Source organism: Cibotium barometz, chromosome 14 (genome assembly GCF_041138505.1).
Source record: "Cibotium barometz isolate CiBa-2024 chromosome 14, ASM4113850v1, whole genome shotgun sequence".
NCBI classification, from domain to species: Eukaryota; Viridiplantae; Streptophyta; class Polypodiopsida; order Cyatheales; family Cibotiaceae; genus Cibotium; species Cibotium barometz.
This window is the reverse complement of record NC_141059.1, coordinates 54,839,527-54,911,615: the sequence shown is the minus strand read 5'-3', so window position 1 is coordinate 54,911,615 and position 72,089 is coordinate 54,839,527. Positions and strand designations below refer to the sequence as shown.

The 72,089-nt window shown below is 46.4% G+C and overlaps 2 protein-coding genes across 6 annotated transcripts; one reads left to right on the top strand and one right to left on the bottom strand.

Annotated features, from left to right (window-relative positions):
- The first annotated feature begins 13,546 nt into the window (after positions 1-13,546).
- Positions 13,547-16,091, top strand: LOC147632213 (F-box/WD-40 repeat-containing protein At5g21040-like). The gene is made up of 2 exons (XM_086808869.1): positions 13,547-13,692; positions 13,795-16,091. The coding sequence occupies exon 2, from the start codon at positions 14,128-14,130 to the stop codon at positions 15,814-15,816; it is 1,689 nt and encodes a 562-aa protein (XP_086664995.1). The 5' UTR covers positions 13,547-13,692; positions 13,795-14,127; the 3' UTR covers positions 15,817-16,091.
- Positions 16,092-20,092: 4,001 nt separating this feature from the next.
- LOC147632212 (uncharacterized) lies at positions 20,093-64,256 on the bottom strand. 5 transcript variants are annotated; one of them, XM_086808865.1, is made up of 4 exons: positions 63,676-64,250; positions 62,697-62,847; positions 20,907-21,464; positions 20,093-20,785 (listed from the first exon to the last, which is right to left on the bottom strand). In XM_086808865.1, exons 3-4 carry the CDS (start codon positions 21,354-21,356, stop codon positions 20,531-20,533), a joined length of 705 nt encoding a protein of 234 aa, XP_086664991.1. In that variant the 5' UTR covers positions 21,357-21,464; positions 62,697-62,847; positions 63,676-64,250; the 3' UTR covers positions 20,093-20,530. The 5 variants fall into 5 exon arrangements, with proteins under 5 accessions (XP_086664991.1, XP_086664992.1, XP_086664994.1 ...); XM_086808866.1 differs by having other exon boundaries at positions 20,907-21,453; XM_086808868.1 differs by lacking the exon at positions 62,697-62,847 and having other exon boundaries at positions 20,093-20,779; positions 63,676-64,256.
- Between the last annotated feature and the right edge of the window lie 7,833 nt (positions 64,257-72,089).

Sequence of the window (72,089 nt, the reverse complement as noted above, 5' to 3'; positions counted from 1 at the left end):
GGTCAAACTCTTGTAGAATCTCCGCCCACCGAGCTTTTCTACCCTTCAGTTCATTTTGACTTGAAAGCCATTTCAGACTTTCATGGTCCGTCCGGACCTCAAAAGTGGCACCATATAAATAGTGTCTCCACTTTTTCAGTGCATGAATTATCGCTAGTAACTCTCGCTCGTAAGCCGAGTAGTTACGTTGTGCACGATCTAACTTTTTACTTTCAAATGCAATTGGGCGTCCCCTTTGCATAAGTACGGCCCCAATGGCCTCATTACTAGCATCTGTTTCCAAAACAAACGGCTCATTCGGATCGACAATTGTCAAAACAGGTGCAGCTGCTACGGTCACCTTGAGCTTGTCAAAGCTCTTCTGTTGGGCGTCCCCCCAACTAATGTTCTTTGTTTTTGACCGTAACTGGTCAGTCAACGGGACTGCGATCTTCGCGTAGTCCTTCACATACTGTCGGTAGAACCCCGACATGCCAAGAAAAATCTGCAGTTCCTCGAGATTCTTCGGCGCTGGCCATTTAAGAATAGCCTCTACTTTTTCTGGCTCCATCCGCGTACCATCGGCGGATATAATATGGCCAAGGTAGTGAATTTCTGTTTCAAAAAATTCACATTTGCTTTTCTTTGCAAATAATTTGTGCTCTCGCAACAACTTGAACACTAGACGCAAATGCTCTATGTGTTCTTTCTGTGTCTTACTGTACACAAGAATATCATCTAGGAAAACTACTACGAATTTTCCCAGATATGGACGTAAAATACTGTCCATCAGCGTCATAAACGTCGCTGGAGCATTGGTTAGCCCAAATGGCATAACCAAAAACTCAAAATGCCCGAAACGGGTCCTAAATGCTGTCTTCGCAACATCTTCTGCTTTTATTCTAACCTGATGATACCCAGATCTCAGGTCTATTTTTGTGAAGTATCTCGATCCATAGAGTTGATCGAACAACTCATCCATGCGTGGCATCGGATACTTGTTCTTAATCGTTATCTGATTAAGAGCTCTATAGTCTATGCACATCCGCATAGATCCGTCTTTCTTCTTTACCAGAAGAATAGGCGATGCCCACGGACTTGAACTAGGCCGAATAAAGCCTTTGTTCAAATATTCCGTTAATTGTTTTTCCACCTCCTGTGCCTCGGAGTGGCTTAATCTATAAGCAGGTTTGCTTATAGGTTTTGATCCTGGCATAACTTCGATGCCATGGTCTACTTCCCTAGATGGTGGTAAACCATCTGGTAAAGCATCAGGAAAAACATCCTGAAATTCCTCTAATAAATTTGTTAAAGTATCTACGTACTTTTTCTTTAATGTCTCATTCACCTTGGATTTTTTCTTGTTTGAATCACATGCATGCCAAACAGGGTTTTCAAACAGTGGGTCTCGTCCAAGGTTATTTTGTTTTTCTTGTTTGTCTACGCAAACATCATTTATCGTTTCATCTACGGAAACAGAATTCAAAAGAGGGTAACAAGCATATACCTCTGCTATCTGGTCTCTGCGGACCGCTGTACACAACTCCATGGAGGAAATAAGTGGTGTGGCAGGGACAGTACGGTCGCCCTGCAGGGTGATGACTCTGCCTCCATGCTCAAAACATAGCGTGTTATGTAAGTAATTCCGAGCTAGACTAGGGCCCAAGCCATACAGCCACTCCCTGCCTAGATATACGTCTGCTCTGGCTAAGTGCATGACCTGAAAGTCAAGCGGAGCCTTGTAGTCCTGCATAGATAATGGGACCCCCAATACTACGGTATTCCATACCGTTTTGTCATATCCGTTGGCTAGGCCAACAGTATACTCATGATCACTCCGGGTTTCAGTCAATCCCAATTTCTTGACTAACGAGTAGTTCAAGAAGTTGTGACTAGCTCCATCATCAATAAAAACTGTGACTCTACGGCCACCTATGGTGCCATACATGCGCACCATGTCATGCGGACCTACAGTAGGCTGCCACATCGCTGGTGTCACTGAACAAGCGTGATGCTCATCACAATGACACACTGTCACCTCTCTGAACTCTGCGGAACTGAGAGGGAGTCTCTGCACTGTATGCAACTGCCTAGAAGATTTACCATCTTTTTTGGGCTCGTTGCCACTCGTGCTGGCTTTAGGCTTTGGACACTCAGCCTTCGTGTGTCCTACTTCATTGCAATTAAAGCAGCGATTTTCCTTTCGCGCTTTAATATATTGCTCTTTCTTTTGGTTTTCAGTGTCTCTTTTTTTTCTGGATGGTCGCGGTTTTTTAGACCAATGACCACCCTGTCCTTCCTGGTCCGTCCTATCCCCTTGTTTCTCACTGCGGAACCCTTTTCTTTTGAGGCCTGACCTCCTCTTTTCACTACCCTCGGCCCTGCTAGAACCACCACGCGCACTACGGCGCTTGATGTCATCGAATATCTGTGCATATTGAATTGCCTCTGCTAAGTCCTTAGGCTGTAGGGGTTCTACGTACTCAAGGTAATCATCTTTGAGGCCTCTCTTAAAGCCCCGCAATGTTTGGAATGCATCGATTCCTTTTAACTTGAGTACTATCTCCCTATAGTTTGAGATGTACTGAGTTAGGGATTTGTTTTCCATCGAGCACTTGTCCCATAACTCCCAGCTTCTCTCTGCCTCATTAACAGGCAAAAATTCTTTTCGAAACATTGTTTCAAATTCCGTCCAAGTGGCAGGGCGAGTTGTCAGACTCATCCACCACTTGTACGCTTTGCCGGTTAAAGAGAGGCTAGCCTCTACGGGCTGTATACGGCTAGGCTGCTGTCGTCGCAGCGCGTGCAAATCTGACCACTTCGCTAGAAACATATTGACTGAGTCCTTGTTTCTCTCCTTTTCCTCGCCACCAAAACTAGGCGGCTTTAAGTCTTTTAACAACGACGAAGCTATCGCTACGGACGGCCCCGCAGGCGCATCGGCCTGTACTCCTGCAACCACTGGCGAGGCTACGCTCACCCGTGCTGTAGGAGCTCGGCTACCACGAGGAGTCGGAGTACTAGCCGAGGCGGCTGTCAGTGCATCTAACCGTGTCGAGATGCTCTGTAACATCGTGACTAAATCAGCCTGGACTTTACCCATAGTGTTCAATTTGGCATTAAGATATTTAAACAGTCCACTAGAGAGCTCCGTCTCTGTCAGGACATCAGCAGGGTCTAGTAGGTCATAGTCATCGTCGTCATAATCCAAGAGGTCCTCCTCGGTCCCCTCGGCGACGTCAGTGTTCATGTCCTCTGGCTCATCGGCCAGAAAGGGGTCATCAGCCAATGCGGCCGCTGCGGGCTCGCTGGGTCCTAAGACAGGGTCAATAGACGAGGAGGGCGCTGGCGGATCACGAGTGATCGATAAGCGCGCTCCGGACCGAACAACGGTCGGGCGTGTACGGCCTGACAATTCGACCGGGGTCAAACCCGCGACCGAGGACAAGAGACTGGAAAAACCTAGAGAAGTAGAAGGCGGTGGGGACACACTACGCCTAGCAGACATTTTTAATTCTTGCAAAAAATAATGCGAGAACTCGGAAATTACTAAAAAAAACGCTAATAAAAATGAGCAATGGTGGAGGGAGAATAATAGTCACCCCCCTTTACGGTCGCCTGTCAATTTGTTGCGTTGCGAGCCTCTACAAGGACGCTTCCGGGATGCTCCGATCCGCGAGAAAATGCCTGCAACTCATAACAAAATTAAGTGCGGAAACTATTATCCCTTGCCGGGATTATTTCTTGCGGGGATGGTTTTTTTTTTTCCCAGCCCCGAGAAAGAGGATTCTTTGAAGTTTTCATTTTTAATTTTTTTTTTCAAATTGGATAATGAAAAAAAAATATATATATTAAAAAAACCAATGGTTTTTTTTCTTTTTCTTTTTTTTTTTTTTTTTCTCGGTTCTGGCCGCTGGTGGGCGTCTGGCGTGTGCTGGGCGTTGTGGCTCTGGTCGCCGTCGCCGTCGGCTGGCCGGCGCCGCCGCCGCTGGCCGCCCATGGCTGGCCCGGCTGGCTGGCCGCCGCCGCTCAGGGCTGGCTGGCCGCCGCCGCCGCTGGCCGGCCTGGCTGGCTGGCCGCCGCAGCTGGCCGCCGCCGGCCTTAGTCGAAAACAAACAGTAGGCTGCAATTCCTTTGCTGTTTGTGGCCATGGCCGCCTAAGCCACTACGTGGAGCTGCAGCCAATCTTCAACGGGTCTCCTCTTCGCTTCACGGGGTTTCGCCGCCTCACACACGCACACAAGGCTGGTCGTGGGGGGTGGTCTGCACCCCCCCGCTTCAACAGGGACTGGCCGGGTTGGTTTCGCCACCGGTGGTTTACCCAAGCTTATCGTGGGGGGTTGGTCTGCGCCCCCCCGCTTCAACACAGGTGGTTTACTGACATAGTCTTGCTGGGGCTGGCTGGTTTTCGCCGCCCCACCCTGCGCCTTGATGACCGTCCCGCCGTTGCCTTGTTTGCTGGGGGCTGGCTAGTTTTCCCTACCCCCCACACACAGTGTGTGACTGGTTTTCGCCGCTTTTGCACACGGATTTGTAGGTTCGCCCCCACACACACACACTTGGTCGTGGGGGTGATCTGCGCCTCCCTTAATGCATACGGTCTTTTTTGTGGGGGTTGGTCTGCGCCCCCCCCTCCCCCCCACCTCCACACAGGCTTTTCTATTGAAAACGTTCAACGCAGAATATTGCGAAGCAATTCAACGCAGAAAAACACAAGAAAAATGAAAACAAAACATTTTGCTTACCTCGATGCTGTGTGACGGGGAGAGAGAATGAGAGAGAGAGAGAAAGAGTTCTTCCCTTCCCTTCAAAAGTCTTGGTCCTCCTTCCTCCACACATTCCCTTGTGGAGATAAGGGTGAGGAGATTGTGGATGAAAACCACCGAGTGGGCTCCGGTCCCCCGTTCGCGCGCGCGGACTCTCACGATCCCTTCGAACCATGCTCTGATACCAGTGTTAGATATCCGTAACGCCGCTACGGGCGTTACCACGAGAGGGGACGGCCTCTGGCTCACCACCCAGCCATAGAGGAAGAATGAGGATTGCCCCTCATCCCCCAGGCTATATAGTGTGTGGCCTGCCGTCCACACTAGCCTGGCCGCCCATGACTCCGCATGGGCGTCCTCTCCCACTGAACCCCGGATATGGCCATCCGGTCTGCCGTCGGTCACAGGCATTACAGCCTACGTGACATTACCAACTCATAACAAAATTAAGTGCGGAAACTATTACCCCTTGCCGGGATTATTTCTTGCGGGGATGGTTTTTTTTTTCCCAGCCCCGAGAAAGAGGATTCTTTGAAGTTTTCATTTTTAATTTTTTTTTTCAAATTGGATAATGAAAAAATATATATATATATATAAAAAACCAATGGTTTTTTTTCTTTTTCTTTTTCTTTTTTTTTTTTCTCGGTTCTGGCCGCTGGTGGGCGTCTGGCGTGTGCTGGGCGTTGTGGCTCTGGCCGCCGCCGCCGCCGCTGGCCGCCCATGGCTGGCCCGGCTGGCTGGCCGCCGCCGCTCAGGGCTGGCTGGCCGCCGCCGCCGCTGGCCGGCCTGGCTGGCTGGCCGCCGCCGGCCTTAGTCGAAAACAAACAGTAGGCTGCAATTCCTTTGCTGTTTGTGGCCGTGGCCGCCTAAGCCACTACGTGGAGCTGCAGCCAATCTTCAACGGGTCTCCTCTTCGCTTCACGGGGTTTCGCCGCCTCACACACGCACACAGGGCTGGTCGTGGGGGGTGGTCTGCGCCCCCCCGCTTCAACAGGGACTGGCCGGGTTGGTTTCGCCACCGGTGGTTTACCCAAGCTTATCGTGGGGGGTTGGTCTGCGCCCCCCCGCTTCAACACAGGTGGTTTACTGACATAGTCTTGCTGGGGCTGGCTGGTTTTCGCCGCCCCACCCTGCGCCTTGATGACCGTCCCGCCGTTGCCTTGTTTGCTGGGGGCTGGCTGGTTTTCCCTACCCCCCACACACAGTGTGTGACTGGTTTTCGCCGCTTCTGCACACGGATTTGCAGGTTCGCCCCCACACACACACACCTGGTCGTGGGGGTGATCTGCGCCTCCCTTAATGCATACGGTCTTTTTTGTGGGGGTTGGTCTGCGCCCCCCCCTCCCCCCCACCTCCACACAGGCTTTTCTATTGAAAACGTTCAACGCAGAATATTGCGAAGCAATTCAACGCAGAAAAACACAAGAAAAATGAAAACAAAACATTTTGCTTACCTCGATGCTGTGTGACGGGGAGAGAGAATGAGAGAGAGAGAGAAAGAGTTCTTCCCTTCCCTTCAAAAGTCTTGGTCCTCCTTCCTCCACACATTCCCTTGTGGAGATAAGGGTGAGGAGATTGTGGATGAAAACCACCGAGTGGGCTCCGGTCCCCCGTTCGCGCGCGCGGACTCTCACGATCCCTTCGAACCATGCTCTGATACCAGTGTTAGATATCCGTAACGCCGCTACGGGCGTTACCACGAGAGGGGACGGCCTCTGGCTCACCACCCAGCCATAGAGGAAGAATGAGGATTGCCCCTCATCCCCCAGGCTATATAGTGTGTGGCCTGCCGTCCACACTAGCCTGGCCGCCCATGACTCCGCATGGGCGTCCTCTCCCACTGAACCCCGGATATGGCCATCCGGTCTGCCGTCGGTCACAGGCATTACAGCCTACGTGACATTACCAACTCATAACAAAATTAAGTGCGGAAACTATTATCCCTTGCCGGGATTATTTCTTGCGGGGATGGTTTTTTTTTTTCCCAGCCCCGAGAAAGAGGATTCTTTGAAGTTTTCATTTTTAATTTTTTTTTTCAAATTGGATAATGAAAAAAAATATATATATATTAAAAAAACCAATGGTTTTTTTTTCTTTTTCTTTTTCTTTTTTTTTTTCTCGGTTCTGGCCGCTGGTGGGCGTCTGGCGTGTGTTGGGCGTTGTGGCTCTGGCCGCCGCCGCCGTTGGCTGGCTGGCGCCGCCGTCGCTGGCCGCCCATGGCTGGCCCGGCTGGCTGGCCGCCGCCGCTCAGGGCTGGCTGGCCGCCGCCGCTGGCCGGCCTGGCTGGCTGGCCGCCGCAGCTGGCCGCCGCCGGCCTTAGTCGAAAACAAACAGTAGGCTGCAATTCCTTTGCTGTTTGTGGCCGTGGCCGCCTAAGCCACTACGTGGAGCTGCAGCCAATCTTCAACGGGTCTCCTCTTCGCTTCACGGGGTTTCGCCGCCTCACACACGCACACAGGGCTGGTCGTGGGGGGTGGTCTGCGCCCCCCCGCTTCAACAGGGACTGGCCGGGTTGGTTTCGCCACCGGTGGTTTACCCAAGCTTATCGTGGGGGGTTGGTCTGCGCCCCCCCGCTTCAACACAGGTGGTTTACTGACATAGTCTTGCTGGGGCTGGCTGGTTTTCGCCGCCCCACCCTGCGCCTTGATGACCGTCCCGCCGTTGCCTTGTTTGCTGGGGGCTGGCTGGTTTTCCCTACCCCCCACACACAGTGTGTGACTGGTTTTCGCCGCTTCTGCACACGGATTTGCAGGTTCGCCCCCACACACACACACCTGGTCGTGGGGGTGATCTGCGCCTCCCTTAATGCATACGGTCTTTTTTGTGGGGGTTGGTCTGCGCCCCCCCTCCCCCCCACCTCCACACAGGCTTTTCTATTGAAAACGTTCAACGCAGAATATTGCGAAGCAATTCAACGCAGAAAAACACAAGAAAAATGAAAACAAAACATTTTGCTTACCTCGATGCTGTGTGACGGGGAGAGAGAATGAGAGAGAGAGAGAAAGAGTTCTTCCCTTCCCTTCAAAAGTCTTGGTCCTCCTTCCTCCACACATTCCCTTGTGGAGATAAGGGTGAGGAGATTGTGGATGAAAACCACCGAGTGGGCTCCGGTCCCCCGTTCGCGCGCGCGGACTCTCACGATCCCTTCGAACCATGCTCTGATACCAGTGTTAGATATCCGTAACGCCGCTACGGGCGTTACCACGAGAGGGGACGGCCTCTGGCTCACCACCCAGCCATAGAGGAAGAATGAGGATTGCCCCTCATCCCCCAGGCTATATAGTGTGTGGCCTGCCGTCCACACTAGCCTGGCCGCCCATGACTCCGCATGGGCGTCCTCTCCCACTGAACCCCGGATATGGCCATCCGGTCTGCCGTCGGTCTCACAGGCATTACAGCCTACGTGACATTACCAACTCATAACAAAATTAAGTGCGGAAACTATTATCCCTTGCCGGGATTATTTCTTGCGGGGATGGTTTTTTTTTTTCCCAGCCCCGAGAAAGAGGATTCTTTGAAGTTTTCATTTTTAATTTTTTTTTTCAAATTGGATAATGAAAAAAAATATATATATATTAAAAAAACCAATGGTTTTTTTTTCTTTTTCTTTTTCTTTTTTTTTTTCTCGGTTCTGGCCGCTGGTGGGCGTCTGGCGTGTGTTGGGCGTTGTGGCTCTGGCCGCCGCCGCCGTTGGCTGGCTGGCGCCGCCGTCGCTGGCCGCCCATGGCTGGCCCGGCTGGCTGGCCGCCGCCGCTCAGGGCTGGCTGGCCGCCGCCGCTGGCCGGCCTGGCTGGCTGGCCGCCGCAGCTGGCCGCCGCCGGCCTTAGTCGAAAACAAACAGTAGGCTGCAATTCCTTTGCTGTTTGTGGCCGTGGCCGCCTAAGCCACTACGTGGAGCTGCAGCCAATCTTCAACGGGTCTCCTCTTCGCTTCACGGGGTTTCGCCGCCTCACACACGCACACAGGGCTGGTCGTGGGGGGTGGTCTGCGCCCCCCCGCTTCAACAGGGACTGGCCGGGTTGGTTTCGCCACCGGTGGTTTACCCAAGCTTATCGTGGGGGGTTGGTCTGCGCCCCCCCGCTTCAACACAGGTGGTTTACTGACATAGTCTTGCTGGGGCTGGCTGGTTTTCGCCGCCCCACCCTGCGCCTTGATGACCGTCCCGCCGTTGCCTTGTTTGCTGGGGGCTGGCTGGTTTTCCCTACCCCCCACACACAGTGTGTGACTGGTTTTCGCCGCTTCTGCACACGGATTTGCAGGTTCGCCCCCACACACACACACCTGGTCGTGGGGGTGATCTGCGCCTCCCTTAATGCATACGGTCTTTTTTGTGGGGGTTGGTCTGCGCCCCCCCCTCCCCCCCACCTCCACACAGGCTTTTCTATTGAAAACGTTCAACGCAGAATATTGCGAAGCAATTCAACGCAGAAAAACACAAGAAAAATGAAAACAAAACATTTTGCTTACCTCGATGCTGTGTGACGGGGAGAGAGAATGAGAGAGAGAGAGAAAGAGTTCTTCCCTTCCCTTCAAAAGTCTTGGTCCTCCTTCCTCCACACATTCCCTTGTGGAGATAAGGGTGAGGAGATTGTGGATGAAAACCACCGAGTGGGCTCCGGTCCCCCGTTCGCGCGCGCGGACTCTCACGATCCCTTCGAACCATGCTCTGATACCAGTGTTAGATATCCGTAACGCCGCTACGGGCGTTACCACGAGAGGGGACGGCCTCTGGCTCACCACCCAGCCATAGAGGAAGAATGAGGATTGCCCCTCATCCCCCAGGCTATATAGTGTGTGGCCTGCCGTCCACACTAGCCTGGCCGCCCATGACTCCGCATGGGCGTCCTCTCCCACTGAACCCCGGATATGGCCATCCGGTCTGCCGTCGGTCACAGGCATTACAGCCTACGTGACATTACCAACTCATAACAAAATTAAGTGCGGAAACTATTATCCCTTGCCGGGATTATTTCTTGCGGGGATGGTTTTTTTTTTCCCAGCCCCGAGAAAGAGGATTCTTTGAAGTTTTCATTTTTAATTTTTTTTTTCAAATTGGATAATGAAAAAAAATATATATATATTAAAAAAACCAATGTTTTTTTTTTCTTTTTCTTTTTCTTTTTTTTTTCTCGGTTCTGGCCGCTGGTGGGCGTCTGGCGTGTGTTGGGCGTTGTGGCTCTGGCCGCCGCCGCCGTTGGCTGGCTGGCGCCGCCGTCGCTGGCCGCCCATGGCTGGCCCGGCTGGCTGGCCGCCGCCGCTCAGGGCTGGCTGGCCGCCGCCGCTGGCCGGCCTGGCTGGCTGGCCGCCGCCGGCCTTAGTCGAAAACAAACAGTAGGCTGCAATTCCTTTGCTGTTTGTGGCCGTGGCCGCCTAAGCCACTACGTGGAGCTGCAGCCAATCTTCAACGGGTCTCCTCTTCGCTTCACGGGGTTTCGCCGCCTCACACACGCACACAGGGCTGGTCGTGGGGGGTGGTCTGCGCCCCCCCGCTTCAACAGGGACTGGCCGGGTTGGTTTCGCCACCGGTGGTTTACCCAAGCTTATCGTGGGGGGTTGGTCTGCGCCCCCCCGCTTCAACACAGGTGGTTTACTGACATAGTCTTGCTGGGGCTGGCTGGTTTTCGCCGCCCCACCCTGCGCCTTGATGACCGTCCCGCCGTTGCCTTGTTTGCTGGGGGCTGGCTGGTTTTCCCTACCCCCCACACACAGTGTGTGACTGGTTTTCGCCGCTTCTGCACACGGATTTGCAGGTTCGCCCCCACACACACACACCTGGTCGTGGGGGTGATCTGCGCCTCCCTTAATGCATACGGTCTTTTTTGTGGGGGTTGGTCTGCGCCCCCCCCTCCCCCCCACCTCCACACAGGCTTTTCTATTGAAAACGTTCAACGCAGAATATTGCGAAGCAATTCAACGCAGAAAAACACAAGAAAAATGAAAACAAAACATTTTGCTTACCTCGATGCTGTGTGACGGGGAGAGAGAATGAGAGAGAGAGAGAAAGAGTTCTTCCCTTCCCTTCAAAAGTCTTGGTCCTCCTTCCTCCACACATTCCCTTGTGGAGATAAGGGTGAGGAGATTGTGGATGAAAACCACCGAGTGGGCTCCGGTCCCCCGTTCGCGCGCGCGGACTCTCACGATCCCTTCGAACCATGCTCTGATACCAGTGTTAGATATCCGTAACGCCGCTACGGGCGTTACCACGAGAGGGGACGGCCTCTGGCTCACCACCCAGCCATAGAGGAAGAATGAGGATTGCCCCTCATCCCCCAGGCTATATAGTGTGTGGCCTGCCGTCCACACTAGCCTGGCCGCCCATGACTCCGCATGGGCGTCCTCTCCCACTGAACCCCGGATATGGCCATCCGGTCTGCCGTCGGTCACAGGCATTACAGCCTACGTGACATTACCAACTCATAACAAAATTAAGTGCGGAAACTATTATCCCTTGCCGGGATTATTTCTTGCGGGGATGGTTTTTTTTTTTCCCAGCCCCGAGAAAGAGGATTCTTTGAAGTTTTCATTTTTAATTTTTTTTTTCAAATTGGATAATGAAAAAAAATATATATATATTAAAAAAACCAATGGTTTTTTTTTTCTTTTTCTTTTTTTTTTTCTCGGTTCTGGCCGCTGGTGGGCGTCTGGCGTGTGTTGGGCGTTGTGGCTCTGGCCGGCGCCGCCGTTGGCTGGCCGGCGCCGCCGTCGCTGGCCGCCCATGGCTGGCCCGGCTGGCTGGCTGCCGCCGCTCAGGGCTGGCTGGCCGCCGCCGCTGGCCGGCCTGGCTGGCTGGCCGCCGCAGCTGGCCGCCGCCGGCCTTAGGCGAAAACAAACAGTAGGCTGCAATTCCTTTGCTGTTTGTGGCCGTGGCCGCCTAAGCCACTACGTGGAGCTGCAGCCAATCTTCAACGGGTCTCCTCTTCGCTTCACGGGGTTTCGCCGCCTCACACACGCACACAGGGCTGGTCGTGGGGGGTGGTCTGCGCCCCCCCGCTTCAACAGGGACTGGCCGGGTTGGTTTCGCCACCGGTGGTTTACCCAAGCTTATCGTGGGGGGTTGGTCTGCGCCCCCCCGCTTCAACACAGGTGGTTTACTGACATAGTCTTGCTGGGGCTGGCTGGTTTTCGCCGCCCCACCCTGCGCCTTGATGACCGTCCCGCCGTTGCCTTGTTTGCTGGGGGCTGGCTGGTTTTCCCTACCCCCCACACACAGTGTGTGACTGGTTTTCGCCGCTTCTGCACACGGATTTGCAGGTTCGCCCCCACACACACACACCTGGTCGTGGGGGTGATCTGCGCCTCCCTTAATGCATACGGTCTTTTTTGTGGGGGTTGGTCTGCGCCCCCCCCTCCCCCCCACCTCCACACAGGCTTTTCTATTGAAAACGTTCAACGCAGAATATTGCGAAGCAATTCAACGCAGAAAAACACAAGAAAAATGAAAACAAAACATTTTGCTTACCTCGATGCTGTGTGACGGGGAGAGAGAATGAGAGAGAGAGAGAAAGAGTTCTTCCCTTCCCTTCAAAAGTCTTGGTCCTCCTTCCTCCACACATTCCCTTGTGGAGATAAGGGTGAGGAGATTGTGGATGAAAACCACCGAGTGGGCTCCGGTCCCCCGTTCGCGCGCGCGGACTCTCACGATCCCTTCGAACCATGCTCTGATACCAGTGTTAGATATCCGTAACGCCGCTACGGGCGTTACCACGAGAGGGGACGGCCTCTGGCTCACCACCCAGCCATAGAGGAAGAATGAGGATTGCCCCTCATCCCCCAGGCTATATAGTGTGTGGCCTGCCGTCCACACTAGCCTGGCCGCCCATGACTCCGCATGGGCGTCCTCTCCCACTGAACCCCGGATATGGCCATCCGGTCTGCCGTCGGTCACAGGCATTACAGCCTACGTGACATTACCTTTCTTGGTCAAGCCTCTCATATGATGTGCTCGTGGAGCAACCTCATATTCTCAGTTTTCTTAAGCTCTTGGAGCTCTTCTAATGTCTTTGTTTCATTTTGAAGCTCTTTGTGAGGCTTTGGTGTTTCTATAGGCGATTCATGCTTCTTACACTCCCCTCATTTGATTCCTCTATGACCAGCTCTAACGATGTTGTGATAGGGGTTCTCTATGGAAACATAGAAATTGGTCCCGCTAGCCCTTCTATTTCTAGCTACTAGGTCTGCTACACCAACTCCTGCATGCCATTTAACCTTGAGATTTCCTCTCTCGGGTGAGGGTAAGCTTGTAACTTCTTGGAAAGGGTTTATGCTAATCCTTTGAATTTGTATTTCCCTTCCATGGGTCTTACTGCCCCTCTATTTCTAGCTACGTCTCCTACACCAACTCTGTATGCCATTTAACCTCGAGATTTCTTCTCTCGGGTTAGGGTAAGCTTGTAACTTCTTGGGAAGGGGTTCTACTAATCCTCTAAATTTGTATTTCCCTTTCATGGCTTTCTTGGCCATTTCAAAAAGCTCGTCCTTTCGGTTCGTTATGATTGATCTGTCTTCACTTTGCTTGCCCTGTTTTGGAGGTTCTTGGATGTTTCTATTTCTACATAACTTAGATCATCAATTGGTTTTATTGGGTTTTCTGTTCTTCTCTATAGGCTTGCAAAGCTCTTTCATCTGTCTCTTAGAGCTATGGGGTTCTCTCTATCAACACAGGCCCCTTAGGAATGTTTAATTCATTATCTGTATCCAAAGTTATTTGACTTATTGAATCAAGAACATCTTTGATCAGAACAGGGCAAGTAAAGTGAAGACTTGCTTAATTTGGTTTTAATACTAAACGTCTAAAAGTACTCGATCCACATTTGCCGCAAAAGTGTGGCTGAAACAAACACTAAGGGCAGAGTACTTCTTGAATCGATCTATAGATCGCCCAGATTTCGTCGCCAATCGCCTTCTTCCAAAAGGGGATTTCTGACCATTTTCTACATTTTTTTCGCAGGTGACTTTTCTTTGTTTTCTGCACTTCCGTTTCTGAAAGGGTTGGCCTTTATCTCTGAGGAGGCTATTACTAATCCACTGAAATTATATCTGGTTAATGTAGATTTTCTACAAAAGAAAATTTGGGATTTTTTCTGCCCATATTCGGAGATTTTCTTTGCCGAAATATCAATTGAATCTCCATCGAGCAAGGGGTTTCTTTGCCCATCTGGAGGTCTTCTCTGTACAGTTTTTTTCTAAAAGGAAAGGGGATCGACGGTTTCAGGGGTCAGATCAAATTTCTCCAACAAGGAAGGTGTTTCGCAAGGGTTTGCAGATGAATCCTTTCTCATAAAGGAAGCACGGTCATATATCGTCAAGGAAAGGGTGTTCTGAGGTAATATATCCACGTCAATTTTTTCAACAAAAGGGTTTTGCCTAGCACATTTTAGGCTCCATGGCATTGCAACAGAGGTCTTTGGATAGATCTGCGGGTGTAGCTGATGATGCGTGGTATGAAAATGCACTTTCTCATGTAGGGACAGCAAAGCTTTTAAGTGTAGGTAGCTCTTCAAGCCCTGGGGCAGGTGATACCATGACTTCACATGATCCTGGAAATGGCTCCATGGCCGGGAGGGTGTCTTCTTCCCGGAGTGCTTTCTTGGACCTTCCACCTGCCCTAATCGCGGAAGTTTTCAAGCATCTGGATGCCCGAGAGCTCAGTGTGGTTTCTTGTGTTTGCTCCCTTTTCCGTGGGTTGTCATCTGACAGCCATGGGTGGAAGGATTTCTATTGTGAGAGATGGGGAAACCCAGCTTCTAGCACATCCAAAGATGCATCTCCTGTGCTTTCAGAAAAGACATGGAGGGATTTGTATGTTGCCAGAGAAACTAGAAGCAAAGCATTTTTGGGCAGATTTCGTACCGACATGATGAATGGCCATACCAAAGCGGTTCGGTGTGTCCGCCTGCTCTCACCAGCCAACCTCATATTTACAGCTGGGTATGATTCTACTCTCAGGATATGGGATCTGGAAGAATGTTTACCAGTTACTTGGTCACAACCACTTGGCTACACCTTGCGAGCAATAGCAGTAGACATGAAAATGCTGGTAGTGGGAGGAACGGATGCCAACGTTAGAGTTTGGAGAGCCGTGCCTGGTCTTTTTCACATATTTGATGTTGCAGGTGTGATTCCAGGTGCTTCGAATATAGTGGTCTCTGGACATGATGGGCCGATCACAAGTGTGTGTTTGGATGAGACTAGAATCTGCAGTGGCTCATGGGACATGACAGTTAAGGTTTGGGATCGTGGTACCTTGGCATGCATCAGAACATTGAATCATGGGGATTGGGTTTGGGCAGTTGCCCTTAAGAGCCAGAGGCTGGTCACTAGTGCAGGTAGTGATGTGTACAGCTGGGATGTTGAGACAGGCAATTGTCTGCGAGTCAGAACTGGCACACATAATGGTCAAGCTTATGCAGTGGAATGCAGCAGGTCAGGGCATTTCGTGTTTTCTGGTGGTGAGGACGGCATCATTCGTATGTACGAGGAAAAGGCTTTGCGTAGGAGATGCTCAGCAGGAACTGCAAACACACACGAGGGGTCGAGCAGTGATACAGTTGCCTATTGGCAACCTCATTCTGGACCTGTGTATGCCTTGGCTTTTGAAGACCCATGGCTTGTTTCTGCCTCAGGGGATGGATCACTTGCTATGATGGATGTCAGGAAGATAATGAAGAGAACGAGTGATCATGGAAGACTAGGAGGCGGGTGTTCAAGGGGCAAGGCAAAGCCCCGGTGGGCCCCATGGACGGTGGTGTCTACGGATGCCGAGCCACCACAACGTATGCTTTTTGGATTCAGTCAAAGCTTTTATTCTGTCGATGTTGGAGCGGATAGGATAGTGAGTGTAGGAGAGGAACAGACAGTGAGAGTGTGGGACTTCTCCCATGCCCTTGAGATCGAGCGACGGGTGCAGGCGTCCCGTCTTGTTCGGCTTGAGCACCGTCTGAAGCGAAAGCAAGTAACACATCAACACAAAGGTAAGCAGAGTAATGTGGTGTGTAACATAACTGCAACGAGGGATGCTAGCATTGAGGGAGCTCCTGTGTGGCTAAGGAGGGGTATTAAGCTGAAGGCCTAGTGGTTGGAAAGACAGATGCGGAAAGTCTGTTTAGTTTAATCGCAATTGATGTGGAGTGGATGGTCTGGTGCTTTGTGGATAGATTCTCGCAAAGCAAAGACGGACTTCTCTGTTTTTGTCTGTTTTTGTGACCAATGAATTTGGCCTTCTGTTTTGGCCAGTCCTTTTAATCCATCTCTGACCTACTCTTTCCTCCTCTTCACAGCATTTGAAGAACCCCATTTTATAATGTATTATTTTTCCAGAAATTAGGAGAAAAAATAGTTTTCTTGCAATGTGCACGCAAAGCTTTGCTCAAGGGAGTTTCAAGCTTTAATTCCTTATGTTCACAAAGAATATGTAGACTCTAACTTGTGCACAGATGTGTTGACAAAAGCTGTTATACCTACCATGCATACCTTGCTCTGCCGTACTAGTCTATTATGGCTGAGTCTGCCCTGCATCTCCGGAGGTTTGACAAAAACTCAGTATGAAGGGATTTGTGTGAATATATGCTCTTATGTGTGTGTGTGTGTGTGTGTGTGTGTGTGAGAGAGAGAGAGAGAGAGAGAGAGAGAGAGAGCATATCTTGATACAGAGTTCTACACCCACTATTGGGCATTGATGACAGTTAGTGGGGATGTGGTAGTATCTAGTCCATACTATGCATAATGGAGTTGATAGTTATTAGTCTTGTGGGTTGACTACCATGAATATATAACATGCATGTTCCTAAAAGGTGAATTTGGGCATGTTCTTGGACTCATCTAGGTATATAATTCAGCCGTATTAGCAGACATGCAGATTTCACATTGTGATGTTTTCGTCCGAGTTACGGCCAGTTGATATTATGCTAATTCTCTCTATCTTTAGTAGTGCATTTGCCCTATCAACTACTTATTTGCTGTACTAATTCTTTCTATTTGCTACTTCCCTTAGTGCTAGGCTTCATTATGGCGGAGTCTGCCCTGCATCTCCGGAGGTTTGACAGAAACTCAATATGAAGGGCTTTGTGTGAATATATGCTCTTGTGTGTGTGTGTGGAGTGCGTGTGTGAGAGCATATCTTGATACAGTGTTCTACACCCACTATTGGGCGCTGATGACGTTAGTGGTGGGGATGTGGTAGTATCTAGTCCATACTATGCATAATGGAGTTGATAGTTATAGTCTTGTGGGTTGACTACCATGAGCATATAACATGCACATTACTAAAAGGTGAATTTGGGCATGTTCTTGGATTCATCTAGGTATATATATATCACATGGGTTCCCTATTTTTGACTCTTTGGTTATGGCCTCTTGTCCTACTGTATTGCATAGCTCCTTCCCTTGCTCCATGAGCAAAAAGCTTTATATAGACCAATGAAATATACTTACACTATATTGTAAAGCTCAAATGTTTTTTGGGCTTCTAGCAGTATGTCAATGTTATTGACTAGAGTGAACTCCATGTTATTAGGGTACACTACCTGCTTGATCTGATATTTTTGACGTGTGAACAAAAGGTTGACCATGGTGGACAGGCTTTTCATGAAACACGTCTCAAAAACGCCTTGTATTTTGCGAAACAGTTCATGAAATGTGCTTCAAAAACATTCTTCATGCCTTCACAAAACGTTTTGTACCTTTGGTGGCTCGGGGCCTACCTTCACAAAACGTTTTGTACCTTTGGTGAATGCCTTGTAGTTTTTCGAACTTGCCTATCTTCGAACTTTTCCATCATGAAAATTGAAGATTTTTCACTCTTGATTTCTTTTGATTCCCATTGAAGATTTGATTTCAAAGTGTAGAACTACACAATTCCTCCTCCTTGGAGGTGGGTTTTCAGGTCAACACTTGTGGCCACTTGCAAAAGCACAGCATGATTACAAAATGAGAAGCAATATACTTTTTGTTGGTATATGGGGCAGATATCTATTTGATAGCATAAAACCAGTATGGCATGTACTAGTCTTTGGTACATTTCAAAGGTATGAAATGTGTTTCCTTGAAACTATGAGGCTGATTGTGGTGATAAATGTATTGTGGTGTTTTGATAGAGGATGCAAAGTTGGCTGCTGTCCCAATTAGCTTTTTATGCTGGCTGGACTTGGATTTATGTATTAATTGATTTTTTTGTGAACACATTGTAAGGACTTGGATTTATGTATTTAATTGATTTTTTTATGCTGGCTGGACTTGGATTTATGTATTTAATTGATTTTTTTGTGAACACATTGTTAGGTTGTGGGTCACTGAAATGTGTGAAAACATTATGACGTAGTGGTCAATGTATTAGATATCTTTAGTGCAGGTTTAGTAGCTTAAGATGGTTTGAATCTATCAAAGCCACTCATGCTTTTGGCTACTCGTCACTTGTTTATGACAATCGGAAACTTAATTTTAAGTTAAAGATGTCATACGTTCTTATAAAAAGACGAATGATGTTATCTCTCAATGTAAATGAACGTATAATATAGATTATAGGAAAGAAAACCCCTCAAAAGTATCATGAAGGGGCATGTAGCCTAGTGCTTGGGTGTATAATCATAAGATCATGTTTTCTAAATTTCATTCTGATGAGTTTACTTCGAAAGGTTGTCTTAAGGCCTACGGCGTCTTCCATCCTTTCTATATTTATGGAACATGTTTCATTGCAGTTATGATGCTGACTCTATTCATAAAAGTAAAGTGATAGCAGATGCATGGCTGGAAACTATCCTAGTTAGAGTTTATGCTAGCTGCATGTCTTTTCTGATTTTTGTGAATACACCTTCAGGTTGTGGCTTAAAACAATCATGTTGCGGGGTTCCAATGCTTAGTTTTGAATGCAATAAGTGTTGAACTTCATTTCAAATCAAACAGTGCTATGCATTACCTTTTATCGAGGTAAATGAATAATGAAGAGTACGGAACATGTTTCATTGCAGCTATGATGCGACTGTGTTAATAAAATTAATGTGATAGCAGATGCATGGCTGGAAACTATTAGAGTTTATGCTGGCTGGATGTCTTTTTTGATTTGTGTGAATACACCTTCAGGTTGTGGCTTAAAACAATCATGTTACTGGGTTCCAATGATTAGTTTTGAATGCAGTAAGTGTTAAACTTCATTTCAGATCAAACAGTGCTATGCATTACCTTTTATCAAAGTAAATGAATAATGGAGAGTATGGAACATGTTTCATTGCAGCTATGATGCTGACTGTGTTCATAAAATTAATGTGATAGCAGATGCATGGCTTGAAACTATCCTAGTTTATGCTGGCTGGATGTCTTTTTTGATTTGTGTGAATACGTACATCTTCAGGTTGTGGCTTGAAACAATCATGTTGCTGGGTTTCAATGATTGGTTTTGAATGCAATAAATGTTAAACTTCATTTCAAATCAAACAGTGCTATGCATTACCTTTTATCGAGGTAAATGAATAATGGAGCATTTATTCAGAAAACCTTTTATTTATCATGCAGCGTAGTGGTTGCATGTCTAATCCTATATGCACATAGACTCTGAGTTAAACTAGTTTTAGATTATCCTAGGTATAGGGGTCTTAAAGACTTTTATACATAAGGATGGAACCATCGGAGGTGGGACTTTCACCTAGTGTATGTGATGGCTTGTCTGAAGGCTACATAATATGCATGATATACACTGGAATGCCTTTGTAATGCCCAATTTCATGTAAGATGCATTCCTATGCTTTGGCAAACTCTCTTCATGGCACTCTTCCTATACTTTGGCAAAAAGAATTTGCTCTCTGAATTGATAGACTCTCATTGAAACGTTCCCCCCTTCTCAATCCACCTTCATTGGCATTATGAGCAAAACCCCCAAGCTTTTTATAAGTAATCTTTATAATCCAAGGAAACCTCACAATTGTGCCAGCTTGCATTTCTCCTCCAATAAACTGAAATCGATCAAAGCATCGCAAGTTTTTACATTTATGCTTCCAATCTTACACTACCTAGAATTTACCTATTGTGAAAGACATTTACCCATCTACATTTTCAACATGTGGCAGGTATACTCCCATGCATGTATCTTCAATGTGTGATAGGTGGATCCCATGTAACTTCAATGTCTTGAGTGTGTCATGAAACAAACAATTACCTACCTACTCCAACATGTACTGGACCCCAACTTGTCTACAAAGAGCTCCAGTGAAACTATTCGTTGATGTATACACCTCTCCAATGAGTGAAGAGAAATGCATTCAGTTCACAGAACCAAACAATCCTGTGCAGATATTATCAAATGATGCTACTTGCAGCCACCAATTACTCCTCACATTATTAGTTATTGAATGAAAACACACAATCACACAAAGACGCTCATATTCCATAGTTACTTGAACTGATGCTCTGTACAAAAAGATCCACATAATAGGAAGTCATCCCAACCAGGAAACTATCACTAATAGAAGTTTCTCATCACCACATCACATGGCCTGTCCATAGAGGAGGTTGCATGGGATGCTGCCACTCCCAAGCAAAGAACCTGTGCATGTGGAAACATTGGGATACCGGAAGCCATCTATGACACCTTTCTTTAATAGTGCAGCTGGCCGCCCATCTGCTACTTCAAAGTCCTTCTGTGTTGCTACCTTGCAGTTCATATCACCACCATCCATTGTGTCAGATCCAAGTTGTTTCAATGCTTGTGTGCTGCCCCTGCTGAACAGTACCTCGCTTGCACCACTTGAAGTCTCAGCTTGCATGAGACTTCTCCCCCCCCCCCCCCCCCCCCAAAATCCTCACCTGAGGGTGCTTGACCCAGCGTCGTACTTCACTTTGTGAAGTTTCATCTTGTTCGGCTTCTTATGTAGGTCATCGTGACTTGACTTTCCTTTATGCCCGCATTTTGAATCCTTCTTTGAGTGATTATTATTCAGAGTGTGAGAGACAGTGGAGCAAGGCGGCTCCCAAACACTAGGTGCCCACTTGACATGCAGCTTCGGTCGAGGTCCAAAACCGAGCTCTTCATAGCCGCCTCGGAGTGCAGACTTCAGCTTAATACAAGCAAGGTTTACACGTTGATTGTTAGAACATAGCCAACATTCTACAAACATATTTTGGACCAGTTTAGGAAACCATAAACATATCAAGATCAATGGGTAGCAAGAGCCTTACAGGAAGAGAAACACGATGTGTCAGCACGGAGGTTTTGTCATCCAAAGACGTGGACATCAAGTGCTCATTTGAATCCTCCGAATCCCCAGAACCTTCACCGTTTTCAACTACGGCATAGCTGACTTTAAGGGCAGCACTGGCAGGAAATGACACACATTTGGATAAGCTCTTGACGCCGCCTGCTGCACACTTTCTAATCTCCGCCTTATGTTCGTCTAGCTTTAGCAGCTCAGATGTGTTGAAGGCTAAGATCCGCTTTGGGCTTTGAGGCCCTCCTTTGTGCTTCTTTTTCTTCTTCTTGTTCTTCTCTTGCACTGTGGGATCGGTTTCTAGGAACACATCTCCTTCTGTGTGCTCCATCAATTCATCATCATGGACACAACATAACTCACTGATGGAAGTCAGACTTGACCTGCTTTTGGAAAATTGTGCAGTTTCCTCCATGTCCATCTCCAAAAACGAGCCCTTTAATAGGCAGAACCTCTATTGGAGACTCGTGACAGCAAGATAAGCAGCCTTGCGTGCTGGTTTCCCTGTTACAAGTTACCTGACAAGATTCTGATACCATGAGAAATGAGTAGGGCCAAATATGCACAAATGGATTAATGATTAGTTCATGTAGCAGTAAGGTCTTGAGGGAGGTAATACACTTTCCCCTCCCCTTTTCTTTCATGTTAAGGATCAACCCTTCTAAACATTGCCAACACGTGAAGCCTAATGGTGAGGGCTTGTGACCGGGGAGGAGAGGTCCCAAGTTCAAACCCCCATAGCCAGGTGGGTAGGCTATAGCCCAGCGGTGAGGGCTTGTAATTGGAGAGGGGACATCCCGAGTTCAAATCCCTATAGGCCCCCCATTGGACTTACGTCTTGAACATCAGAATCCCTGTAAGGTAAGTCTTGACCAACAGAATCCCTGTAAGGTAACTTGCTTAGCAATCCAATTCCCTCTTAACGACTATGGAAAAAACCCCTTTCTAAACATTTTGGTCTCAAAAGACCCTTTAGGACTTTCAAAGGCATTACAAAACTCTCTCTCTCTCTCTTTTTCACTTTGCAACAGCAAAATGATGCAATGGAACGAGTCACAGGGAAAAATGAAAGAAGCCACTGATAAAAGAATCTTACATTAGTATAGACAAGCTGGCCTCCAATGCTCGGGACGGATTTACAATCTTAGGGACATTTTGACACTCCAGGAAAAAAATTAGGAGGAGCTTGGAGGATCAAAGGAGCAATATGAGGAGTTTGAAGGGCTAAATACACTGAAATTACAGAAACAATTGCTTCTCTCAAGAACAAGAAGACTGAAAAGGATGAAGGTCTCCAAAAGCAGCCCTCCAACTGAAACTGCAACGACTTTGGGAAGAGAATGCGAAGCTCCATCAAGACATGCAGGTGACCAACTCAAAGATTCAGGTACAGAACGAAGTGGTACACAAGGACATTGAGGCCACTTCCAAATGGGTGGAAGTGGTGAAGAAGTAAAACCAGCCCGCCCCCAAAACAAAATCATGGTAGCTACTTTTGACGAGGACAAACATAGACAGACACGAGTTCTGCCGACAGACTAATAGCCAAGTAGTTGGTCTCACCTGGGAACGGGGGACTTTTGGGGGGGGGGGGGGGGGGGGGGGGGGGTTTGTTCCTGGGTTCGACCCTCCCCATGGCTATTACCCCAAGGCACCAAACCGTCTACAGACACGTTTCTAGACCGCCTATGAGCAGGGGCTCTCTACGCATCTGGGCGGGGAAAAAACTTCACTGATGCAGGATATCTCACCAGGAGAAAAAAAAAACAAAAAGACACACACGAGTTCTCCATGTGAGAGTGACGGGATTGCCTACAGGGAATTCACCAAGGGAAGATGGGGTGAAGTTATGCAAATAGATGGGTGGTGAAGTTATGCAAACAGATGGGAGTTGAGGATACACCCTTTATTGATGCATGAAGAGCCGGAAAAGATGTGGACAAAGAAAGGCCCCTCGTCCTTAAGTCACGGGATGCTTAGTCTCACGACATATCATGTGCAGTGGTTAGTTGTTTGCCATGTCTACCTGAAAAAGCAGCTAGACCCATTGCATATGGATGAGGGTGACTCTATGGATGAGTATCTCACGAAGGTGAAAGACCTTCGAGAACAGCCTGCATACATTTGTCATTGATGAGCTTATTCCGAACAATTCTCTTCCTCAATGCATTGCCGGACAACTATCAGTGCTTTGCTACTACACTTCAGTTGCTCATGAAAGGCAATGCAAATGTCTTTTCTTTTAATGAGCTAATGTCTTTGCTTCTACAAGAGGAGCAATCCCAGACGAACACGTCGAGAATGAGCAAGCTTTTGCCGCTTAAGGCAAAGGTAAAGGCAAGGCATCCAGTGCCACTGGCTACAAGGCCTAAGGTGGGACAACTACCTCTTCTAGCAAGGATGTAAGCAAGGGTGACAATGAGAAGCCCAAGAAGAAGGGCAAATGCAATTACTATCGGAAGCCAAGGCACTACATAAATGAATGCAAGAAGATGCTTGCAAAAGAGGAGGAGAAGAAAGACGCTCGCATGTCTATGGCCGATGCATCAGCACCAAGTGCTAACAAAAAGGATTCAGCTATTTGGTGACATCACATCACAACGTCATCTCTTTTCTTCCTTGTAGGATGTTCCCAAGGGATCAGACATTATATCAACAAGTTGTCGGTTGCTTGATTTATTTATGCAATACAATTGTCACGTTTATGAGCAGGTCAACACGTGTGCTAAGGTCCACAACTCTTTCTTGCTATCTTTTGAAATCTTGGGCACCCAAATCTCATATGTCCAGCCCCAAAGATGTGAAACCTATTACTCACGGCATGCCCATTTGATAAAATGTCCGTACTTATTTAAAATGAGTGCAAATGCTTTGAAACAACTTATCCACCTACACACCAAGTGAATGTGGACATCCATCAAGAGCATGTTTCCACACCAAATCCTTCCCCAAGACTTGGGGCTAGCCGGGCACGCTTACTACGTGCAAAACAAGCATATGGAGTCCAGCTCTTGTCCAATCTTTTATTCTGAGCACCACGATTTGGTTTCAGGGGCCTTGTTCTTGTATTGGATAAAATACCATTCCCAAAGCTTGTACACCCATTGATTTTTGGGCATCCTGGAATCCACTAGACCCCTTTCACATTGGGAAATGTCTAGGATAGTGACATCCCCTCCCACTTCTAACCAGTTGACCTCATTTGTCAACCTTAAGGCATATCTATAATAGATATGCACAATGACTAGGTTGATCGTGACCAATGCAGAATCAGTGAAAAGAATGACACAAGCATAAGAGCCAACTGCCTTCATTAATATGTCCAATAGTTCCTACCATAATTCTCATTGGTACCAATAAAGAATGTACTAGATACGGACAAAATAGCCAACCGTATCTCCATAGAGAATTCACCAAATTCAAGCAAAAGAGCCAACTGTACCTCTATCAATGAAACATATTTGATAAATCCAGAGATCAATATTTGGACTAACCTCTCAAGCCAAGCCATCCTTCATGCAATAAGAATCAGAAGAAATGGCTAATCTTTCAAGCCATGCTCTTTGGCCAATCCAAGCCTATCGATCGATCCAAAAAGATATAAAAACATTTCAAACAATGATGATTGTTGGTGAAGATCGTCACAAGAGTTGCCCTTTCGGGTAGACCAACTTTTGGTTCTCTCATCAAACTTTAAGGATTCTTGTCCTGGCAACCCTCCTCCCAATCCCAACGGTCCTCTTATTCTCCCACACATTCCCAACTCTAATCAACAAGCTTGGTGTGGGATCAATGACGCACCCACCCCACAATCCCAACACGACTCCTCGAAGTGTTCATTGAATTGCCCTCCCCATGATCCCAACACGACTCTTCGTGTATGGTGGGATTCACGATCCCAACACGATTCTGCAAGCCCGTGGCCTCCATAATGGAAGATAGTGATTCCAGCATCACAAGCATACCCTCGTTCTCCTAGTTTATAAGCATTTTGGCCATAGAGAAATAGAAGAATATGTCATAAATCCCATATGATGTTGTGAGCAAAGAATACTCCACAAACATTGTCCATAAACCTAGGACAATCTCAAATTTTCCCTGAAACAAAATCCAAGGAAAAACAATCCACTCTTCTCCATGTGTTTCTGTACAAGAGTTAGGCTTATCACCTACTTTACTCAAAACAATGATAAATACATCAAGCAAATATTATCTCGAGTATTCACTAAAAATACTTAGCTTTCTTTTGTCGAGTTTGTCCAAGGACTAGGGCCTTCGACATACTTTTCAATACCCTAAATGCACATTCAACATTTTAAACATTGACCACAAACACTTAACCATATCCACAAGTCCACAAAGCTGAAAATGAAAGAGGCACATTCCACATAACTTTGAAAAAATTTAGAGATATGCACGAGTGACGCCACACTTGGGCTGGAATGAGCCCCCCCTTGGAGTTCTTTACTACCAAGGAGTACTTTAAACAGGTACAAGCTTGGGGGGGCTCTTCGTCTTCCACACTTGGAGAAAGGCAAGATTATTCTGATACAATAATCATTGCTTCCAAATACAAAAGGGGTTTTTATAAATCCCCAAACACCTTGAAAATGTATATAGACCTCATCTGATTGTGGGTGCTGGTCTTCCCCATCTCACGAGTTTCAATCCCACATGAAAATACATACGAAATCCCAATAAAAACCGATGATAATTTCAACACGTAACATATACAAGAATACCCAAAAATATTCCATGTATCTGTATAAACCATCTTTTTTCCGTGTGAGTACTGATTTTCCCCAAAACCACAGGTCTTCATGATGCAATATGTAATAGAAAAACTTAGCGGAAGCGAATAATACTTCCACATATAAAATACCCATGGAACACAAGCCTCAGACAGCCATAACAGGTTCTGGGCAGCAGCGTGTTCAGGCCGTCCCCGGGCAGCACTACAAGCAGCCTTTTGCACGTACAGCAGGTACAATCCAAACAAGATGGTGGCGCAGCCCTTACAAAAGAGACGGTACAACTGGTACATGAACAGGAAGCAGTACAGCATATTCAAACTCGCCTCCATGTACGGAGCGAGGATCAAGGAACAAAATAAGGAGAAGGATGCACTTCTCCTCCGGCTAGCTGCTCTATGAGGAGAAGGCTATCTCATACAAGGGGAGGGGGAGGGAATAACCACACAAGTGGTCTGCAATGCCAGATCCACGGGAAGGCTTCCCAACACTTCCGTATACGGTCAGAACCACCCTAAAGCTCCCCCCATTGTCCGCAAAGGGTATGAATGATGTCAAGCCAAATGCTCCTGATAGACTCCGCAAGCAGAGTGTGGGTGCCTTCGATGGCTTTGCAGCATCGAGCTCCCCAGATGTGCTATGCGGCAATGCTGCTCTCTGGCTCGAACCAGGAGTCCAGCGACCACTAGATGTGTATGCAAAGAACGGGGTACCCGAAGTCTCCTCTCTGTCTACAAGATCGCGCCAAATCCACTCCTCTGGGTCCCATTGGAGGCACGTGATGGGCCGGCTCTCCCAAATCCATAAACACCAATCTCTCTCCCTGGCCACCTTGGCCAGAGGTGGGTCTATGTGCCACTCATGTGCATTGAAGCTGATCACCCTCACCCTATATAACGTGCACCCCCTGAGGTCCTCCAAGAGAGACTCCGATCTCACTAGTCTGCAGTGAGATCTGATCGAAAAAGTAAGCAGTGCGGAGCCCTCATCCGCGCCATGAACTGCCAGGAGAATATCTGTCACATGCACTCTGCACTCAGTGCATGGTGACAAGATGGCTCATCATCAGAAGTGCAGCAGTTGTACAGTTTTAGAACCCAATAGGATAATAATTGTCGTACGCCGTGACCCCATTGTACATCCTCAGTCCAGGATAAGTCAGGCACGAGCTACGTAGGTCATTCCTCAGCCTTAGCGGGTCAGTCAGTCAGTCAAGTCCCTTAACCCACTTGGAGAGAATCATTCATGCATGTAGAGTCAGTAGAAGCCTTAGGGTTTGCATCAGAAAGCACTCTGCATCCTGCATAATATGCATTCATATGCCTGTGCATCATTTAGAACATCCCCGAAGCCTTAGGGAATTTACTGGGATTTATCTGGTATTTTTTCCATATTTAATAGTATTTATTTAGCATTATTTGCATTATTGGGCATTTATAAATATGAAACTTTATTAAATGACCAACCTCCAGTTAGTATAAATAGGCTTGCATAGAGCCTATTTTCTCATTCAGTCTTCATTGTGCTAAGAGCTCTCCTCCTCAGCCCTAGGAGCACCCTTGCTTTCAGCCCTAGACTAATCCAGCCCTTGGAGCTCATAAGCTTGCTTCTCCAGCCCCTTGAGAAACCCTAGCTTCAGTCAGCTCTAGGCGCCTGCCTTCAGCATCCAATCAGCCTGTTTCAGCACCAAAGCAGCCCTGATTCAGTCCCTTACAGTCCCAGATTCAGCCTACAGCTCTACCTCAGATCCACGCCAGAAATCAGCCTGCAGTACCCTGCGTTTTTCTGTCCAGCAGCAGAAGACCTCTGCGTTTCTGTCCAGCAGCCTCAGTACCCTGCAGTTTCTGTCCAGCAGCCCCAAAACTGCTGCGTTTCAGTCCATCAGCACTCCTACATGCCTGCGTTTCTGTCCACGGCAGTATCCAGCCCTGAATCAACAGTCTACAGCAGTTTCCAGCCCTAAATCTGCAGTTTGCATCAGTATCCAGCCTTCTGTGCATCATCCATACATGTAGCAGTCATCTGGTGAAGGTAACACAGCATTCATAAGTGTTTTCAGCATTCTAACATAGTGTAGAACAGTCCACCTTCTTCTTCTCTCAGACTCAGGTGTGCAGCCCTTCCTCATGCCCTTGGGAAGAGTGCATAGGCTCGAGATCAAGTCATCGAGGTGTTTCTCCAGCAGTGTACAGATCAGCCACTCTCCGATCCTCCGAGATCTTGCATTTGGCTTATCTACAGTCCACAGTCATTCTCTCTAAAGAAATAAAGCAAACACTATCTCGTTATCGGGATAGGGGGCCCTTCAGTGGGTAATTCGGGACCCAATCTGGTGTGCAGTTCTCATCTATCTCTCTCTCATCTCTTTAAAGTTTGAAGTATTGAAATGGATTGCTAAACTCACGAAACTCAGGATACAGAAGACGGTGTGAGCATTTGTGTGACAGGATCTTCCAATACAAAGACTTCCGCTGCATATCACATTGGTATCAGATTCAGATTGTCCACACACACCGTATCCTAGCGTGGGGGCATCCTTGGATGGTTAGATTGCGTTCCGGCACGACCACCGACTTCAGCATCATATCTACAGGAGAGAGTACTCATCAACCGGAAGACGTCTCCCCCGAAGGAGACCTTGTTCTTCCGCCTACAGCAGACACCATAGCTCTTCTTAGAGCTCAGAACCAGCTACTCATGGAGCGTCTCCAACTCTTGGAGGCAGCAGCAGCACGTCCTTCTACACCTCCAGCAGCACCCGACTACATCTCCCTCTTCTTTCAGATGGAACAACAAATGGAGAGAGGACGAGGCCCGAAGGAGAAGAGAAAAAGAAGAAAGACGGGACTATGAGGAAGCCCAACGCAAGATCGACGAAGACGGGCGTCAGGCTGAACTCGCCACTCGGGAACACCAACGTGAGCTTGATCGAGAACGTATGTTACTCGAACACCAACGGGAAAAGGAGGCCATACACTTGAGGTATCAGCAGCTCTCCTCAGTCTCCCCAGTCATAGGTGTCACCAGCCAGCAGCCCGCAGCAGCAACCACCATCATTTGCAGTCAACCAAATTTCAGTAAGTATGATGGTAAGTGTGATCATTCATCTGTTAATCAATTTATTCATCAGTTTAATGCTCATTTTCCATTAGCTAGGATCACAGACCCACAAGACAAAGTCCACTTAGCGGCTCCCCATCTCACTGGTGAGGCAGTCACTTGGTGGCAACATCGGTCTAGTATTCATACAAACCAGGCCACAGGTGTCACAGCCTTTGACTGGGACATCTTCGTCCATGACCTGAAGACCAGATTTCTCCCGCCCCAGTACATGACCGGTCTGAAAGACGAGTTCTATGGACTCAGACAGAACGGATCCCCAGTGCTTCAGTTTTCCGGTAAGGTTATTACTTTAGCACAGCAGTTAGGGTTATCTGAGCAGGCCAAGATGAAGCAATTCATTCGTGGATTGGACTCCAACATTTGGTTCACAGTTCGTAACTTTAAACCAAGTACATAAGACCGGGCTCTGACTCTCGCTCAAAATGAAGAAATGAAGATGAACGGAGGCAAGCCCAAGCAGTCATCTCAGTCCAGTACCAAACCCCAACAGGGGAAGGGTAATTCGTCTTCTAAAGACACTAAGACAGCCAACAGTTCTAGCTCTAGTTCAGGGGGTAAGGAATCCAAGCCTAATAAGACCCCTGGGGAAAAGGCTCAAGCAGGCATCACTGGAGGCTATCTTCCTCCAGAGGAGCAAAGACAGTATCAGTCAAAAAACAGATGTTTTTTCTGTCATACCATTGGGCATGGTAAGAAGGATTGTCCAAAAAGACAAGCGGAGCAAGCCTCCAAAGAGCCTTCTGCCACAGTTGCCGCAGTATCCCCCGCTCCTCCAGACGTGCCTACTACCACCAATGCGGTTCAGATCTTACCTTCTATGCATTCCATGCCATCCGTGGTACTTGATGCTAAGCAGGAGGGTGAGGCAACAACCACACAGAAAAGCCTGATCCGAGCTTATGGCTCTGCCAAGGGCCGACAGTTCATAATCCTTTTTGACATGGGCAGTTCTGAGGATGCCATCTCTCCCCAGTTGACTACCAACATGAGATGTACCTTAGTGCCCTATCATTTGGAGGTAGACGGGTTTACACCTGGTCTCCGCACCCACATCTCTCAGAAGGCACAACAGTTTTCTTTTCAAGTTCAAAAGGCCTCATTCCAGCGAGATTTCTGTTAGAAGTCATCTCCTGTCTAGATTTATACACCAGGGCCTTTGTTGTGGGTGTGCCCGCCCTTATGAGGTGTTTTCTCATTTTTCCCCACTCTCCGTATTTTCCCCCTATTTTTTCCCATTTTTCTGAGGCTTGGGAGGGCTGCCAAGTGATGCCAAGAGCACCCTATTGCTGGCCGACTGGATCTACATCAGTCGTGGGCTTCAAGGCTCCTGGCCGACTGGATTTGATCAGTCGTGGGCACCTGTTTTGCTGGCCGACTGCATTTATGCAGTCGTGGGTCTTTTCATCAATCGTGGGCATTCCTTCTGCTAGCCGACTGCCCTCTATGGGAGGTATATATAGGACCCCAGCCCCCATACCTCATTTGTATCATTCCTCGGGATCTTCTTGTGTATATAGAGCAGAGTTACACGCCTACATCTGTCTCTCTCTTGTGCTGTTTTTCTGCCTGCGTTTTTTGCTCTCGTGTTCCCAAATTTGGTCATCATCTCCGCTGCGTATTCTGACAATTTCATTGTCTCTCCTCTTTTGGGATGTGACATGATCTTAGGAATCCAGTGGTTTCGTCAGTATGAACCTATTCCCAATTGGGGGCAGGATACCTTTATCTCTAAAGGTTTTCCTGAGCCTGTCATGATTCGGGGGGATAGGAGCATTCTTGGCGTTCCTATGATTTCTCATCTCCACGCCCGACGAGCTATGTGCAAGGGAGCAGAAGGAGCATTAATTTATGCTCAGACAGCTTCTATCTCATCAATAACCGATGTCTCATCATCTTCAGTCCCTCAGTTAGCAGATCTCCTTTCTCATTTAGACATTTTTAAGGATGATCTCCTACCCAGTATCCCACAATTAGCAGAACCTCCTAGCAAGTTTCCCTCTTGTCTTTCCAAGACTTTTAAGGGCAAGCTAGCACAGCAGTCAGTTCTCAAACATTTGAAACATGTTCCTTATGGACACATTTTCACAGTCACCACAGACCACCAAGCACTTAAGTGGCTCCCGACGATGCCAAGTGCCCAGTGGAGTGCTCAGCACACTAGACAGGGTCAGCTCTTCCAACAAGTTGGAGGAATGATTAAGTACATCCCTGGTCAGCATAACCCAGTATAGCAGATAAGACCAGCATCCCGACCAGTCATCAGGAGTCTACCATTCTCAACATTTTTGGAAAAGACTTAGAAGATCAGTATGTCGATTCCGCAGAGTTTGGTACTCAACCCAGGTTGGCCCTCAATTTTGAGCCTGGCCATCATTCAGTTCACAGACAAGCATGTAAGTTTAGACGAGATATCCACTTCAAGGAAGGGGATTGGGTCTCTCCGTGCATCGTGAAACAAAGATTGAAACAAGTGGACCAACATTGTCCCAAGCTTTCATTCCGTAGTTTTGGCCCTTGTCCAATAGTCAAAAAGTTAAGTGATGTCTCCATAAAGTTAAAGTTGCCTACCAGTTGGACAATGCATGATGTTTTCCATGTTTCTTGGCTAAAACCATATATTGGTCCAGAAGTGTTTGATGTTTCAGATGAACAGCAGCCAGACGTGGTAGACGAGGCAGAAGTGATTGAGCCTGAGCAGATCCTTCTTCATCGATGGAAGCATGGTTCCAGTCGACGGATTCGTCAGTTCTATACGAAATTCCGAGATCGAGGCACCCACGAAGCCGTATGGCTCGACGAGGAGTTCTTCCAGGAGTACCCCCAGTTATTGGCGGACTACTTGGAAGCCATGAACCTGCCGCCAAGCTAATCAGGAGGGAATGTCACATGCACTCTGCACTCAGTGCATGGTGACAAGATGGCTCATCATCAAAAGTGCAGCAGTTGTACAGTTTTAGAACCCAATAGGATGATCTGTCCTCATCTGCTCCACAGACCCCCACGAGGATATCGTGTTTGGTAAACACGCTTAGCCACACCGGGGGGGGGGGGGGGGGGGGATCGGGTCTGGAATAGGAGTCAACCACTCATGAGGAATAGCTAAGTCAATGTCGATGCTAAGCCTGTCTCTACCCTGGATCCCTGTCAGGCCTCTCTCCTGCTCCTCCTAAGGTAACTGCCTGTGTGCAATCCAATCTCCGAGAGACTTGGCTGGTCCCATGAACAGGGCACCCCAAGATACATGCGGTGGGGCCCCTAGCATGTGGCCACTGGGTAAACGGATCAAGGGATTCCAGACCAAAGGCTGCCGAAGCTGCTCCTCTAAGGCAACTGGAACAATCTGTCCGAGGGCTGGGCTGAGATGATTCCAAGCACGAAGTAAACTGGATGCGAATCTGTCCTCAAAGGCTGGGCTAAAACCACGGGCTCACATCTCTGTGAAGATCCATCTAGTACTCTGTGGCCACGGGCCCCCAAGGCTTTGAGTGCGGGCTGAAATCCGGGCCAAGAGGAAATCCTTCCAAGGCTCACCGCCAGGTAGGAGTCCTCTGACAATCACCTTGCCAAGCAAGGCACGGCTCTGGATAGCGGGATCGATGAGTCCAAGCCCCCCTCTGCTACATGGCTGAATGATCACTCTCAATGCCACCTTGGCCCTGGCGGGCCTCCCATCACTCCCGGCCCACAAAAAGTTTCGATCAAGTGATGTACCTGGCCAATACATGCCCGAGAAAAGGCCCAACACTAAGTGATGTGCCACATGGTGGCAAGCAGTACCTGGTACGCCGCCACCACTCTGCCTGCTAGGGATAGCCTCGTTAACCTCCAATATAAAAGCTTCTTCCAAATACTCAAAAGAAGCGGAGTGAGCTGCTGCTCAGGAGAGATCAATGCCAACCTAGCAACCAAGGTAGAGGACTGGAGTGCCCCTCGGGATCCACTAGAAAGCCTAATTCGTCGCCAAGTCAAGGCGGGTGCTGACCCTAACCAAAAACCACACGACTTGTGCCACTTGATCTGTACCCCTGATGCACAAGAGAAAATCTCAATCGCCTCCGCAAATCTTTGGAGATTCCCAACCTCTCCTGCAAGGTAAGCTGATGTGTCATGTCTCCAAACTCTGAGCCCAGCAGCTCCTCCTGCGTGCGAAGGGAAAGGCGCAATCCTTGAAGTCCGGTCTCTTGGGCGGAGAGAAAACTACTCATGGCCTAATAGGAAGAGGTATGGTGCCAAAGGACAGCCCGGTCGAGCCGAACGCGAAAGGAAGAATCTTTTTCCTCGGGCTCCCTGAATGAGAACCTGGATGTGTGATGCTAAGTAGAGTCCTGAGACTCCACGAATCCACTGCATGGGAAATCCCATCCGGCTCATTGTGCCCTCTAGAAAGCATAGACATAGGGAATGAGCATTTTTAGACTAGGGAATGTTGGGGATGGCAGCATCGTCCCATTCCCATTCCCGTCCCATGTCACTCTATAGTCACAGGGAATGGCCTTTCTCAATCTTTTCCGTCTCTGTTCCCCGTCCCCATTTCGCGTCCCATGTGACTATGCCAAAAAGCTCCAATCCACCCTATCATAAGCTTTCTCAAAGTCTACGAGTAGCACAACGAGGTCCTATCACCGCATCCTAGCCAAAGCTGTCGCCTACCAAAAGGTAAAGATGTTGCCCAGAATGCTCCAATCCTGAACAAAGCCAGTCTGAGTGTCGTGGATCAAGTCTGGGAGAGGACAAAAGTCACCTGCTAATGGCCTTAGCCAAGATCTTATAGGCTATCCCTAGGAGGGCGATGGGTCTCCACAACTAGATCTCCAATCTATCACCACCTCCTTGGGAATCAAATGTATCAAGCCCTTTGAGGGCCTCTCTGGCATGGCACCTGTGAGCATAATCTCATTGAAGGCAGCGCGAAGGCCACCTTCCATGAGGTCCCAATGGCGAAGAAAAAAAGAGATAGGAAGCCCACCCGCCCCCAAGCATTTGCCCTTGGGTAGTGCCGTCACCGCCTCCGCCAGCTCCTCTAAAGTGAAAGGGGTCAATAAGAAAGACCGAAGGGAGAGGGAAACCACCTCTCTCATGTGCCGCCAAACTCTCTCGCGCGCGTCCATCACCTAGGGAGATAATGGAGCACCAATGAGAAGAGATTGGAAGAAATCCGTGGCGATGGCTCTCACATGTGGGGGGTCAAAAACAATAGCTCCATCTTGGCCATGTGGCCCGTGAATACCGTCTTTCCTCCTGTGCGGGCTATAGCTATCTCAAAGAAATCTCCTATAACTCTGTCACCGACCTGAGTCCAAAATGAAGCCCTGGCATGGTATCTGTACTCCACCCTCCTCTCCTCAATGGACCGAATCCGTGCAGGTAGCAGCAAGCTGACTCTCAATCCATGGGCTGTCTGGGGAACTCTCCTAAAGATGCTGTAAAGAGGCTAGGCCCCTCCTCAGACTCCTCTCCTGCTCCCGAATCCCTACAATCTACTCTGGGCTGCATCCTATAAGAAGACACTGATCTCCCCAAGGCCACCATCTAAAGTGCACATTGCAAAGCCTGAGGAAAAGTCCAGTCCTGCCCATATCTACTTGATCCGGCCGCAAAGCTCGGGGTCCTAAATGAGGCTGTCTTGTATCCTAGAGCTCGCATGCCTATCATGCCTCCATGGGTCCTCTAGGGACAAAATAACTGGGGCATGATCTGAAAAAGTAGTGCCTGCCAAGATACCAACCATGCCCCCACGGCTGCAAGCCCACTCGTCGACGTAAAACCTGTCCAACAGAGAGAGGTTGGGGCCAGTGCTCCTCCTATCCGATCGAGAGAAGCTAAGACTCCCAGGGCTACGCCCAAACTCTGGGAGATGCCAAGGGTCCTGTCCCCTAAGACTCAGTATCATCTCCTCCCATGCAGAGTACTCCGCTCCTGAGACTATGGCCGTGCCACCTCCAAGTCTATCCTCTGCTGCCTCTATCATATTGAAGTCACCGCCCATGCACCTAAAATCAGGTTGGGACAGGGCCTGTCTAACAGTGCTCCAAAAAATAGCTCTACCTGCGGCAGCATTCAAGGCATACATGTTGAGGAAGCCAACGCTATCCTCACCAATCAAAATGGTAACCCGCTGTGCATGTCTTGGAACCATGACTCCTGATCCTGTCACCGATGGCAAAAGCTGCTCACTAACAGAGACACACTCCTCCCTGCGTCCCTGGAGGGCTGAAGGATGGAGACCAAAAAGAATGACTCCTGCTTGGTAAAATCTCTCCGCAGCAGCAGGTGCGCCCCTCAATAAGGTGATGCTCTTGGAGGAAAAGAATGTCGATAGGTCCCCCCACCATACCTCATTGAAGCTCTCCTCTAAGGACCGCTCGTCTCCGAAAGCATCGAGGCTCCCCTAAACCCTGAATGTTCCATGATACAATCCTCATATCAATCTCTGTGTGAGGCGGAACTATCGAAACTGCCCTCCACTTGAAGAGTCTTGGGCATGGGGAATAGTCACAATCCGTCCTAGTATGAAGTCGCGCCAAGTGGGCGTGGATCCTACCCTCCATGTACTGCCACTCTAAACGAGTGCGAGAGTATGCATACTCCATGCTCCATTGATCACAATGAAGATACCTCTAAGAAGGGGGGGAGGTACTGCGCGATAGAGGTATGCACGAACACAAAAAGCAACACCTCCAAGCTAGAGGTCACCATCTCCCCTTCCTGGTCTCTATGGACTGATCCACCAAGCTTCATCTTGGCCAAAGACTAGAGATGAGTAAGTACGTCAGTGATGTGGAGATCTTGAAGATGCTGCGATAGGTCAACTGCCTGACCCTGAATGGCAGCAACCACCGACTCTAGGTCCCACTGTGTCCCCGGGGCTACACTCGAGGGAAAAGAGAAGACCATCGCGCCATTCTCTGGCATAGAGGGTCTAGAGTGGTGGAAGACCACACAGATCCGAATAGAGGCTACAATCTCTTCAAATCTATCTATCCCTTCCGTCGGAAGACATCGGAAGAAACTATAATCCACAAGCTGCCCCAAGATCTTGGGGGGCCTGCCTAGAGACTCGGGTGGGAGAGCTCTCACAGGGGAGGCCACAATGGCCATCTCAACCGGCTCTAAGAACCAATGAATCAAGCGACGAACGGAACTCACCGACTGTCTCCTCTCCGGATCGGGGGCTGCTCACTCAATCTGTCCCTTCCTCTTCTTCCGGGCCCACCATCCCCCTCCCCCCTCCGCCTCTTGAGAGCACTCCCGTCGATAGAGTCGGTGGCGAGGGTGGGGGAGGGAGGAGGCAGGCGAGGGGGTGGAGAGGCCGGAGAGGGACACTGCTGAGAGGCATCCATCAGAGAGGAAGGCTGCTGGGGAAGGCTTGACGGAGAGAGGGTGGGTCAACTGGCCCCACCGGGCATTGAGGGCCAGAAGAGGAGTCGCAACTATGAATCAGTCGCCAAATCCGGGGGGGGGGGGGGCTCTCCATGACTGGAGAGGGCTCGCCGTCTGCGGGCAGGTGTTGGTATAAGTGCTCGTAATGGTTCTCTTACAGAACCGAATCCTCCTACATGCTGCCAACCTAGCGCGCACAATGGCGATGCTTAGTTTTGTCCACTGGCGACCCAAGCGGGGACCAACCGTCCACCACTCTCCAACTGGTAGATCATCTATGGTCGGTACTTGGTGCTCCGCTGCCTGGGAACATGCTCCTCCCTCAGCCCCCTGGTGCGGATCTGAGCAGGAAGTGGGGGCAGTCTCCTAGACTGACGCCGAGGACAAGTTCTTGCCAGATGACCCATCTGTTTGCAAATGAAGCATTGGACTGGAAGGCCAGAATACTCCACTTGCTGCATAATGCAGTCGCCCCGAAGGCTTGGAATAGATATCATGTGAGGCACAGAATCCGACGAGGCAACACAAATGCAGAGAGATGGAATGCCGGCTGCTCGTACGAGGGCCGAGGCAGCGGTGGGGGGAATTCATCTTTCTTTCGATGGCACCACCTGCCACCACCGGGAGAAGAGGAAGGTATTCCTTCATGAGGCCTAGAAAGCAGACTGTCACCGGAAAGCCTGAGACTCCAGCTAGAGGGTCGGATGCTGGGTCGAAGTCGTGCCGCCAGCGTGCAAAGAAGGCCTGGGCTGTACGCGATGCAACGGGGCTTAGCTGCATGACAAGTTCATACGCCGCTAGAGAATTGAACTCAACCTGGTAGTAGTCGCGTCCCAATGGATGAATATCTACAATCTTTGCAAACACACCTAGGAGCCTAGCCTGAAGAAGATCTCTCAGTTGGCCATGCGCGAGGCGGCTACCGACAATCTTGCATACCAAAGTAGGGGAGACAGACGGCTGCCATGGAGTCCTCCTGGGGGCGAAGACCAAAAGAGGCCCAAATTTGCCGGAAAATAAAGAACAGTACACAAGCTGAGGGCACTGCCGACGACGATGGAAGAGGGGGAGGCGACAAGACAAGAGGCACGAACCGGGGGGAAGGGGGAGGGGGGGGAGGGGGGGATGCGGACGGGAGCAAAGAAGAGGGAATGAACGGAAGAAAAGAGGGGTTGGGGGTGGGGGGGTGTCACAAGTAGGGAACGGGGACACCTGGAACAATAATATAGACCAACACTTCAATACCAGACAGAGCATGATAACACAGCGAAAGGACCATATAAAATACAAATACACCGCACTGAGCCGGAACGGCCAGCCCCCCGTAGGAACTTCTTTATTCACACAAAAGCTTTTACAAGATACCAAGGTGCGGGTGCATACAACACCGGATTTTCCACAAAGCATCGGCACAAATCTTGCCCAGATCTCAATCTAGAGCCAAGATACAAACATAGCTCCAAAAGCCATCCCATAAACTGTCTCAAAACAGTCCCATAGACTGTCCATAAAACAGCCCATAAACTGTCCATAAAACAACCCGGTTCAGAGCCCAAAACAGCCCTAAATTCCATGCCAAATCAGCCCCAAAACTGAGCCATAAATCAGCCCCAAAAACAGTCCATAAGTCAGCCCATAAACAAGTCGACCAACCCCATCAAGCTCTGGGAGAAGGCAGCCAGCCATGTGGCTGCTCTTGAAGAAGTTATATTTGCAGCACTTTTCCCTTTCTGCCCAAAGTAGCTGAGCTTGCCCAAAAATATCAACTTTATAGCTTTTCTTGGCTTGTACTCCAAGTTTTAGCCCAAAAATATCAACTTTATGCTTTTCTTCACTTGTACTCCAAGTTTTAGCCCAAAAATATCAACTTTTATGCTTTTTCCTGGCTTGATGCCCAAGTTTCATTTAGGCACCTCCTTTTGTCCACTTGTCCAAGCCCAAAAACAATAATATGTCCAACCCATCATTAATGATATGTGAACACACCGACTTATAAATATTATAAGTCGCTCTTATGAATAAAATCCCGTGCTACTTATGCTATATGGCCATCTTTCACAAACCATGGCAGTAAAATGCTGTAGCTTTCTTTTGTGGAAAATCCTCGTTTTTATGCTTTTTCCTGGCTTGATGCCCAAGTTTCATTTAGGCACCTCCTTTTTTCCACCTATCCAAGCCCAAAAACAATAATATGTCCAACCCATCATTAATGATATGTGAACACACCGACTTATAAATATTATAAGCCACTCTTATGAATAAAATCCCGTGCTACTTATGCTATATGGCCATCTTTCAAGCCAAACCATGCCAGTAAAATGCTGTAGCTTTCTTTTGTGGAAAATCCTCGTTCACACCTTGGTTCCGCCCAGTGTGTGAAACACTGGTCAAGATTGGTGAAGGGACCAAATGATGACATAGGGGAGGGAGGCGCAAGAGGCAGGAGTAGGCGCTGGCGGGAGCAGGGGGGAGAAAGGGGGAGAGGAGGGAGGGAGTAGACGACGCTGGAGGGCAGAAGCAGGGGGAGCACAGTCGAGAGGGGATGCAGGGGAGGCGAAGGCGGGGGCAGGGGGAAGGCAGTGAATAGGGGGGAGGGGCGAAGGCGAGCAGGGAAAGAGGCAAAGGCAATGGCATGAGCAAGGGGAAGGGGGCGACAACAGGCACAGGCTTGGGGGGGCAGTTCGCAGCTCACACCTCAACCAAGTTTTTCAGAAAACTATGCTTGGCCTTCCTTGTACCTTCTTGAAGACTTCCTTCGGATGGTCTAGATGAATCTAAACTTACGAATAATTTTAAAAGAAAGAAGAGAATCACTAAAAACAAACAAAATCAAAAATAGGAAAGCTTCGTATAGACACTCGAGAATAAAAAATAATAATAATAATAACTTGCAAAACTAGATAAATACATAACTAAATCACACAAGCCCACATACACACACACAAATTCTTTATTGAACCACAACAAAAGAATTTCTAACAAACAAGCTAAACAAATTTTGAATGACTAATTAGCAAAACAAACTTTAAATGACTAATTCACTAGAACAAAACAAGCAAAGACAAGAATACAAAAAGTGCGAACTTTATCTCAAAGATTGTCCAATCATGAAGTATAAGATCATCAACTCCATCATGCATAGCATAGACTAGGTGCTACGACATCCCTACTCATGGCATCAGCGCCCAAGAGTAGGTGCAAGTTTACATATATATATATAATTTCCAACCAAGAGGACACAATTTTTATACAGAGACCAACGAACTGAGTTTCTATCACTTCTCCGGAGGTGAAGGTCAGACTCAGCCATGATGAAGGCTAGCACTTACAATTAGACTAGCAAAACAATCACTTCCCTATTAAAGCAATGATCAAGCAAGACTAGAAGCAATGATAAATAAAAACTATGAGCTAAAATGATCTATACAAAAAATGGACTCCATTTTTGTGAAACTTACTACTTTTAATCTTAAACATTCCAAAAGCAAAAACTCAAAGATATATCTAATTCGATAAAAAAACAACACCAGCCTGGACATTTCCAAGTCTGGAAGGAGTCTGGTGGACTCCAGGATGTTTAAATATTTGGAAAGTACAAGCTTTGGGGATGGGGGATTATCCTAGAATACAAAGGACCACACTCCTAAAATTTAGGAGAGTTGCTATTTTTGGCCCGACTCCGATGGAAATTCTATTCGCGTCATTACATCTGGAATTGAGCAGATACCAAGAGTTGGCAAAGTGCCTATGACAGAATGTCTACTAGTTGGGATATTTTTAGAGGTAAAGATTATGAAAGGACCCATCTCTTAGATTGGGACATGTGGCAATAAAGTGGACCAAAGTGAGACAAGTGGCTTGACACTTGTTAGAAAAAAGATCAAAGTGAGACAAGTGGCCTCACACTTGTCACTTCAGCTATTGTGTGGCTCTCCACTTGTCATCGTAACCTTCTCTTGCCATTTTAGCTCATGGGAGGCCCAAATCTATAAATTGGAGCCCTCTCTCTTCATTAATGGAGGCTCTCTTGCTCCACACTAGCCTCTACCACCGTTACAGGTTGCCCTAATGATGGCTACTCTCTTTCTCTCTCACTTGAAGGCTGCCCATGAAGAATACCGGCTGTTGGGGACTGTTTTGGAGGCTTCCATCGCGAAGAAATACTGAAGGCAAGGGAATTTAATCATTTATTATGATTTCTAGCCATTGTACTTGTTGCACCAGCATTTGTACTTGCTGTACCTGCTATACCAACCATCGTACTGGTTGTACCAGCCTCTGTACTTGCTGTACCAGCCTCCGTACCTGTTGTGCTAGTCATTGTACTTGCTGTACCAGCATTTGTACTTGCTATACTTGCTGTACCAGCCACCATACCGACTGTACCAGCCACTGTACTTGCTGTACTAGCCATTGTACCTGCTGTACCGACTGAATGGAGAGTTATACTTGCTGTACCAGCTCTATTGCATGAAGACCCGTGGTTTTTGGGGAAGAATCAGTACCCACACGGAGGTATATGGATTATATTGTTGGCTCGGCATTTCTACAGCCTATGTTCTGGCTTGGTAGCCTTGTGTTGGGCTGTGTTATGGCATTTGTATAGGGATAATCCGGCATCTCCCGTGGGGAGAGTAAGGCCCTCAAAGCTTGTACATGATATTATTCTCCTTGGGTAATAAAATACTCCAAGGGGGGAGTCGGCCCATTCCGGCCTCTATGCGGTGTCACACGTGCAAGCTCCATTATCAGCATTTGTGGATGTTTTGTCCAGCTTTATGTTTTATGCAAAGTGATGATGGATATGTGTTAAGGCTGTGGCCATGTTTAAGTGTTTTAACATGCATTGATGGTATCAACAAGTGTGTCAAAGGCCCTAGTCCCCCGGGCACCCGCCGCGAGTTTCATTGGTATCAGAGCATAGGCTTTCTTGGAAGCGGAGGCTTCCTTCTATCAATAAGGAAGAGAAAAGATCTCAAGTGGGGACCACACTTACCATCATTGCTGTTAAGCATGGCTAGCCGCTTCATAGCTTATGAAGCAAGAGCATGAGCAGCAGTAGACAGCAAGTTGATCTAAGGATTTATGAATTCACAAAATTTATCTTGGAAGTATGGAGTTGGCTTTATGTGCACACGTTTAGCACTCTTTCCATATGGATATTGTGGATTATATTATCAAGCTTACAGGCAAGCTATATGGAGATATATCTCGGGATATCTTAAGGATATGGTGAGGAGATATTTCTTTTGGCTTCATGACCAACCTGGCAAAGAACAGCTAAGTATACTTTGAGTTTCCAAAGTTGGTGCTTTTGCTATTTACTATGAAGTGTTTTTGATGTTCACTAACCCTTGTATAGCTATGGAGAAAGGTGGTGTTGTTTGCCTTGAGATGGTTTCAGGGAAACATTGTTTATGGCTCCCTTTAATGGAATGAATTCTTTTCATGGCTCCCTTTATTGGAATGGATTATATCTATGGAGATTTCTTTCTTGGACGAGATTTATATAGATATTGGGCTTCACAAGCAATTTCTATGGACGAATCTATTCGAGTTTATAGAGAAGAAATCTTTGGATATCTCATGGATATGATGCTTTTATGGATAAAGTCCACCTCTACTCCAAGGTGTGTGGTTAGCACGGAGTATGTGGTAAGAGTTATGGTATACAAGGATTATGGTATACAGGTCTATGGATTCTTGGACTTCTTTGGATCTATCCTCAGGTTTATGGATTATTCTTTTTGGCTCCCTTTATTTGGGATGCCTTGGACTTATGGAACTCATGATTCACATACCCTCTGTAGTGTTCTCTTGTCCTACGTGCTCTCTTGAAGATTATTTCTACCATGTGAGGGTGGAACAATAGAGAGCAGATGGAAGGGAACATGGGCACTTCAAAGGGTAGTGACAAGCACAACATACCCTGTGTAGTGTTCTCTTGTCCTACGTGCTCTCTTGAAGATTGTTTCTACCATGTGTGGGTGGAACAATAGAGAGCAGATGGAAGGGAACATGGGCATTTGAGAGGGTAGTGTGAGGTGGTGGCCGAAACTGTTAAGATTTAGGGCATCTCATGGTTTTCTATTTGAGAGAGGGCTTATTTGTGGCTGTGCCCGGCCAGTGAGAGGTCCACAGTTGGTTCCATTCCTATGAGATTTAGGGCCATTCTGGAGGCTGTTTCCAGACGGGTTTTGGGCCAGGGCTAGGACCAGTCGGCCACCCTTCAGTAAGGGGCCGACCAGATCTGGTCGGCCATCTGCTCAGGGCCGACCTCCTTGACTGGGGCCTATTTATAGGCCACCCCCTCTTCAGTTGTTACCACCTTTGGGATTGATCCTGGACGCCCATCCTTGTAGCCTTCCCCTGTTGAGTACAGTTGTTGTTGCCTCACCCGTGTCTTATCTGTGTGCATCTCTCTCACTCTTGATTCTCGCAGCATTCACTTTCCTAACATGGTATCAGAGCCAAGTTGGCTCGGGATTCAGTGAGGGCACCTGAAAGAGGCGATTTACTGCAGGCACAGCGGAGGCTGATTTCGAGACCCTGGTGCTGCGTGGTGCTGACGTATCTTGTCGGCACCTGGATAGAGGGGTCTGTAGTCTGCTCGTGGCACTGTTGATTGCTTCTGGCAGCGTTGGTTGGCTGTTTTGTTGGGCAGATCCACATTTTCACCAGGTCAGGTTTCATGGCTCCACCGTGCTCCACCCAAGAGGATAGATTGAACGGGGCAAATTATGCTCACTGGAAGCTCCAACTCAAGATCTGGTTCATTCATAAAGGTCTTTGGGAACTTGTTGAGGGCTTCGAAAAGAAACCAGAGCGTCCCGAGAACCCGAAGAAATGGACCACGGCTCAGGAGGACGAGTTCCTAGAGCAGCTTCAGGATTGGGAGGCCAGAGATTCAAAGGCCCACTCGGTCTTGGTTCGGACTATCAGCCTAGAGGTATCCCCGGCCGTTCAGACCTTGACTAGTGCGGCCCTTGCTGGTCTGGAGAAAACGAAGAAGAGCAGAAGCAGGTGTTACAAGTGTGGGAAACGAGGACACTTGGCGAGAGATTGCAAAACCAAGAAGGATGCTGGCTCGTCATCTGATTCCGAGGCCGACCTTTCCGCAAAGGGTGACCGCTCCTTGAGGGCTGAATTGGCACCTGTTGCCCCATTCTAGGGCAGGTTCCCCCTTCCACGATGTCACAGCCAGAGAGGGCAAGTGGGAGGCAGGGTGATGGGTTGCTTCTGACCCTTATCAGTTGACATTCTGGCAGGCAGCAGCGACAGTTTTTTTTTGTTATGGACCAGTGGTGTTTGCGTTCATTGCTTGATTGTGCATCGACTATGGACCTAGTGAGTCTAGCGTTCGAAGTCAGAGGTTCTGCGATGGGATGAGTTCTCTGGGAGGATTTTGGCTTTGGTGTGTTCCAGCCAACATACTCCCGGCAGGGACCTATAGCATCAGCTTGGGAAAGAGTTGTATGTACCCTTCTTCTTTGGCGTTCATGGCGGCATCTTCATCGGATGTGTCTTCAGATGTGTTGCCCACCATGAGCTGCAGAGAGGGTGTTAAGATTTAGGGCATCTCATGGTTTTCTATTTGAGAGAGGGCTTATTTGTGGCTGTGCCCGGCCAGTGAGAGGTCCACAGTTGGTTCCATTTCTATGAGATTTAGGGCCATTCTGGAGGCTGTTTCCAGACGGGTTTTGGGCCAGGGCTAGGACCAGTCGGCCACCCTTCAGTAAGGGGCCGACCAGATCTGGTCGGCCATCTGCTCAGGGCCGACCTCCTTGACTGGGGCCTATTTATAGGCCACCCCCTCTTCAGTTGTTACCACCTTTGGGATTGATCCTGGACGCCCATCCTTGTAGCCTTCCCCTGTTGAGTACAGTTGTTGTTGCCTCACCCGTGTCTTATCTGTGTGCATCTCTCTCTCTCTTGATTCTCGCAGCATTCACTTTCCTAACAGAAACGCCTATAAACTATGTGTAGCAGAAATGCGTATGGAACACCAAGTTATCTATGCCTGCGAGTGATTGTTTTCAGGACTCCTTGTTTAGCCGCCCTGTGTAGTATTTCTCTTGTCCTAAGTGCTCTTCAAGATGTTGCTACCTTGCTTGGTAGAACATAGAGCCAATGGTAGAGAATATGGGCACTGAAGTCGGGCCGGGCGTCAAGGCAACTCCTTGGTGATCTACATCGACATACCATTGTTTTCTAAATGCTGAATTTCATATGAATTGGCATGGAGGATTTGGCAATGGATGCCCGTGAAGCTATGTATTGAATTTCTCCAATAGTAATACAATTTCCTCAAGGGAGGGGTCGGCCGTTCCGGCTCATTGTGTGTCTCTTGTAAGCCCACCTCTCATCCAAGGTGTGTGGTCAGAGTACCAACACGGAGTGCAAGTGGTAAAGTGGACATGACAGGACTTATGTCTATGCCAGGGGTCATGCGGACCGATGTCTTGTTGGCAGGAGACTTATTTTGTCTCGCCCATTTACTTGGGACATGGATTATGATATCTAGACTTATGGGACTATTTTGTCTCGCCCATTTACTTGGAACATGGATTATGATATCTGGACTTATGGGACTGTTTTGTCTCGCCCATTTACTTGGGACGTGGATTATGATATCTGGACTTATGGGACTGATTTGTCTCGCCCATTTATCTTGGGACATGATTATGATATCTGTTCTTATGAGACTGTTTTTGTCTCACCCGGACATGATTTTGATATTGGTATTATGGAGACTTATTTAGTCTCGCCCATTTCTTTGGGACATGGATTCTTCAGTTATATTGGATTTTTGAGACTATCTCGTCTCGCCTAATCGATGGGACATGATTATATCTTGAATATATGGCCTGAAGCTTAAAGTTGCGGACAACTTTTAAGAAGTTGGGGAGGATGTCACCAGCCTGGACATTTCCAAGTCTGGAAGGAGTCTGGTGGACTCCAGGATGTTTAAATATTTGGAAAGTACAAGCTTTGGGGATGGGGGATTATCCTAGAATACAAAGGACCACACTCCTAAAATTTAGGAGAGTTGCTATTTTTGGCCCGACTCCGATGGAAATTTTGTTCGCGTCATTACATTTGGAATTGAGCAAATACCAAGAGTTGGCAAAGTGCCTATGACAGAATGTCTACTAGTTGGGATATTTTTAGAGGTAAAGATTATGAAAGGACCCATCTCTTAGATTGGGACATGTGGCAATAAAGTGGACCAAAGTGAGACAAGTGGCTTGACACTTGTTAGAAAAAAGATCAAAGTGAGACAAGTGGCCTCACACTTGTCACTTCAGCTATTGTGTGGCTCTCCACTTGTCATCGTAACCTTCTCTTGCCATTTTAGCTCATGGGAGGCCCAAATCTATAAATTGGAGCCCTCTCTCTTCATTAATGGAGGCTCTCTTGCTCCACACTAGCCTCTACCACCGTTACAGGTTGCCCTAATGATGGCTACTCTCTTTCTCTCTCACTTGAAGGCTGCCCATGAAGAATACCGGCTGTTGGGGACTGTTTTGGAGGCTTCCATCGCGAAGAAATACTGAAGGCAAGGGAATTTAATCATTTATTATGATTTCTAGCCATTGTACTTGTTGCACCAGCATTTGTACTTGCTGTACCTGCTATACCAACCACCGTACCGGTTGTACCAGCCTCTATACTTGCTGTACCAACCACCGTACCGGCTGTACCAACCACCGTACCGGCTGTACCAGCCACCGTACCTGTTGTGCTAGTCATTGTACTTGCTGTACCAGCATTTGTACCTGCTGTACCGGCTATACCAACCACCATACCGGCTGTACCAGCCACTGTACTTGCTATACTAGCCATTGTACCTGCTATACCGGCTGAATGGAGAGTTGTACTTGCTGTACCAGCTCTATTGCATGAAGACCCGTGGTTTTTGGGGAAGAATCAGTACCCACACGGAGGTATATGGATTATATTGTTGGCTCGGCATTTCTACAGCCTATGTTCTGGCTTGGTAGCCTTGTGTTTGGGCTGTGTTATGGCATTTGTATAGGGATAATCCGGCATCTCCCGTGGGGAGAGTAAGGCCCTCAAAGCTTGTACATGATATTATTCTCCTTGGGTAATAAAATACTCCAAGGGGGGGGTCGGCCCATTCCGGCCTCTATGCGGTGTCACACGTGCAAGCTCCATTATCAGCATTTGTGGATGTTTTGTCCAGCTTTATGTTTTATGCAAAGTGATGATGGATATGTGTTAAGGCTGTGGCCATGTTTAAGTGTTTTAACATGCATTGATGGTATCAACAAGTGTGTCAAAGACCCTAGTCCCCCGGGCACCCGCTGCAAGTTTCAGGTTCAGCAAGGGCCTTCTTGGCCCTCATTGGAGTGGTTTCACACCATCTCCATGCCCACACTAAGACTTGGGGTAGCCCTATGGACTGGCCCCTTTTCCTAAAAGCAAACCCTAACTACCTACTCAATGATATGGCATCCGGTACCATACCAAATACACAGAATCACTGACATCATTCCAGAGGGAGACTCACAGCACGGACTAGCACTGTTTCATGTGCATGACAGTGCACACCTGACCTTGGACTCCTGTGCAGGACAATGCACACCTGACCTCGGATGACTGAGATGGATCCCTGGCTGACTCGTCCCGAACTGGGCTCACATGGGACCAGTTTTCCATCCCAAGTCCTACACCTTCTGTACAGATATGTCTACGTGGCATCCAAGTGCGGGATGCACGTAACATCCCCTTCTGCTTAACTTGACGGAAGCTGCATAGTCTCCAAATAGTCCGTCAATAACACCGGATAGTCTTCAAAAAAACTCTTTGTCGAGCCATACCGCGTCGTGGGTCCCTCGGTCCTGAAACTTCGTGAGGAACTATCTTAGTCTTCGGCCTGAGCCATGCTTGAAACGGTGCACAAGGATCTGTTCTGGAACCATAACTTCTGCTTCATCAACAATATCTGGTTCCGCTTCGTCTTTGACTTCTGAAGGAATAGGACCTACATATGGCTTTAACCAACTGACGTGAAACACATCGTGCATAGTCCAACTCGGAGGTAGCTTTAACTGGTTAGACACCTCATTAATCTTTTTCCTGATGGGAAAAGGTCCAAAGCTCCTGAAAGACAACTTTGGGCATCGCTTGCCCACCTGTCTCAACCTTTGCTTCATAATCCGAAGATAAACCCAATCCCCTTCCGAAAACTTCATATCCCTTCGATCTTTATTGGCCAATCGAATGTAGGCCTCTTGCGCTTTAGCCAACCTATCTTTACCTGACTCTAAAATCTCCTCGTAAGACTCCGTCACTCTGTTGGCTTCAAGTACTGAAGACGAGGTCCTGGTCAACAATGACTAGAAAGGTCATCCAAATGTTGCCTCATATGAAGTCCTGCCAATAGCTAAAGAAAAAGAATCATTCAAAACAGCTTAAACTAAAGGCAAATAAGATTCCCACTTACCTTGCTGTTCGTGGACATAACACTTCAGCACATCAAAGGCCAATTGGTTGTATATCTCTGTCTGGTTGTCCATCTGTGGGTGGAATGTGCTGGAAAAATTCAATTTAGTACCAAAGTTATCAAACAATACCCTCCAAAAATGACTGGTAAACTTGGCATCTCAGTCTGACACTATAGTCCTAGGAATCCCGCCAATCGGGTACCAATGCCGAATGAACAACTGAGCAACATCCTCGGCGGTCACCTGCCCTGCAAGGAATAAGCATAACAAATTCGGAATCCGCGTACGTGTGCTTCATGTCATCTAGTCCTCTACCAACAAGATCGAGTCTAGTGGTTTGAATCGTAGTCACTTGTCTCTTCCTACTCAAAGCATCGGCCACTGGATTAGCCTTTCTTGGAAGGTACTCAATCATACCACCGAATTACTGGAATATCTGACTCCAACGATGTTGTCGATCACTCCACTGTGCACTTGGCATTGTCTGAATCCAGCGTAATGCTTGATGGTCAGTGCGAACCTCAAAGTCACAGCCATACAGAAAATGTTTCCAATGTTTCAAGGCTTGTATAACTGCCACGAGTTCACGATCATAGACTGAGTAGTTTTTCTCTGCGGGCAATAACTTACGAGACATGTAAGCTACTGGATGACCATTCTGTTGCAATACACCTCCAATTGCGATGTTACTCGCATCGGTGATCACCTAAAATGGCTCGTCCCACGAGGCAAGTGCTAAACAAGGCGCTTTTGATAAAGCCACCTTGAGGTTCTTGAATGCCTCCAACGCTCGTGGAGTCATTCGAATCTTTTGCCTTCTTGTCTTCACACCCTTTAGCAAATCAGTGAGATCCGCCGAGAGATCAGAAAACTTGTCTATGTGGGTGGAGTATGCCTGGCATATACCCACAAAGGATCTGATGTCATAGGCTGTCTGAGGTATTTCCCAATTGACAATCTCGGCCACTTTAGCCGGATCAAGTTGAATGCCTGCGGCACTTATTATGTATCCCAAGTAATGCACTTGAAACAGATAAAATTCTGACTTCTTTTCATTGACGTAGAGCTCGTTGCTTTCCAACAACTTAAGGACTTTCTCCACATCAATGTCATGCTGCTCAACCGTAGCTGAAAATACCAGTATGTCGTCTAGAAATATGAACACACACTTTCCAATCAAATCCCGAAAAACACGCATTATCATGCGGTTAAATGTAGCTGGGACGTTCGTCAAGCCAAATGGCATGACCACAAATTCATAGTGGGCCCGTTCCGTACGGAAGGCTGTCTTGGGGATGTTCCCCTCCACAATCCGTACCTGGTGGTATCCACTCTTTAAATCAAGTTTCGAGAACACCTTTGCTCCATTCAGCCTCTCAAGAATATAATCAATTCGAGGCATCGGGAATCTACTCTTGATAGGCAACTTATTGAGTGCACGATAATCTTATTGAGTGCACGATAATCGACACACAACCGGGAAGACCCATCTTTCTTCTTGACAAATAAGATCGGGGCTGCAAATGGCGACACGCTGGAACGGATGAAGCCAAATTGCAACAATTCTTGGAGTTGGCAGTCCAACTCTGATTCCATTGCCTTGGAAAGGCGATACGGAAACTTGCTCGGGGGTTCCGAGCCTGGGAGGAGGTCAATCTTGTGGTCCTCGGGTCTGGATAGGGAAAGCTGGCTGTCCCCAAGAAAAATCTTCTGGAACTTTTCATGGAGAGCCGAGTACTTCTCGGAAGCACTGGCCACCGTCTAGGCTCTCTGGATGTATATCATCGCACATTGTGCGCCTTTCCTGACTGCTTGCTTAGCCTGCAAGTGGCTTATGAGCAGAAAGTTCGGAATTCCTGGCTCACACTTAATGGTCACTGGGGCGTTTGACACATTCCGATTGATCTGGAACGTGTGCTTGTCCCACTTGACATCAGGAAGAAACTTATAAAACCACTGAATGCCCAAAATTATGTCTGCTTCTACAAGAGGGGCAACCATAGGACTGTCCTACAGCCCTTCCATGGCCGGTGGGTTCAGCAAGGGTCTTCCTGGCCCTCATTGGGGTGGTTTCACACCATCCCCATGCCCACACTAAGACTTGGGGTAGCCCTATGGGCTAGCCCCTTTTCCTAAAAGCAAACCCTAACTACCTACTCAATGATCTGGCATCCAGTACCATACCAAATACACAGAATCACTGACATTCCAGAGGGAGACTCACAGCACGGACTGGCGCTGTTTCATGTGTAGGACAATGCACACCTGACCTTGGACTCCTGTGCAGAACAATGCACACCTGACCTCGGACGACTGAGATGGATCCCTGGATGACTCGTCCCGGACTAGGCTCACATGGGACCAATTTTCCATCCCATGTCCTGCACCTTCTGTACAGATATGTCTACATGGCATCAAAGTGTGGGATGCACGTGACATTATTTGAACAAATACGAGAGAATCTGAATAACTTAGAAAAGACAACACCATATTTAAGTTGGAATACTCGGACTGTAAACATTTATCATATATATCTACATCTATACCAACACAATATCGAGAAATCTTGAGGTCCAAAAAGAACAATGGCCATTATTTGCAATGCAATTAAGTTCAAAAAACTCTTTGGGATAAATTCCTCCACCTAGAGAGACAGGGTTTAAATACATAAAGCCTTGGAAATCAAGAATATTGGGAACAAAAAGGTCATCAATAAAACGTCTCACTTAACAAAGTTTGTGAAGGAAGATAGGACACGTATCAATGGAAACTAGGCGTTCCATAAAATCAAATTCATATGTAAAAAGATAAAAGTTGGCAAAAAAAACAGCAAAGTTAGTACCCATAGGAATACCAATGGTTTGTTTAAATAAGGAATTACCTAAGGTTATATAGAGGTTATCTAGGAGAAAATCTAACCAAGATATAATATCATCTTGGTCTATAATCTTAGTATATCTTCTTTTATTCTTGGCTATGCCTTGGTTTTTGTTTTTCAAACAACAAAAATCAAAATGAAGAGCTGATTTTTCTATGAACAAAGCTTTGTATCTATTGTGCTCTAGTTTGTAATGAAAGACTAGACAAATCAGAGATTTAATTCTACCACACAAGTCGTTGAAGTCCAATTTAGTATACAAAGTAGTGAAATCAAAAGTTTGAAGGCACAAAGGAGAAGAACTTCTCAATGAGACTACAAGAAGAGTTCAAGAATTTTATAACAAGAATCACTCCCACTGAATCTTTTAAGATCCATTTACGATATAGGTACATCCTTCTTTCTAAGCAAATTTCTCCAAAGCTCATGGACACTCAGCAAAATGGCCTTAAAGCAATTACTTAACCATTTTGAGACCGAAGTTAAAGAGAGATTACTAGAGGTAGCTATAAATCTAGGCTTCTTGGGATGTTTATGAAACTTCCAAATAGCATATAGAAAAGGTAACTTATTGCTCACCTTGAAACCAAAAGATTTACAAAAATCTTAGTATTTTGTAATAACCTCTTGGAGCGAGAGAGAGCTACTTTCATGTGTTTGAGCAAAAGAGTTAACTTCTCTCAAAAGACATTCTAAATAGAACTTTTTGCATGTAAACACAAAATTGTTAGAACATTTGTCTACATAGAAAATTACGAAATCTCGATGAAACTTACGGAGAGAAATTAAGTCACTTAAAGATAAAGAGTTGTATATGGCCTAAAGACTCATCCACAAAAGACGAGAAAACGGCCTTATTACAACAACATTGACTATTAAGAATGGTTGATTTAGTAGGCTCCTTCAAGTTCCTGCCAATGTCTGAATAATTAAAGGCTTTCTGTCCTAAGGTTTTTAGGTACTTGAAGCCCTAGTCAACTTTATCATAGGCTTTCTCGAAATCCAAAAGAAGCACAATGAGATCCTGCTGTTGTATCCCAACCGAAGCGGTCGCCTCCCAAAAAGTGAAGAACCAATCCTGAACAAACCTATCTAAGTATCATGAATCAAATTGGGAAGAAAGGGCTGACGTCTCCGACTGATGGCCTTGGCCAAAATCTTGTAGGCAGTCCCAAGGAGGGTGATGGGTCTCCACTACCCAATCTCCAATTTGCCACCACCCTCCTTAGGAATCAAGTGAATCAGACTCTCTGAAAGCCTCTCTGGCATGGCGCTTGTGGTCATAATCTCATTGAAGATTGCTCGAAGGCCGCCTTCCATAAGATTCCACTGACGAAGAAAAAAGGAAACAAGAAGCCCATCCGCTCCTGAGCATTTGTCCCTAGGAAGAGCCGTCAAGGCCTTCGCTAGCTCCTCAACTATGAAGAGAGTCAATAGAGGGAGAACGGGGGAGACCACCTCTCTCGTGTGCCGCAAGACCCTCTCTCGTGCACCCACCACCTGTGAGGATAATGGAGGCCCCATGAGAAGGGATTTGAAAAAATATGTGGCTATGGCTCTCACATAGGGAGGGAGGCCAGAAACGATAGATCCATCTTGGCCTCACAACTTGTGAATACCATCTCTCCGCCTATGGGGACCTGCAATCTCAAAGAAATCCCCAGTGACTATCTTCAACCTGGGTCCAGAACATAGTTGCTATGAAACGCGTTTCAAACTTTAGCAGACCCGTTTGAAATGTTTCAAACGTCTGGGAGTTTGAAACGCGTTTCAAACTTGGCTTTTTATTTTTTAATGTTATTTAAGACGGGTCATATCAGTCGATTCAGTCGCTTTCCAGAGAGCAAAAAAAACACGCCGTGCATAGTACAGAGGAGAAAGTTGACTGTCCTTCCCCACAACAGAAACGCCTTGCATTGCGAGTCCTCTCACAAGATTGCAGCTCTGGGCCTTGTGAGAGGAACTGGAGCACATGGGCTCTCTTCCACACAAAGAAGAGGAACAAATTGAGCAGTGCTCAATTAGAACGGTTGGTTTATTGTCATTGCAACCTCCGTCTAATTGAGCAACAAGGCAATCCAATCGAGCCGCGCCAAGTGAATGTCGACAAGATTGACATAGAGTTGGTGAAGGATGTACCGGATATTCCTCAGGAGGAGCCTGACATCTATGCTATGCTTTACGAGGAGTTGATGGCACCAGCTTGTATCACACGAGTGCATGCATCTAGAGATGGAGCTTCTACGAGTGCTACGGCTGCAGAACCTGAGATTTATGGAGTTGAGGCAAAGTCTTCTTCCGGCACAGAGTCAGAGACATCAGAGGATGGAGATGACCATGAGGAGTCGTCGTCGTCTCCGTCTGAGGAGGATGACTCCTGAGTCCTGACTCCTGACTCCTGATTCTATTTTCTACTTTATTTTGTACTATGTATTGTGTGTCACATGTGACACGGATTGTGTTTGACTATTTACTATTGACTCTTGAACTTACTTATGATGAGCATTTACCATTGAGACTCTGTGTCATGTGATTTGTCTATTTAGTATTATCTATGATTGTTGATTCATGAATCATGATTGAAACCTGCAGGCTGCAGCCTGCAACCTTTGAAGTTAAAGTTTGGCATTTGAACTTTGTAGTTTGTACATATTCAGCATACACCATGGCTCATTTCTTTCTTGCATTGTTTTTATCTAGGATTGAAGTTTGAAACTTTGAGTTTGAAGTTTGAACATGACTGCCTTGGCATATTTGGCATTTGCTATCCCATGGGCCATGGGCCCATTATGCATAGATGATAGTACATACTTATTACTAAATCCTGATACATCATACAAGCATGCATATATTCAACATATTATCATTTTATCAATGCTATCAATGATCCCATATATTCTGGCATATAAATATCATATATGGTATTGATTTTTCACATGCCAAGATGGGAAAGTTTGAAACGCGTTTCAAACTTTTGGGAAAGGTTTGAAACGTTTCAAACGCGTTTTTGAAACGCGTTTTTTGAAACGTGTCGCTACTATGGTCCAGAAGGAAGCTCTAGCATGATATCTATACTCCACCCTCCTCTCCTCTATGGATTTGAGCTTTGTACGAGCGGCAACCAGCTTACTCTCAATCCACGGGCCATCTGGGAAACTCTCCTGAAGTTGCTCGAGAGAAGCAAGGCCCTGGTGAATGCCCTTGTGAATACCATCTCTCCGCCTGTGGAGACCTGCAATCTCAAATAAATCCCCAGTGACTATCTTCAACCTCTCTAGCATGATATCTATACTCCACCCTCCTCTCCTCTATGGATATGAGCTTTGTACGGGCGGCAACCAGCTTACTCTCAATCCACGGGCCATCTGGGAAACTCTCCTGAAGTTGCTTGAGAGAAGCAAAGCCCTGGTGAATGCTCCTCTCCTGCTCACGAAATCCAACCAATCTGCTCTATGCTACCTCCTGTAGTAAACTACTAATCTCGCGAAGGCTTGCATCTAAGGTGCCTGTGGCGAAACCTAGGAGAAAATCCAACCCCTCCCATATCTGCTCTATCCTTCTACATATCTCGGAGTTCTGTATGAGGCTGTCCGGGATCCTAGTGCTCAAGTGTTTGTCCTACCTCCAAGACAAAATAACTAGAGCATGATCAGAGAAAGTAGTGTTGCTCTTTGTATTCCTTCATATCTCAGTAGCAGTATCCCTTTCCCTCTCCTACAAATACCTGCATTGCGACAAGTGGAGCTCAGATTATGCTTACTCTTGAGCTCGACCACAGTGGCATCACATGGAGGACAGGATCCACGCCCACCTGGCATGCCTTCTTCCTAGAATTGGCTGTGACTACTACTCGTCAAAACCCACGTCGAAGACTCTTCGAGTGGAGGGCAGTTCCGACAGTTTTGCTTGTCGGAATGCACAGCGGAAAATGAGACAACTGCTGTGAGAAAGAAAACGCAGAAGTGTAGAGAGAGAGAGAGAAGCTGTATAAACTCTGGTATATACACAAGATCCGGTACAATGACAAGTGGGGGGACAAGGGTGGTATAAAATTTATACCACCCTATGCTGCTGGTCGGCCAGTCCAAAAACAGCCAACAGGCTGCATACATGTCCACGACTGAATAAAACCAGTCAGCTAGCGCACATGACAATCAGCCAGGAGAAAAATGAGGTCAGCCACCACAAATCAATCGGCAAGCACAAGAAGTCCCCTACGATAAGCAAAAACTGGGAAAACAATGGAAAAAATGAGGAAAAATGGAAACTACTAACTCGGGTGAGCACACCCACAACAAAGGCCCTCACTCCCTACTGATGAGTAATATGGTACAGAAAGGAGATGACTGCTAAAACCCCCTCTCGGCTCCTAGATGTGGAACCAATCCCAATGAGCTAAAGTGCTGTTGAAGCATCGCCTGAGGTAGAGACTTCGTGAAGAGGTCCGCCACATTGTCCTCCGTTGAACAATAAACAAGCAAGATGTCACAGTCAAAATCTTTTCACGAACAAAGTGATATTGTATCTCTATGTCCTTGGTCTAGGCATGGAAGACCGGGTTCCGGGCAATAGCTATATAGCTCTAGTTAACGCACTAGATGACTGTGGGTTCCTTCTGTGGAAACCCAATCTCGCCAAGTAACCTCCGTAGCCACACAACCTCACAAGCAGCAGCATAAGCAGCCCGATACTCTACCTCAATAGAAGACAAGGCAATAGTGGTCCACCACATTGTCCTCCATTGAACAATAAACAAGCAAGATGTCACCAGCCAAAATCTTTTCACGAACAAAGTGATATTGTATCTCTATGTCCTTGGTCTGGGCATGGAAGACCGGGTTCCGAGCAATAGCTATATAGCTCTAGTTATTGCACTAGATGACCGTGGGTTCCTTCTGTGGAAACCCAATCTCGCCAAGTAACCTCCGCAACCACACAACCTCGCAAAAAGCAGCACCACAAGTAGCCCGCTACTCTGCCTCAATAGAAGACAAGACAATAGTTGGCTGCCTCTTGCTCCTCCAAGAAATAGCTCCTAAGCCAAGGGTAAATCCGTAGCCTGATGTAGATCTCCTCATGTCGGGATCTCCTGTAACTATTTGGCCCTCCTAGCTCTATTTTGCATAATGAAATCCATGTCCGGACACCAGTCAGGTGAAAGAAGACATGGGGAGAGAGTCCATAAGGTTTGATTAAGAAAAAGCACCATTCTTGATTAAAAAAAGCAAAAAAAAAGCAAAAAGTCAAACAGGGTTGAATGCGAGCCAAGGGCACCATTGGAAAGAGGAGACTGAGCCGGACCAAAAAGCTAAAAGGTGGTTTCTCAAAAAGCAGCTCTAAGGCCAAAAAGCAAGGCCTTAAAGCCAAAAAAGTAAAGCACCAAAAAATGAGTAATATTTTATTAATAAAAGTAAAAAGAGAAAAGCAAAGCATAAAAAGACAAAGCAAAAGCATGAAGGCTTTTTGGCAAAAAGCAAGGTCTCTTACAAGTATAAAAAGGATTGGACTTCTCTTGTAGTACCATGAACAAGATCATTGAAGATTGAAGGAGATCGTGGAGTGTATGTGGACATCATTATGATCATAAAGAGTTTCTTCTTCGCCAGTAACACCTTCTCCAACTTGCTTTTCAGATGTATGGTCAACTCTAGACTTGTATGGGCATATGCATGGGCGATACGGATGCATGTACAGGGTTGTACTAACATGTATAGAATTGTACGGACGAAAATTTCAAAAACCCTAAAACTACTCCAAAAACCCTACAAACTGCTTTTTGGATTGTTTTATCACCCAAAAACCATTAAAACAAGTTTTATATCAGTTTTCTTGCGAGAAATAGCTTGTCCGTGGTTTTCTTCATGGACAAGGCTATAGGAGTTGTGGAGATTACTCATGGGATAAGCGAGTGTTTCTTGGACTTGGACATGAAGAACTTGGGCATAGAGCTTGGACATGGAACATGAAGCTTGGACATAAACATGGAACTTGGACATATAGGTTAGGCATGAAGCTTGGACATGAATATGGAACTTGGTTATGGAACTTGGACTTGGATTTCGACTTGGACTTCGACTTAGATTTGGATTTGGATTTGGATTTGGATTTGGATTCATTGGACTTGGATTCATTGGATTTGGATTTGGATATGGTACTAGCCCGGTGAGAGATACTTGTGGGTCATCCCCGTGGTGGGCTCGACATCAAAGATCTTGTACATCGACATCGACTTGGATATCCTACATCGGCATATTTGTTTGTTTTGTATTCATTGATTGTATTGATCCTGGCCGGAGTGCCCGTGGATTGTTCTTAAATAAATTCCTGAAAGGGGGCGGGGCCTGTTCCCCGCTCAATGTGGTGTACTGTGCAAAGCTCCCATTCCCTTCTCTCTTCCCTCCCTCTCTTTATATTTTTATCTCTTGGACACATGGTTGAGTCTGTCACTGCACGCCCTACTGGGCTTACATCTCCTCCCCAATTTGAGTCACTCCGTCCTTGGAGTCTAACTCATTCTGTCGTTCCCCCTCTAGTGTCATAGAAGAGTTCAAGATCCTTCGTACCTGCAGATACCGCAAGATCCCCAATCCTACATCCCAATGAGTCTTCAAAGGTGTCTGTATGACTGAGCTCAACAACCCCACTGGAAAGCTCAAGTCCAATTTGGTGTTCAGCAACCAAATCAATGAACCAACAAGCTTCCGATACAAGGAGGCATCAACTTGCTCACAAGGATCATTAATTGTAAAGGTCTCCAACAACTCATGAACATACCGCTTCTGGGAAACAAAAAACCCCTCTATGTCTGCCAAATCTCCAATCCCAAAAAGAAATGAAGTAAGCCTAAGTTGGTCATCTCAAACTCCTTTAACAAGCAGCCTTCGTCACAGCTATGTGCTCCACATGACCGCCAATGAAAATGAGATTATCCACATAAAGAATAATCAACGTGATCATACCGTGTTCCCAAAAGAGATACAAGTTAGGATCTGCAGCTGATCTCTGAAAACCCTTCCGTAAAAAGAAGGAATCAATCTTCTCATTCCAAGTCCTGGGAGCCTGCTTAAGACCATACAAGGCCTTCCGTAACCTGTAAACCATCCCCTTTAATCCCAGAACCTCAAAGCCAAGAGGTTGCTCAACATACACCTCTTCTTGCAAGTCACCGTTAAGGAACGCAGATTTACATCCATCTGATACACTGGCCACCGCTGAGAAGAGGAAAGGGCAAGAACTGTCTGAATCGTGGTCATCCTCACTGTAAATGCAACGGTATCCTCATAGTCGATGCCAGGCCGCTGAGCATAGCCCTTAGCCCCACAAGTTTGGCCTTGTGCTTGTCCACCGACCCATCAGACGTATACTTGGTCTTATAGACCCACTTGACACCAATGACTGACCGTTTAGACGGCCTCGGAACCAACTCCCAGGTGTTATTCTTCTCAATGGCTTCAAGTTCCACTTGCATGGCTTTCCTCCAAGTCTCCTGGAAAAGAGCTTCCTTAACGGAAGTGGACTCTTTGTCCCGAATCATACGAGACATCAAAGCATAGTTCACCTGTAAAGGCTCCTCTGACTGACGAACACAAAGCTTGCTGCCAACATCTGGCAAGCCATCCACCATCTGGTCCCGGAAAGCCCGCCGTAGCGTATCCACATTCAAGTGGCCATGACGAAACTGCCAGAAATCACCTAACTGAGAACCTGTAAGAGAGAGTGCTCAGTCTGTAAATCCCATTCTCCACTCTGCCTTCCCAAACAACCTAGCTTGTTGCTTTGTCCCGAAGAGCAACAAAATGCTCATCAAACTCCACCCATATGCCACTCTTGCAAACCTCATGCACTGACAGAAGATGATAACTAAGGGATGGGACATAAAGAACCTGGGAGGAATGCTTCCCCCCTCTGCCATCGGGAACGATCTCCAACCTGCCCTCTCTGTGAATAGAGATAGTGGACTTGTCACCAATAAGGATGCTGTGACCTATGCACCTTTGAAGATCCTGTAATAACTCTCGGGAAGGAGTCGTGCCTGGAAGCACCACTGTCTAGAATCCACTCCCGAGTATCCCTAGCAGACATTTCCTCCAATAGTGGCCTTTCTCGCCACAATGGTTACAGGTCCGCTTTGCTTTCAAGGCATCACGATTCAAGTCGGGCTCTTGCTCAAAAGACTTTGCCTATGAAGACTTCCCTTTGCCCTTGTTGCGGCCTTTCGACCGCCGCTGGCCAATCAAGGGCTCAAAACCTCAACCCTGTGGAGGGTTCGTAAACCGCTCTTCCTGGTCCAAAACCATAGGCACAAGCTCCTCCCATGTGATGGTGCTGAGCCTCTCACTGGCGATCAAAGAAGAATAGAAAGCTGAATATTACGAGGTCAGATGAGACAACAAAGTGATGGCCATATCCTCTGAAGATATCTCCTTCCTAGCCTAAAGAACCTCCTGTTGAAGAGCCTGGAGTTTGTTGATGTGCTCTCGCATCATCGAAGACTTTGCAAGATTCATCACTCGCATCTGCATTTCCAAGGAAATCCGCTTCACGGGTGATACCCTGTTATACAAAGAAGCCAAGTGCACACCGGCAATAGAGGCCCTCACTCCCTACTACAGATTGCCTCATGGAACATCCAGGGTTTGGGGAGGCCTCAGTGTTTTTAGAGGCATGGCATCCTTAGAGGAGAGCTCCATAGAGTTGCAATTGGGGGACCCATTGATATACTCTTCCTCCAAGAGCACCATCTTTCCAAGGGGCGTAACCCGTTGCTACAAAGGAAGATTTTACTAGGCAAGAGTCACTTTTTGGTCTCTCTTTCGGCCCATCTGGGACGCAAGGGGGAGTTTGTCTTTCTGTCAGCAAGCAACTCTTGCCGGCACTAGTTGGCTCAGGCATCATTAACATTCGTCGGACCCAATGGGTTACCATCAAGATTGGCAAGGATTGTGTGGGCTTTCTAAATGTATATACTTCGAACACCGCTACAGTCAAAGCCACCTTATGGAGTACAACTTGCCAATCCCTTCCTCAAGCCAACTTTTGGTGCATGGGTGGGGACTTTAACATGATAGAGTCGGCAGAGGATAGACTCGGAGGAGGCAAGGCTATGATTTCTAGCTCGGAGTACTTTGCTTGGGAGGAGTTGATCCTAGCACTTAGGGTCGGTGATGTGCAGATCGTGAAGATGATGAGAAAGCTTAATTGCCTATCCCTGGATGGTCGCAAACACCGACTCTAAGTCCCAATCCATCCTCGAGGCTACACTCAAGGGATATGAGAAGATCATCGCATGGTTTGGAGTCACTGTCTCCTCGAAAATATCAGTTCCGTCGACAAGGAGACATCAAAAGAGACTATAATCCACTGGCTGCCAAAGGATCCTTGGAGGGGGGACGGGGGGACACATCTAGAAATTATGGCAGGAGAGCCCTCACTGGGGAGTCACAAATGGTCATCTATACCGGCTCTGAGAAGCAACGAATCAAGCGGTGGACTGAGCTCGCCCGCTACCTCCGCTCTGGGTCTTGCACAACCGGAGGGTGGCTAGAATGCTCAGGGGAGGAGGGAGGGAGCGAGGGGGAGAGCAGGCTCCGAAGGAGACGGAGCAAGGAGAGCTGTCGTGGTGAGAGTTGGAGACGAGGGTTGGGGATGGGGGGGGCGAGAATGCGGAGGGGGGCGAAGAAGCTACGAGGAGGGAGAGGGAAGCGAAAGGGAGGAATCCTCCTTAGAGGAAGGGTGCAAGAAAGGGCCTGCCGAAGGCTCGGTTGGGCCAAGAGGCCTCATAGGAATCTAGGAACCTAGAGAGGAATCTCAGCGCGGCAACGACCTCCAAATCGGGAGGAGCGCGGGTGGGTGACTTTTTTGGGGGGAGGGGGCTCATCACCATCGGGTGGTTGCTGCAATAAATGCTCGAAACGATTCTCTGACGAAACCGTATCCTCTTGTGCTTAGCCAGCTTGGCACATTGGCGGTGCCGCTTAGCTCTGGAGATTGACTAGCAGCTTCGTCAGGGGCCAATGGTTCGCCACTCTCCAACATCAATGTGGTCGCAACCAGATCCTGGCGCTCTACTGCTTGAGGGCCAACTTCCCTCCCAGCCCCTCGTAGAAGACCGGAGCTAGGACCACCGCGCGGGGGGGGGGGGGGGGGGGGCACTAGGGGCAGTCTCCTACACTGTCCACGAGGACTAGCTCTAGCTCGAGCTGCCCATGCGCCAGGTGGCTACCAACAGTCTTGCACACCAAAGTGGAGGCCTCTAAGGATGTGGTTGTTAAGGCCAGGAGTTGGAGGTCCGCTTCTAAAAAGGATAGGCAAGGGACAACGGCCTCTGTCGAGGATGACGGAGCGGTTGCCATGGAGTCTTCCTAGGGGTTGTAGACAAAAAGAGACCGAATCTTGCCGGAAGAAAAAAGCCGCCAAAGAATTGAAAAATTGTCTTTTGATTACCAACAAAGAGAAGAGGCAAGAAGGGAAGAGGGAGCGGGAGGAGGAAAAAACCAAATGGACGGATGGTGGAGAGAAAAAAAAAGGGGAGGACAGAGAGGACGGGGTAGGTGGCGAAGGGAGAAGGGGCAAGCGGCGCAAGCAAGAGGGGCAGCATGCAGGAGAGAGAGAAGGCTAGAAAAGGAAAAGGCGAGAGGGGAGGCAGAAAGGGCATGCAAGGGGGGGAGGGCAACGCAGGCATAGTTATCTCCGTATGACGTACAACGACATATCGTGCAGAATACCATATAGCACGATACCGTAAAGACTCGTACGGATTTTTCCTGGGATTTTTTCCCCAACAATTTTTTTGGGAGTAATGGTCTTGTTTTCGCTTGTCTATGGTTGTTTGAGCTTCCTCTGTAGTATGATGCTTCCCTCCTTTTTAAAATACTCCATATCTCGAAATTGGAAATACCTAGGTTTATAAGTAATTTTTTAAAACACCATATTTTATCATATGGTGAGAAAAAAAAAATTATACCATACCGCATTTTCCCAATATCGTACCTGACAACTATGAGTGCAGGGATGCTGGGCAGCACAGGGGAGGAGAGAGCGAGGGGCGAGCAAGCAGGGGAAGGGGGTGACAATCTAGAATGGATTGCATTCATGGTCTAGGTACAGTCTATCCCGTCACATGACAATAGAATAATCCACTTTATAGGCTCATCCCACTTATATAGTCACTTATAAGTTATAAATAGCTATAACTTAACTTTGAAAGCCTGCTTATTAATTTTTTGGGTCCCCCTAACCCACAAATTAGCCAATCTAACCCTCAGATTAGCCTGAGATACATTACATAATCTCTCCAAAGAACCGAAGAGTTTCTCCGTCCACAGTGCTTGATTATATGGGAAAGACAAAAATGGATCCAAGAGCCAACACTACACTTCACACATCAGTTCATCACCAAAGTTCTCTTTCTTTGTGGAAAGAGGTAGAGCACCCTACTACTTGATAGAACCAGTGCCACAGTATGAATACCATCAGCTAAATTTCCAATGTAGCATCCCATCATTCTCTCGGCCTTGAGACCTTTTACACACTGTGAAAAGATGTAATATCAATGTTCCCAGCCTGGCAGCCACATCAAAGCCCAGCCTTTCCATTTTAATACCAGTTGTAAATGCATTGTCCAAAGCAATTCCCAACCAATCACATCAATCTTGTCAGCTACAAGTTTGCCATGGAATTAAGTCACAGCAGGTTCAGGCAATTTTCTTGAACTTTGTGGGCATTGACGATGTGCAAAGGGTTCAGAAAACGCTACTTCATGGATCACATCAGGCATCCAGCCACTTACGACTGCAACTCTTGAAGTCGGCAGCGTATAATTTGTCATCATTTGAGATGTGAGATGGAGTGATGGCATGGTAGATCTGATTCTGAAAGGACATGCAAGGTAAGCTACATGGGGGTGTGGGAGACTGAGCAGAATCTAAATTTAAAATGCCCAGCTTTTGCTACTATTTGCGCACTATTCCATATTTGAGATGTGAGATGAGGTGATGGCATGATAGATCTGATTATGCAAGGTAAGCTACCTGGGGGTGTGGGAGACTGAGCAGCATATAATTTTGAAATGCCCAGCTTTTGCTACTATTCGTGCACTATTCCTCAGCTAAAAAACTGACTTGCAAGAATATATATATATGAATGAGCAGATTACACACCACAAATAGGCGGCAAATAAACCAACCAAAACAAAAAAGGCCTTTGAGACCAAAACAATAGTCACGTGTTCTTCACATTAGAGACCCCAACCCTTGCTGCAGCGGCCATATAATCAAACTCCTACAGCACTTTTAATTCAAATGGTACAACCTGCACAAGCAAGCGGACAAATAGCATTTCTTTTTCTCTCCCTTTTTCATAGAAAGCAATGTGACTACCTTCTTCCATTTTCCCTTCTTGTCAAGCATTGGAGAGAATGCATGTATGGCATGTATGTGCACTCGTGCGCGTGTGTGTGTGTGTTTTTGTATGTATATACTTAAGCATATACATAAATGTATGTCTATGCTTCCATGCATGTGTAATGATCAAAACCCTAAACCTGCTCATCATGAATATCAGTCAAACACTCCACACCAAAATCCCTTTGATTTTTTCACTATTATGATAGATCTGCCACTAGAGCCTCTCAACCTTCTTCTCCTAAGCTAGTTAGGACAAAAAATCCACCCAGAACCTATCGTCACTACACCCATCGAGGGTGCATGTCCGCCTCTCATGAGGACCTTTCCCTTGCTTCCTCTTAGGACTGTAGATAAACAGATAGATCTACTACTCCCCATCAGCGTAATAATTACGTAGATAAATCAACCAGTCGCACGGGGACATCACCATTATTTCCCCTTGATGATTTAGTAGATAGATAGATCAACCATCCACATGGGACATCACCATTATAACCCCCTGTTGATATAGTAAATACATAGATAGATCAACCAGCCACAAGGGGATATCATGCTTACTTCTCCTGGCGATAATATTACACATTACGCACGATAAGATCGATCAACCAGCAACATGCATGAAGATGAAAACTTTAACAGCTATTTCTGTTTAGTGTAGATTTATGCATAGAATGGAGAGGTTAAGACATAGATGAGAGCATGCTGCATGTGATTGAATCAATGGGTGGTTTACCTGAGGAGGTTACTAAGGACAGATCAGCCCAAAGGGTTAGCATGGACCGTTACTTGGATTTGAAGGGGCCAAGGTACTTGATGGAGGTGCTGCAATTGGGCCGGAGACCCCTAAACCGGTGTATGGGCTGTTGAATGAGGCACCATTTGGTATGTTCGCGGGCGCAGGACGCCCAGAACATACTGGGGCAAAATAGAAGGAAGTAGTTCTGATTACAAGAGCTTCTCAGTGTACTGGGTGGACAAATGTGGTGGGAAAATAAGCAACAAAAAAATTGTGGGCGATGGAAAGATTTTTGTGCTGCTTACTGGGCGCCCTCCAAACCAACATAAAGCTTCACTAAGCCATGGCTATGGTGAAACTCTCTCTCTCTCTCTCTCTCTCTCTCTCTCTCTGTAGCAAGCTTTCTCCAGGCGAGTACTCCTTTCTTCGTCCCATTGTTGCCTTCAAGGCCCGCCGCCAGGGGTTTTGTCGAAGGGAAATGGGGTTTTGCTAAGCTGCTTTGCTTGATGAAGATATAAAGAGAGCTTAAGGCATAGTTGAGACTCGAAAACAAATCAGAATTTTGACACCGTCTCTGAATTAGGATCTTTTACACTTTTTGTGGGGGGCGTGTGGTATGTATAATTAGGGCTAACGACAATCTAGATCTTGTTTCGTGACAAATTATGTGGGTGCGATAATTTTAATCGTTTAATCCATTAAACAAAACTCTTATATATTCAGGAACCAGGCCATCTCTCTTTTTTAATATGCAATCGTCCTCTCTATCGTTTAACACTTGCAGGCCATCGTGGACTCTTTGTGGACAGACTCTCTCACTCTCTCTCTCCATCGTCATAGATTGCCAACATCATCACACAGATCACGCTCTTTCTTAGCATCACAAATCATGCTCTTTCTGTCTCAGCATCACAGATCAACCTCTCTCTCCCTATGTCGTTTCTCTATTCATCTCTTTCTGGCTTGGGGGGCTTTGCCCTGCCCTAGCCTCAAAATGTGAGCCACAACCCTTTTAACCCTCCGCTCTCTCTCTCTATTGTTAACGCTTTCGGGCCATCGTGGACTCTCTTTTTTTCGTAATAGAAGATATATTACCAAAATTACTTTACAAATGGCCACATGACCGCTAGGTGATATACTAGATTTCCCTCACTAATTACTCCGAACCAAAGGTGTAGCTCAGAGTACCCTCGTCCAATATATAGCCGTGTCACTCTCCACCAAATTTGATGACCGCAAGGAAGAGACTTGCCACATTAGTAGCTCTTTTATACGCCCTATGTGAGCTGTAATACCAACTTTGCATCAAATATGAAAGCATTCCTAGTTAACCAGATATGCCACAAACCTGTCCACCTCAAGAAATGAAAGAAAAATGAATGTTCTGGGTTATCTGGCTCATTCGGAATCTTGCCAAAAATCCAGTCTTTTAACTTTTATGGGCTTATCTATCAACGAAATCCATACACGAGAAAGAAAATCCCACAGCTTCTTTGCCACCGAACATGAAATGAAAAGATGTGGGCATGTTTCTAAGCATATAATACAAAACACACAATTACTAGAGCAATCCACTGCAACTCGTCCCCCAATGGTAGGCCTCCAACCAGCATCATGCCCATAGGAACACCTTCCCTTGATATGGAATCTTAGACCACAAGCCTTGTAAGATTACTTCCTTTCACCATGCCCTACTTTTCTTGATGTTCCATACCCTATTAGCCTTCTCAATGATCGAGTGCTTGCCTTCCACCATTATATGGTTCACTTGATTTGTTGTACGCTCGACAATGTTCTGGGACTTTTGAAATGCCCAATCTAACCAAGGTTGCTGATCCTCCAACTGAGGAATATCACCAAATAGTGTAAGTCCTACCCTCACCTTCTCCCATAACTATACATATCCATTGTGGACTCTCTCTCTCTCTCTCTCTCTCTCTCTCTCTCTCTCTCTCTCTCTCTCTCTCTCTCTCTCTCTCTCTCTCTCATAGATTGCCACCATCACATCATCACATATCACACTCTCTCTTAGCATCACAAATCACGCTCTTTCTCTCTCAACATCATGCAACGTGCCAAATCGAAGAAAACTTAAATTTTTTTCACTCGACTAAGGTCCCACCGTTAAAAAAAATCATCACCTAAGGTCCTCCATTATCTCCATTAATTAATTAATGGATAACAAAAATTGGCACCCATATTTTCCATTAACCTAAGATCACAAAGATTACAAGCTTTTTTATAAAAAACTCTATTAATCCAATAATGGATCTTATAAAAAATCTACAACTTTCTAACCATCCAAGGAATCCAATTTAGTAACATTGTATTTTTTAAACATTAAAAAAAACTATAAAGAAAAACATCACTCATGTGTAAAGAGACTAACCAACAAAGATGGTGCTATAGAGTGTATGAAGGGAAAATAAACATTGAGAAAAGCTTGCGTGTATGTGCACACAGAGTTTGCTATTAAAGAAGTTTGCCTTTTTCATCATGTTTGTGATCTTAAAAGAGCCTTCTCTCTCTCTCTCTCTCTCTCTCTCTCTCTCTCTCTCTCTCTCTCTCTCTCTCTCTCTCTCTCTCTCTCTCTTTTTTGGGTTTCTTTTACAACCTTTTAACACTATATTTGATGGTCGTTTTCTTTATGCATGAATGGTATTTTTTCCTAATAGCAATTTTTTACATGATTTTTTAAAAGTATATAATATTGCTTTTCTAGATTTGGATTACTTGATTGGTAGAAAGATAAGAATATGTCTACTTTGGCCTTATTTCAATCTCTTCATGTGGAAGGCATTTAACATTGTGTGTGAATACATTACAACCTTGTACCTTAAAATTTTGCCTAAGGGCCCCATCAAACAAGTTGGAGCGGAGAGATTGCTAGTCCGAGCTCTATGGGTGGTAGTTTGTAAAATCCCTCGGAATGGCTTTCCCCAATATGCCTTCACTAAATTTAACAAGGACCCTTGTCCTTATAAGTGAAGTATCTACAATGGAGACCCTCTTACAAAAAGGTTAATATTTAGGAGAGGTCACAAAACTAATTACTAAATGTAATTAGTTTTTGCCCTAACGATGATTATCATATTATAAAGAGGCCACAAAACTAATTACTAGATGTGATTAGTTTTTACCCTAATGACGATTACCATTACCAAATTAGCAATTTCATTTACAACACGTGCACAATAAATTCACTAAGAAAAAAGTTCAAGGGAAGGTTAAGACATTCCATAAAAGCCTCAAACAAGACTAATATGCATAATAAATAATGTCACCAAGGGTGTAAGCATTCCATGATGCATGTCATTACATGCCATATTACATTCGTGTATTACATTGGTGTCATGCTTAACCTTAGCTATATACATGAGGCAAATTGTTATCATGATGGACCAAGGCAACAAATATTTAATCACTGCTCAAAGGATATGCATTGCTCACTATATGCATTGCTCACTATAAAATAGTTTCATGACCATTCACCTAACATAACGTTGGCTCACTTACTTAAAGATTGTAGGTCTTCTAAATAATGATTTAGGCTACATATTAAAATTGCAATAATACAAGCTTAAGGAAAAGATGATGAGAATTTACTTTTAATCATATTTATGACATTATTTCAACATTTACACTCATGAAGATTCACTGAATAACACAGTTTCCATTATCTTTTATCAAAAATAAAATTTTTGCTACTTTGCACAAAATTTTTGAAGAAGTTTATTAAGATTCAATATAAAAAAGTTTTCATATTTTAGGAGCTCTCTCTCTCTCTCTCTCTCTCTCTCTCTCTCTCTCTCTCTCTCTCACACACACACACACACACACACACACACACATCTACATAATTAATAGCATTGACTCCAGAGATGATAGCGATCGAGATGATATAATGAATGTACATGTGTACTTGCAATTAAAATTTGTTTACAAATCACAAACATGATGTAAAAACATATATATCTCACAAAAAGTATGATCTTTCTAGATTTTACACTATTCTCGAAGTGAATGAAAGGATAAAGCCAAATTATAGTGAATGATTTGTTGAATAGTTGGAAATTTGCATTTTTAATGCACTCAAGGATTGAGAGCTTAGATGGCAGAGTAGAATTGGTGGCAAAGATGGTAAGATGTTGAAGGATAAAGAGGGTTAGACAATCAAGTAATATACAGAATAACAAGACATAGGAGAGTGGATACATGGAGGGAGAGGGTGATCTTTGTAGACTCTTAGGTGGGTTGATTTTATGTTACAACACACACACCCTGCCCAAGAAAACAAAAAACATAATCCTTAAAAGAAGGACTACTCTCCCAATAAAGTATTGACAACCCCAATAGAGAAAGAAAGTTTGAGTGAGACCTTAAAATAATTATTTTTATGCTTAAAATAGTTATTTTTATGCTTAAATGGTTATTTTTATTTTTGAGACCTTATGAATACAGTAGAGATTGCCATGTTCTTGTACTCTTCTTCTAAGGGCACATCCCACCCACCCTTCCCTTATATCTTCATATTGCAATAGGCTAGGCATAAACTCAATTATCATGGGTTCATCCAGTAATTCCTTTAATGCTACTACGTTTGCAAGCATCTTAAGTAAAGCTCTTCAATCTTTCATGCACCTCAAAGAAAAAGAACCTAGATTGGATGCCCTTATGGAAGCATGGACAACAACCTCTGAAGTGTAGGAGCTCTACAAGAAGCTCCCAATAGAGAAAGTGGTAGACCTTGTAGACAAGAATATGCTAGAGGTGAAAGCAGCAACAACCATTGGGATATGGAGAGCTTTTGGCATCATTGAAGAGGCAAAAGAGGCTACTCTTCGAGGAGAAGTTGCCACCTTCATTGCAAATTTAGGGTGGACGGAGAAGGCCAAGATGATAGTTGAGGTCCAAAATGCTTTCATGTATTGTTGCTTGTGTTCAACATCTCATAGGTGTTTGTCATAATATGCTATAGTATTGCAATTTTACTTTGAAATATAATGGAAGTTGCATCTATCTCTGGTGTCTTTGTGAAGAAGTAGCAATGACAATGGCCCATGGAAGTAAAGAACATTGTGTACACACATGCTTTTATGTATCGTTGCGTGTGTTCAACATCTCGTAGGTGTTTGTCATGTAGTGCTGTGGTCTTGTAAATTTGCTTTGGAATATAATGGAAATTTTAGATCATAATACGGTGTCTTTGTGAAGGAATTGCAATGATAGTGACCCATGGTGTCTAGGTGTGATAGTAGAGAGAGAAACCGCTCTCCTCAACACCAAAAAGCGCTCGCTAAAAAATGCTCACCAAAAAAATACATGCCATGGTATACCACCTCACAATTGAGTGACATGCATGCATGCATGCCTACGTGGAGGTGCCATGTCACCAAGCGCCTATCACATCATGCAATAAGTGCCAAGAAGTATACAAAAGTACCAAAAGATCACATATGGTGAGAATAACTTCATTGTCTTTCTAAATGTAGCATAACAATAACATAAGCAAAATGAACATGCTATACTCAGTATCTCCAAGTATAAAAGATCCAAAATGGTCAAAATGTTTATGACCCCAATGCTAGAATTGCATAACAAACTAGATGATCACAAAAGTTCTTTTGCATTCCTTATTAGTCTACATCCATGGTGGTGACTTTAAACTTGAAAAGAAAAACAAGATTATTATTAACACAGGGATAATAATGTTATGGGCTACCACACCTCCCAAGAAGGAACTCTAAGCATTCATCATTGAAAGAAGCAGTAGATCACAATCATCGAGGGAACTTACCAATGCTTCAAGCTCGTGTCCCCTAGGGTCTCCAAGCCCACTTCGAGAAGCTCCAATCCTCCAAGCTCCACCTCCACGCTGTCACTGTAGAGTCGCTCGCACCACCACACAAGGAAATCTCTCTCTCTCTCACTCCTCTACATAAGCAGACAAGCATAGAGAAGGCACGTGTACTAGAGTACACTCTCACACTCTCTCTCTCTTAAGAGACAAGGCAAGAGCTCTCATAGCACAAAGGGGGATTATGTCCATTCATTAAATGACTTATATACAACTGGCCCTTATTCACACTAAGGAGATCAAAATTTACTAACTAAGAACCTGGGTGGCAAATGTCTCATAATGTTACAACTTTTATAGTGCCCTTGCATGACACTTATTAATGTCCTCAAATGGAGGAGCATACTTGTTAATCCAAGATGGGATTAACATCCCCCCTACTTGATGTAGGTTATGTCCTTAGAACCTGTTACCGAGGTTGAAAGACCTGGTCGCCGAACTCATGACGATAAAAGTTTCGGCAGGACTGAAGCTTTTTTAGGGTTCTTCTGAATGCAAAATGGGAAGTCCAGAACATGTGTCAAGTTTCGGCGGGACTGAAGCTTTTTTAGGGTTCTTCTGAATGCAAAATGGAAAGTCCAGAACCCTGTGTCTACCATGTCTTCAAATGTAACATGCATGTAAGCTGGTAGACATTTGAGGCGGTGGTAGTACAACATCATGCCATGCTCATTGGGACCTTGGTTCATGTCAAAGAGTAGCTGATCTGCCTCAAAGCCATCATATATTTCTTTGGGTTGGTCGATGACCACCATGATCAGCTTTAAGAATCGGACACTGGCCAAAATTGCTTTATCTAGAATACGGTGCCACACACGTATCCATGTTAGCATTTGTTGTCGCTATTGTGCTATAGTCGCAAAAGCTGCTGGGACAAATATTGGAAAGTTTTAGCATAGATGTGAGTCGCGCTGCTTTGCATCATGGAATTCTAGGGGCGTCATCCTTCTTCTTACGGGCATGTACAGTGGGTCCACTCTTTGTGTAGGCGGGGCACACTCGTATTGTTGACTATACTCTCTGGAACGGTTAAGTATTCCTTTCGCCATGCTGGCTGTATACCAAAATCTTCTATTTTGGGACTTATATCATCTATGACTATTGTGGTGTAGCCCCCTCTTCTATGGACATGATGCGCTTTTTCGCCATCGGCGGCAGAAACAATAGCTGATCATAAAAGTAACAATTCGGATCTCAAATAGATCTACCAATTGAGGGTTGGCCAGTTTGGTATGCTTTGCCACATTTGCCCATAAAGTTCCTTCTCCCGCCAGTGGCAATAATTCCTCCAGTTCTGGCATTGGTGCTCGGAGAGGATATGGTACATGAGGTTGCCTTGTAGACGTGACTTTAGAGTAGGCTTCTAACAGTATTCGTCTAATTGGTTCAAAGGGTGTGATTTGCATCAGCACCTTGAACATCAATTTCGGCTTTAACAAGGGATTTCCTGCTCTGATTAATCCTTCATATTTTGCACTAGATAAAGACTCAAGCACAGTGTCATCAGTAAAAGGCTGAATGTTATCTTGTGGTTGAATGTGACATACCTCTTGAGTTGGCCGTGGTGGAGACGGGTGGGGTGTCGGCGGCAACTCGTCGAGGGCAAGAGTGTCAGTGGGAAATTCTAAAGGGTTAGAAGGAAGATAAGAGGATATACAATCTGCCTTGGACTTGTTAGTAGGAATAACACTAGGGTATGGATGGAGTAGTTTACTTACCTACAAAGGAAAACACTGGATAAGTGTTGAGATTTGAAGAACTCGGTGTTTCCTCTTGACCCTGTGTGGAGCTAGGGGGTGGGTGGGAGGGCTTGTTAACTTTCATAAACTCCTGGAGTTCTATGATATCTTCATCGGTTATATCAGGATATTCGATGTGTACTTTATCAAAGTCATAGAGTATTGTAGTCATCATGGCTTCTAGATGTTTATGTATATAACGATAAAGTTTGAGAACGCCATAAGGATGATAGAGGGTAGATTTACTAATATTTAAGCGCTAGTGTGTACTATGAACTTATAGCCATCCATGACTAATTATCCATTGATAACTTCTTGCTTCTATAACCTCATAGTTGGCTGGTGTATTTGGGATATCATCTGGTACATACATGTCAACACTGTTGTCCAAGATGTCTGAATTTCGCAGCACCCTACACTAACTACATAGGTTGAGCACAATGGGATGCAATGGGTAGAAGAAGATATCTTTGGGGTCAATTAGTACTATGTCCCCCCAAAAAAATACCCATAATAATGGTTGGGTTGGCATCTCTTTCTATATTTTGTTTAATTAATTAGTGTTAAATCACCTAATTTGAGGTCTTCAGATAAGTTAATTTCATATTGAAGTAATGAGAGGGTTAGTGTAGATAAAAACAAGGTTCGAGTTTGAGGAGGGGCCCAAGGAGTCACCGGCAAACAAACCTATCTTTGAGGCTCGCTTAAGAAGCAGTTACAATTCGTCTATTGGCTCTCGTCTTTTTCTTCTTTCTTTAACTGCTATAGCTGGTGCTCCAGTTCATGTATCCTTGCATCTTTGGTTGAGAGAAGAT

What these genes read in the sequence shown, in the direction of transcription:
- LOC147632213 (XM_086808869.1), top strand. Translation starts at nt 14,128, where the DNA reads ATGGCATTGCAACAGAGGTCTTTGGATAGATCTGCGGGTGTAGCTGAT.
- LOC147632212 (XM_086808867.1), bottom strand. Translation starts at nt 21,356, where the DNA reads ATGGACATGGAGGAAACTGCACAATTTTCCAAAAGCAGGTCAAGTCTG. An exon ending in CACATCGTGTTTCTCTTCCT is followed by an intron (nt 20,786 to 20,906) that starts GTAAGGCTCTTG and finishes GCTTGTATTAAG; the next exon opens with CTGAAGTCTGCACTCCGAGG.